Source organism: Haliotis rubra, unplaced genomic scaffold (assembly GCF_003918875.1).
Source record: "Haliotis rubra isolate DU_JTF1 unplaced genomic scaffold, ASM391887v1 Scf141, whole genome shotgun sequence".
Lineage (NCBI taxonomy): Eukaryota > Metazoa > Mollusca > Gastropoda > Lepetellida > Haliotidae > Haliotis > Haliotis rubra.
This window is the reverse complement of record NW_025765348.1, coordinates 1,563,178-1,635,266: the sequence shown is the minus strand read 5'-3', so window position 1 is coordinate 1,635,266 and position 72,089 is coordinate 1,563,178. Positions and strand designations below refer to the sequence as shown.

The 72,089-nt window shown below is 40.5% G+C and overlaps 1 protein-coding gene across 1 annotated transcript; it reads right to left on the bottom strand.

The window, feature by feature from the left end:
- Window positions 1-22,393: 22,393 nt before the first annotated feature.
- Window positions 22,394-61,643, bottom strand: LOC124268992 (cAMP-dependent protein kinase type II regulatory subunit-like). Its single transcript, XM_046704026.1, has 2 exons — window positions 61,503-61,643; window positions 22,394-25,802 (listed from the first exon to the last, which is right to left on the bottom strand). The coding sequence occupies exon 2, from the start codon at window positions 25,438-25,440 to the stop codon at window positions 24,337-24,339; it is 1,104 nt and encodes a 367-aa protein (XP_046559982.1). The 5' UTR covers window positions 25,441-25,802; window positions 61,503-61,643; the 3' UTR covers window positions 22,394-24,336.
- Between the last annotated feature and the right edge of the window lie 10,446 nt (window positions 61,644-72,089).

Sequence of the window (72,089 nt, the reverse complement as noted above, 5' to 3'; positions counted from 1 at the left end):
TTTTACCACGAGGTTATACCGATGGAGCTCGCTGACTTGTTGACACTCACTCATTGATATTGCTGGAATATTGCTAAAAGCGGCGTAAAACCATACTCACTCATTCTATCACACTCTAAAATAACATAGAGCCCGCCTCAGCAACCCATGCTTGTCGTAAGAGGTGACTTACGGGATCGGGTGGTCAACCTCGCTGACTTGGTTGACACTCACTGAACGATATTGCTGGAATATTGCTAAAAGCGGCGTAAAACTAAACTCACTCACTATTGTTGTTATTCTTATTATTACACTTCATTCAATCATTTCCTCTGTCCGGCTGATCGTGGACTGTGTAGCCTGTATCCCTGATACTGAAGACCTTGTCATTGACCTCGCTCAGTTTGTACTGGGAGCGCAGATCCGGTACTATATGATTGCATTCTTGTTCAGTTGACTTTTTCGTATCCGAAAAGAACCATATAATTATTTCGTCGATACTTAATTATGTTACAGACGTCCCGGAGATCCAACACCCTGTGGGCATATTGACTCATATATCTCGAATAGAGCTGGAAATTATCACTCATTATATAATGTATGGATTCTTTGTCTTCTTCCCATTGGGTGATTGGATTAGGGTGAGTGCTTCGCTTTGTTCAGCGATAATAGCTGTCGGCTGTTTATCGCATAGAACATGTAATCGAATATACAGCAGTTGAACCAGTGATAGATTGTGACAGATTTCCAACACAAATACAAAGCCAAACTGGTATCCTTTACATCATTTATTAACACTTAATAAATTATAGTTGTTACAGAGTAAGTTGTTACCCCGAGGGTAACGTGTTTACAGTGTTAGTTGTTACCTCGAGGGTAACGTGTTAACAGAGTAAGTTGTTACCCCGAGGGTAACGTGTTAACAGTGTTAGTTGTTACCCCGAGGGGAACGTGTTTACAGTGTTAGTTGTTACCCCGAGGGTAACGTGTTTACAGTGTTAGTTGTTACCTCGAGGGTAACGTGTTAACAGAGTAAGTTGTTACCCCGAGGGTAACGTGTTAACAGTGTTAGTTGTTACCCCGAGGGTAACGTGTTAACAGTGTTAGTTGTTACCCCGAGGGTGACGTGTTTACAGTGTTAGTTGTTACACCCAGGGTAACGTGTTAACAGAGTAAGTTGTTACACCCAGGGTAACGTGTTAACAGAGTAAGTTGTTACCCCGAGGGTAACGTGTTTACAGTGTTAGTTGTTACCTCGAGGGTGACGTGTTTACAGTGATAGTTGTTACACCCAGGGTAACGTGTTAACAGAGTAAGTTGTTACCTCGAGGGTGACGTGTTTACAGTGTAAGTTGTTACCCCGAGGCTAACGCGTTTACAGTGTTAGTTGTTACCCCGAGGGTGACGTGTTTACAGTGTTAGTTGTTACCCCGAGGGTAACGTGTTTACAGAGTTAGTTGTTACCCCGAGGGTGACGTGTTTACAGTGTTAGTTGTTGACCCGAGGGTAACGTGTTTACAGTGTTAGTTGTTACCCCGAGGGTGACGTGTTTACAGTGTTAGTTGTTACCCAGAGGGTGAGGGTGACGTGTGTTTGTTACAGTGTTAGTTGTTACCCCGAGGGTTGTGACGTGTTTTACAGTGTTAGTTGTTACCCCGAGGGTGACGTGTTTACAGTGTTAGTTGTTACAGTGTGTTGTTACCCCGAGGTAACGTGTGTTACAGTGTTAGTTGTTACCCCGAGGGTGACGTGTTTTACAGTGTTAGTTGTTACACCGAGGGTGACGTGTTTACAGTGTTAGTTGTTACCCCGAGGGTGACGTGTTTACAGTGTTAGTTGTTACCCGAGGGTGACGTGTTTACAGTGTTAGTTGTTACCCCGAGGGTGACGTGTTTACAGTGTTAGTTGTTACCCCGAGGGTGACGTGTTTACAGTGTTAGTTGTTAGAGGGTTGTTACAGTGTTAGTTGTTACCCGAGGGTGACGTGTTACACCGAGGGTGAGTGTTAGTTGTTACCCCGAGGGTGACGGGTGTTAGTGACGTGTTTTACAGTGTTAGTTGTTACCCCGAGGTGTTAGTTGTTACGTGTGTTAACAGTGTTAGTTGTTACCCCGAGGGTGACGTGTTTACAGTGTTAGTTGTTACCCCGAGGGTGACGTGTTTACAGTGTTAGTTGTTACCCCGTTACCCCGAGGGTACCCCGAGGGTGTTTTGTTACAGTGTTAGTTGTTACCCCGAGGGTGACGTGTTTACAGTGTTAGTTGTTACCCCGAGGGTGACGTGTTTACAGTGTTAGTTGTTACCCCGAGGGTGACGTGTTTACAGTGTTAGTTGTTACCCCGAGGGTGACGTGTTTTACCCGGAGGTGACGTGTTTACAGTGTTAGTTGTTACCCCGAGGGTGACGTGTTTACAGTGTTAGTTGTTACCCCGAGGGTGACGTGTTTACAGTGTTAGTTGTTACCCCGAGGGTGACGTGTTTACAGTGTTAGTTGTTACCCCGAGGGTGACGTGTTTACAGTGTTAGTTGTTACCCCGAGGGTGACGTGTTTACAGTGTTAGTTGTTACCCCGAGGGTGACGTGTTTACAGTGTTAGTTGTTACCCCGAGGGTGACGTGTTTACAGTGTTAGTTGTTACCCCGAGGGTGACGTGTTTACAGTGTTAGTTGTTACCTCGAGGGTGACGTGTTTACAGTGTTAGTTGTTACCCCGAGGGTGACGTGTTTACAGTGTTAGTTGTTACCCCGAGGGTGACGTGTTTACAGTGTTAGTTGTTACCCCGAGGGTAACGTGTTTACAGTGTTAGTTGTTACCCCGAGGGTAACGTGTTAACAGAGTAAGTTGTTACCCCGAGGGTGTTACGTGTTTTGTTACCTCGAGTGTTTTAGTGTTAGTTACCCCGAGGGTGACGTGTTTACAGTGTTAGTTGTTACCCCGAGGATGACGTGTTTACAGTGTTATTTGTTACCCCGAGGGTGACGTGTTAACAGAGTTAGTTGTTACCCCGAGGGTGACGTGTTTACAGTGATAGTTGTTACCCCGAGTGTGACGTGTTAACAGAGTTAGTTGTTACCCCGAGGGTAACGTGTTTACAGTGTTATTTGTTACCCCGAGGGTGACGTGTTTACAGTGTTAGTTGTTACCCCGAGGGTAACGTGTTTACAGGGTTAGTTGTTACCCCGAGGGTGACGTGTTTACAGTGTTAGTTGTTACCTCGAGGGTGACGTGTTTACAGTGTTAGTTGGTCTACAATTGGTTGTGTTTATTATTATGATTTCTTTGTTGCAAATAACAAATCTTGATTCTACAGCCTAATTCTGTATGAGAGAGAGTTTCTAACGCTTGGTGAAAAGAAATACCGTGACCCCTTACTGTACTCTGTAACATCTGCATCTCTTTGTAAAGGGGCGGTGGGGTAGCCTAGTGGTTAACAGGGGGCGTACCCAGGAAAGAAATGAAGTGTAGGCACAACTGGACATACGAGTCCGTAGATCTGTAGACTAGTGCTAGTTATAACGGCTGAAGCCAACTGTTGCATGTAATGTTGTGAATACATATTGAACGCTAGAATGCTAGCTCCTGATTACTTTATATATATAAACATAATTTGAACAAGTGACAATCTTGCCATTTCGATATAAGGAAATCTTTCTTTTCCTGATCAGCCAAACCTTTTCCATAATTTCCATCTAGATATGGTCGTGCATGGGACTCTGGAACGGATACTTTCTTTTCCTCTGGCTGATGAGCAAGCTCATTAGTATCATCTTTTACGGATGAAATCTTAAAATACTTGTCATTTGTTTTTGATGTGCTAGACACCATGTTGGCATCAAAGTAGCATAAGAGTTATCCACCTTTCATAGAAACGGAGACTGCTCTCGAAAAATAACATATCCATAACATACATGTAAAAAGATGCCGAAATAATTAGGTGTAGGCACGTGCCTAAAGTGCCTAATGGCAGGTACGCTACTGGTTAAAGCGCTCCCTCGTCACGACGAAGACTCGGGGTCGATTCCCCACATGAGTGCCATGTGTGAAGCCCATGTCTGCTGTCCCCCGACCGCGGTATTGCTGGAACATTGCAAAAAGCGGCATAAAACCATACTCACTGACTTATGTTGTAAGTTTGCGTTTATTCTGCTGTGAAAAGTCTGTCCTTCAACCATACAGCTAGTTCCACGTGTAGAGACACGTGATGATTAGAGAACAGTGTGTATATTGATATATTCAGACTGGTTGAATGTTAAATATTGTAAACCTCAAGTCCTTAAGCAAGGCTACAGTGAATGGTTGTATGCATCACCAGCTGTCATTATAAACTCTGAAGACAAATGTCAACTCAACAAAGCTGCCATTGAATTCAGCTCATGGTTGTGATGGAGTAATGCTATGTCTTCACGAGTCAATGATCTCAATAATGACGTTACATCGCGTTCTGTTAAACCACAGATCAGAATGACATCCTATCGGTTTAACTGAACTATCGGGTTTATAAATCGCAAAATGTGCCCATGCAAATGCATGTATATAAAATTATACTCACAGGGGCAGGTTATATCTTACTCACATGGGCAGGTCATATCTTACGGTTTGCTTCTTACAGAATGGCTTGTTTGTTCCACCTTTGTCATCATCGGTATTGCTTTTCTCTCCACTTGACATCAGGAAACTTACATTGTTTTCATTTTCTCAAGAAGTGAGTGAGTATGGTTTTACGCCGCTTTTAGCAATATTCCAGCAATGTCAAGGCGGTGGACACCAGAAATGGGGTTCACACATTGTTGACAATCGAACCTGGATCTCCGGCGTCACGAGTGAACGCTTAACCACTAGGCGACCCCACCGCCCCTCCAGCAACATCACGGCGGGGAAATATGAATACTATTAGATACTGTAAAATAATTGATTATTTTTACCCCAAAACATGTGTGTGTCATTTTATATGTGACAATCAATTTCAACAGAGTCGGGAGAGGAATGGGGCGGTTCAAAAGGAGCGAGAAATCATTAACTCTTAAAAATGATACGCATAGGCTGTAATGAAATTATTGATTTTGAATATTCATAAAACATTTGAACGGAAGCAATATGTTTAACTGAGCGATGTTAGTCGTGTGTCTGTGGGCTGATGCAGAAATGCTACCCTTTTGAACGTTCGTGGCAATGTCATGGAAAGGAAATTAAAAACAGCATGAGCATGCAAGTTTTGACAATCATGTGCAGTGACAATGGCTGTAAAAGATCAAACGTCAGTACACATTTGTCGACCCGTGAAGATCAGGGTTAGAATTGATCTTCAGTAACCCATACTTGTCGTAAGAGGCGACTAACGGGATCGGGTGGTCAGGCTCGCTGACTTGTTTGATACATGTCATCGTATCCCAATTGTGCAGATCGATGCTCATGATGCTGATCACTGGATTGTCTGGTCCAGATTCGATTATTTACAAACCGCCGCCAAATAGCTGGAATATTGCTGAGGGCGGCGTAAAACTAAACCCACTCATACATTTGTCGAAGTGTGAAACTACGGAGACAGAATACAGCCAAATACAACGTCAACATAACACATGTTGAAGCTGTAGAGTTCCAGTCTGCAGTTGAGCGTCGTTCATAAGATCGGTATACCCGCATCAATTCTTCCCAAGATCGTCCGCGAAATGGTGAACCAAAATCCACAACAAGATTACCACACTTTGGTATTTTGTCATCAACATGCTACTGCCCCCGAAACTGTAGGACATATGATTTGGTTTGAGGAGGGCACCGGATCAAACAATCACGAATCGCCTTCGACAGGTGGGACTTACAGGAAGGGTAATTATCCCCGAGACGACAACGTTTGCGACTGTACATGCATGGACTCAAGTCTGGCTCAGTGGTGAATCACGATTTCTTCTCCAACGCCGATACGACATATGTGCGTGATTTCCGACGTTGGAATGAAGGTTTTGCACCAAACTGCATTGTACAGGTCGACAGTTTCGGTGGGACACGTGTGACAGCGTGGGACACTAATATTCTGCTCACGGCGATAGTGATGGTTCGGGGGAAATTGACATCAAAACGCTAGAATGACCAAATTCTGCAACGTCGCTTTCTTCCGATTATCTAGCAACAGAGGAAGTTGTTTCAACATTTCAACGCTTCACCACACAAGGCTTGTGTCATGGTTAACCTCCTTCATAATTCAAACGCCAGTGTCTTATCATGGCCTTCCAGCTCTTCATATCTAAACTCGGCAGAGGATCTGTGGGATGTACTCGACAGACGCGTACGTCAACATCATCGTACGTTAAGACGTTGCAGGAATAATGGAGGAGGGTTCCACGGCACCGAATCCGTAGACGTATTCAGCCTGTGCCATGGAGGTGTAGCAGTCATGGCAGCATACGGTGGCCGTTTTATTCTTGTGTCAAACAAATTACATTAATAGCATTAAGCACATTTAATTGAACACCTTATTTTTTTCACCACCTTGCACAAGTCTATGCGTTTTTTAAAATATTCTTTTCTTCCGTGTTTGCGTTCTCAAAAGACGATGAATAAATATATATCGAATATTTTATTCTAGACATTCGTGCGACTCTCGCATCCTTCATTCTAACGGTACAAATACTCCCTTATCCTACGCGTCTCGTTAGCTGGTCTTCGGTACCTACACGGATAACAATAAGGCTGTATGGATGACTGATAAATGTCCAAAAGACATTGCAAAGCCCATATGGACAATGATAAAGCTTGAAGAGGCAATAAGAAATCATTTCAAGACACTGATTAATCAAGAAGTGGTTAGCAGGGCAGTAGGAGGTCAGCCTTTTCCGCCAAATGATCGCGTAGTGATCTGTCTGTGCATTGATCCACGCATGTATTTGTTCTTTATGACTTATATTCGGGCTATTCCGACATATATGGATTCGATAAGGTAATACCTTGTGTCAGATGCTTCACTGGGATATGCGGCATCGACCAACCATAGGGTAACGTATTGTTTTTCTTCATCTAAACAGTCTAGTCCACCACAGTGAGTTGGTCCAGTGAATAACGTGTTTGTCCGATGAATGAGTTAAGTACCGTTAATACCATAAAACAGTAATCATAACACATTCAAGTTGCTGAGACGAGTAAAATGGGTTTTACGCGCATATTTCCTATGGTGGGATTCGAACCTGTGTCTTCGGCGTGACAATTAAAAGCTTCGACCAGTAGGCTATCGCAGAGTCATCATCAATACCATTTATTCTTTGTCTCCCATACTCGTTATATTATTAGAGTATTGTTATAAGTACAGACAATTCAGACCCTTACATACTATTTCATGTTTCAATGGTTAAATACGACTTCCACAAACTGTAGTTTTTCAATACCACTCAAATTAACCGTTGCCAAAGTTGAAACGTCATTCTCGTTTTGCAAACACACCAGTTTCGAGTCATCTGCATTTTCCCATAATCGTAGCAACGCACCCGAATCTTCAGTCGTAACTCAGAGGGCATCATTATTCAAGTAGCCCCAAATTCTGAACATGGGTCGGTTGTTCGGGAAAAAAACCCTAAAATTTTTAAAGAAAGACAAAATTATCCGAATAATGTTCTTGATCCTCTTTTATTGTAATTCTTATTACAATTTCTCGCGTTCTTTGGACTTGTGGCAGCGACTGATTTAAACAATCTAGATAGATAAACATTTTATATGACGAGGCGGTACGTTTTAGGTTCGTAACTCAGGGCTAGCTTGTACAGCAGCTGCTTAAAGGGAAGCGGAACCGGGGGTTACGGACAGTAACGTTCTCTCATCCCAGCTTCATTCTTCCTGCCGCTATGTAATGTAGTAGGAAGTGTCAGTGGCTCGTCGGTCACAGAACCATTCACCAGGCAGCCTCACAGAAGAATGTATTGATTCTACAATAGGTCTATGAGTTCAAGACCATATATGTTATTTCCTTGTAGATACATTTAATGGATGCAGGGACAATGGGAGACACCAGGAATTGACAACCGAGATTGGGTACAGGGAAATCGGAGGGTGAAGTTCCAAGGTTGAGTTCGTGTGGGAAATAGAGCGTGAGTCGAGGGATCCTGGCTATTTTTTGTCATTTTTATATTATGGTAACGTCACTTAAATCATGTCACAACATATGATAACATAATCACAGCATACGATAATGATAATATTGTCACAGCTATGATACTATTGTCACAGCATATGATAACATTGTCACAGCATATGATAATGGTAGCGTTTTCACAGTGTATGCATGATAAATGTTTACCTTGCCACAAAGCAATACGTTTATAATATATAATGAATGCTGATGCTATAGATATTTACCTGCCACAGTATATGATAAAGACGCCAGTCAGAGAATACATGACACATAGTTGTTGGCCTACACGCGACGTCCGTGATGAATCGTACTACGGAGAGTTGAGTCATGAAGGAACACCAAGTTCTATGGATAGTCAACTTCTTTATTGCAATGAGTGCGACGTTTCGGTGAAGGCATTAACACCGTTATCAAGCAAGTGACTTTACAACTTCTAATATGCCTCTCAAATGAGTTGAGTCATCTTTCTAATCTCATCCTCATCACCTTCTCATAAGCGAAATATGAACTGCGTCTGTCTGTCTCTCTGCATGTGTCATGTACATCTGTATTGTCTGTTTCTCATGCATGTATCTGTATGTCTGTTTCTCTGCATGTTTCTCTGCATACCATGTCTGTCTCTCTACATGTCATGTTTGTCTGTATGTGTGCTTGTCATGTGCTTCAGTCTGTCTCTCTGCATGTCATGTTTGTCTGTATGTCTGTCTCTCTGTGCTTGTCATGTGCGTCTGTGTCTGCATGTAATGTCTGTCTGTATGTGTGTCTCTCTGTTATTGTCATGTCTGTCTGTATGTGTGTCTCTGCATGTCATGTGTGTCTGTATGTCTGTCTCTCTGCATGTCATGTGTGTCTGTGTCTGTGCATGTCATGTCTGTCTGTATTCCTGTGTCTCTGCATGTCATGTGTGTCTGTCTCTGTGCATGTCATGTGTGTCTGTGTCTTTGCATGTCATGTGTGTCTGTCTCTGTCCATGTCATGTGTCTGTCTCTGTGCATGTCATGTGTGTCTGTCTCTGTGCATGTCATGTGTGTCTGTCTCTCTGCATGTCATGTGTGTCTGTCTCTGCATGTCATGTGTGTCTGTCTCTGTGCATGTCATGTCTGTCTGTCTCTGTGCATGTCATGTGTGTCTGTCTCTGCATGTCATGTGTGTCTGTCTCTGTGCATGCCATGAGTGTCTGTCTCTCTGCATGTCATTTGTGTCTGTCTCTCTGCATGTCATCTGTGTCTATATGTCTGTGTCTCTGGTGCGCAATGTGTCATCTCCCTCGCCCTCTCTCTGTCTGTCTTGTGGGTATCTATCTCTCCAGTCGTGTATCAGTGTTATGTCCTTTACTAAACCTTGCCCTTGTTTGTCCCTGTGCATGCATGCAAATGTCATTACGTGTGTATGTTTGTCTATAGCTCTCTGTGCGTCTCTCTATCACTTTCTCTTTTGCCCTCTCACCGTCCTATCCTTCTCTGTGTGTATACGTTTGGTAGCTTCACTGTCGCCGAGCATCTATCCTTGTCAATGTTTTATCTCTCTCTCTGTCTTTCTTTCTGTCTCTCTTTCTGTCTCTCTGTCCCTTTCATCCTCCCTGGGCTATTGATTCACATCCTTCAGCGTCAACACTGTAATATATGTCTTAGCTCTATCAAAGATCCTGGATTGAGAGATAACATTCTAAACGAAACAGGCACAACCACTCTTCACATGGACATCATTTACCAAACGTAATACGATTATCCTTTGCCAAAGCAATCCGATAAAACACCGATGTAGACAGTCAGGTGCTTTGCTGGAGGGATTCGTGTTCCCTCCGCGGGCAGCAGCATCCCTCCATCCTAGCTGCACTCATCGCCTCATCCATAAAACATGCAACACGACGACCTGGGGCTGCTCTATGGTACTGGAAGCTGAATGCTACTGTGTTTAGCAAGGGCTGGGATGGCATTTGGCCCCGAGGCTGGCCTGCACTGAAGGAATGCCATTTATTGCCCCAGCAGTTCATTGAGAAGCATATTTATGGCTAAACTATTATATCCCTATCTGTAGAATCAACGATACAATGACATTACCGGTTGTTTTTGTATTTGTGATCAACCTGGGGACATGAGTGATGTATCGTCCCCGTCATGTTCAAACAGGCTGATGACAAGACATGACGAGCTTTCTAATAAATGTCGTGATTTGGAAATTTGTCAAGGAATAAGAGATAGGGTGTTTTTCAGTCTTCACTGTGAGAGCTTGCACATGTGTTCGTATGAAAATCACGCTGAGGGCTATTGAATATATTAAGGGTAAACTCGAGACCTTGCAAAATGTATAATACATGACTGTGTTGAGTGTACAGCCCTAAAGGTGTTGCCCCAGAGCATTACATTTGTATAACAGTCCCTTGTGGTAGGGTTAGCGATGCAGGAAGTAACATCATCAAAAGAGTCATCACACACACCGATAAGCGCGCCTTGCCCTGTGGGTAGTATATATTTCCTTACAAACTATATCTAACTTCGTCACCAGAAGGAAACAGCAACATTCTCAAAGATGAAATCTTATTCAGATCGTCCTGTAATTACAGAGCGAAATGAAGCATAGTCCGACACACGGGGATGTTTAGTTGCATGCCTATAACCAAAGCATCTACTTGGCTCTGACTGTGCCACATACACGTCTATAAGTGCCCATTTCTGGTGTCCCCCCGCCGTGATATTGCTGGAATATTGCTAAAAGCGGCGTAAAACCAAACTCAGTCAGTCAGTCGTCTATAGGTGATACTGTCCGAGCCAAGCGGTGGTATTAGTCGCTGAGAGATATGCACTACGACTGGGAGTGTGTCAGTGTCATGTTTTATCCAGTAAGTAATGGACCTGCGTTATGTCAGCCATATGCCATATTCCTTTTTGTGTATTATGTGACTCTGCGATATATGAGTCAGTGAAACTGTAACATGATAATGTATAAAGGACTCTGGGTCTTCAAAAAAGATTTAATATCATCCTCCAGCTGGGAAATACAGTATTTAATAATGACCAACTAGAAGAACAGCACTTGGTAATCCCTCAACTCCGTCACAGCAACGTCGCATGCACAGCCACCATCAGCTTCCAGTAAGGGTTTGGACTTTTGATCTGAACCTACGAGATGAAGTCTGGTAGACAAATTCTGTGTGATAGATGTAAGTGTAAGCAAGTAAATCCCCCTATTAGAAATAAGCTGAGCGCATTAAGCCAGGGATATGGTCGGCCATGTATGTCTGTAGTCTCAACATATATAAGAGATTTGTAGCAAACAATGTTGCTCCTCGGCGAAGTCGTAACTGTAGTGTTAAGGCTAAAATCACTTAAATATGCTCCACAGGGGAGGACAGTTATGTTTACTAGCCCAGATCATGTATTCAGTGATCGGTTTGCTCAATGGCTGTTTACTCACCGTCTGCAATGGCAAAACCATCTGAATATACATATAGTCTTAGATCAATACCATCATGTTGGTTCAGTTCCTCGGTGGCCAGGTTAACTGTAAAGAGATGCTAATTCTGTCGATTTTGTACAAAAGAAATTGCTTTCAGTTACAACAAAAACATTCCGAGGTAATATTTTGGGCCTTTCATGATGTTAGCGCTTAGCCTACGCTATAACAGTATACCTGCGTGTATCGGAGTGATGTGTTATTTCTGCCTACGGTACAACAGTATACCTGCGTGTATCGTGAGTGATGTGTTATTTCTGCCTACGGTACAACAGTATACTTGCATGTATCGTGAGTGATGTGTTATTTCTTGCCTACGCTACAACAGTATACCTGTGTGTATCGTGAGTGATGTGTTATTTCTTGCCTACGCTACAACAGTATACCTGCGTGTATCGTGAGTGATGTATTATTTCTTGCGTACGCTATAACAGTATACGTGTGTGTATCGTGAGTGATGTGTTATTTCTTGCCTACGCTACAACAGTATACCTGCGTGTATCGTGCGTGTGTGCTTAGTTATTACCTAGAGTATAACAGTATACCTGAGTGAGTGAGTGAGTGAGTCATGTGCTATTGTTGACCTATTTATTCTTTTGATGACATCACCTTCTTAAACTTGAATATGTACTGAGCTATCCAATGTGCTAATACCACACCAATATACATACCTCATGTTTTCTATAATTGTTTGATATGTGCAAGGTGTGTGATGTTTAAAGTACATCTGTGATGCTATTGTGTACCTGAGCGGGGTGTGGCCAACCCTTCGCCAGCTGCTACAAACAACAATCACATTTACTTCATTCCAAATATCGACTTTCCCGGGCAATTTGGACCCCTGGTTCACACAAACCTGTTAGTGATCAGCTCTCCCTGTATCTGTCTTTGACAAATGAGAAATAGCATGTCACCGTGAAGGGATGGTCAGTTAGAACCAGACATACAGACGTAGAACAATACGTGTGTGTATGTTTATCTCCTGTGTTAGTGTGTGTGTTGTGTGTGTGTTTGTGTGTGTGTGTGTGTGTGTGTGTGAGTGAGTGAGTGAGTGAGTGTTTATTTTGTGTCTAAGTGTGTTTGTGTGTGTGTGTGCAAACACTCATTACATATAGATAGATAGATAGATAGATAGACAGATAGATAGATAGATAAATATATAGATTTATATAGATATATTTAGATACATGTATAGATATATGTAGTATGTAATCTATAATCCTGAAATCTCAAAACGGTGTGTAATATTAAATGCTCAGGTGGTAAACAATGTGTAAAAGACAATCTTCATATTTCAATGCTGTGTGTTATATACATTCCTGAGATCACAATGGTATGTAAAATATTCTGCTAAGAAAGTAACACATTTTGTAAACTGTAATCCTGAGACATCAAAATGATATATAACAAGATATCCTCTGATTTTGACGTGGTGTGTAAAATGTAATTCTAACTATTCAAGATGATGTTTAATACTTAATTCTGAGATAGCAACAAAATGTTATGTGTAATAATAATATATCAAAATCGTGTGTTAGATATAATCTTGAGATATTAAAAGTGCATTATGCGAAATCGTGAGTTATCAAAACGCTGTGAAAAATGTCCTGATGTAGGACATGTAGTGTAATATATAGTCCTGATGTAGGACATGTGGTGTAATATATAGTCCTGATGTAGGACATGTGGCGTAATATATAGCCCTGATGTAGCACATGTGGTGTAATATATAGTCCTGATGTAGGACATGTGGTGTAATATATAGCCCTGATGTAGCACATGTGGTGTAATATATAGTCCTGATGTAGGACATGTGGTGTAATATATAGCCCTGATGTAGCACATATGGTGTAATATATAGTCCTGATGTAGGACATGTGGCGTAATATATAACCCTGATGTAGCACATGTGGTGTAATATATAGTATGTCCCCTGATGTAGGACATGTGGTGTAATATGATGTAGCAGCCCTGATGTAGGACATGTGGCGTATATATATAGCCCTGATGTAGCACATGTGGTGTAATATATAGTCCTGATGTAGGACATGTGGTGTAATATATAGTCCCTGATGTAGCGTAATATATAGTCCCTGATGTAGCACATGTGGTGTAATATATAGTCCTGATGTAGGACATGTGGTGTAATATATAGCCCTGATGTAGCACATGTCGTGTAATATATATTCCTGATGTAGGACATGGTTTGTAATATATAGTCTTGATGTAGGACATGTGGTGTAATATATAGCCCTGATGTAGGACATGTGGTGTAATATATAGTCCTGATGTAGGACATGTGGTGTAATATATAGCCCTGATGTAGGACATGTGGTGTAATATATATCCCCGGTGTAGCACATATGGTGTAATATATATCCCTGATGTAGAACATGTGGTGTAATATATAGTCCTGATGTAGGACATGTGGTGTAATATATAGCCCTGATGTAGGACATGTGGAGTAATATATAACCCTGATGTAGGACATGTGGTGTAATATATATCCCCGGCGTAGCACATATGGTGTAATATATATCCCCGGTGTAGCACATATGGTGTAATATATATCCCTGATGTAGCACATGTGGTGTAATATATAGTCCTGATATAGGACATGTGGTGTAATATATAGTCTTGATGTATGACATATGGTGTAATATATATCCCCGGTGTAGCACATATGGTGTAATATATATCCCTGATGTAGGACATGTGGTGTAATATATAGTCCCGATGTAGGACATGTGGTGTAATATATATCCCTGGGGTAGCACATATGGTGTAATATATATCCCTGATGTAGCACATGTGGTTTCATATATAGTCCTGATGTAGCACATGTGGTGTAATATATAGCCCTGATGTAGCACATGTGGTTTCATATATAGTCCTGATGTAGCACATGTGGTGTAATATATATCCCTGATATAGCACATGTGGTGTAATATATAGTCCTGATGTGGTGTAATATATAGTCCTGATGTAGCACATGTGGTGTAATATATAGTCCTGATGTAGGACATGTGGTGTAATATATATCCCCGGTGTAGCACATATGGTGTAATATATATCCCTGATGTAGCACATGTGGTGTAAAATATAGTCCTGATGTAGCACATGTGGTGTAATATATATCCCTGATGTAGCACATGTGGTGTAATATATAGTCCTGATGTAAGACGTGTGGTGTAATATATATCCCTGGTGTAGCACATATGGTGTAATATATATCCCTGATGTAGCACATATGGTGTAATATATATCCCTGGTGTAGCACATATGGTGTAATATATATCCCTGGTGTAGCACATATGGTGTAATATATATCCCTGATGTAGCACATGTGGTGTAATATATAGTACTGACGTATCACATGTGGAATGATGTATCGCCCTGAGATTTTGTCATGAAATATCAATTGGTATGTAATATAAGAAACCAAAATATCAAAATGATGTGTAAAATATATAATTCTGAGATACACAGTCCAGAAATATTACAATGGCGTGTAACATATGAATCAAACAGTTAATACTTAATGTTGTTATGTGAAATTTAATGTTGAGGAATCAAAGTGGTATATAAAACCCAGTCCTCTGATATCAGCGTGGTGTTTAATGTACACTGCTGAGCAGGAAATATCCTCATTATTCAGTAGGGTTGATTTCCTTTGTCCTCCGGCAATTTACCGTTAGGAGTTTGATATCTGCTCAATAAAAGTTGTTTTGCAGCAGATATATACCATCTCACTAAACCACTCGCCATATTGCCTTACCCAGCCAATACCTTAAGCAACACTGTCATAGTTATATTTCAGATAGCATTATTCTGATTGAAGCTAGGCTGTGTGCCACAATATCCCGCCCAATATAGATCGCAGAACATGGCGTCAATTATCATAAACAGCTCAATACATGCTCCGGTTGGAAAAAATCGTTAGTCATCACAACTATGTTTTTTTGAGTGGCCATTTTGAATGTTGTCTCATTTGATGGCCGCAAAAGAATATATACATATATATTTCAATGTATATTCCTCGAGGCGATGATCGATACTGTAAATGGAAGTGCGATGATTGCTACGGTTTTCTCCGTGATGATGAATTGTTCATTTCATATTAATGTCGTTGATGTCTCAAATCTTTAACGCGAACATAATTTCTTAAATGTTTACGATCATGCACGTCGTCCACTTAAAAATAAAGAACAGAAATATATTTTAAGTCTATGGGGTGTAATAACTCCTACTTATTTCTTTCTGTGAGACAATCTCTCGTGCAGCTTTCACTATAATTGTTCGCCACCCACGCGTTTATTCCATGTGTTGAGTGGTAACGATTTCATTTCGTCATAACTGTAATACAATAACTCCAAAAACACATCCAAAACCCTTGTCAAGAGAAGTTTTATTGACGCTAAAGCAATTTAATTTTGCTCGCCCACCGCTACTTTCTGAATACCTTATTCTAAGAGCCTTTTTAATATTCTGTACTCTTTATCTGGTAGTAGTAGCAGACTTTTAACGTATAAAACACTGCGCAGGACATAAATCGCCTCAATTGCTTCATGTAAATAGTGGAAATAGCCTCATTTTCCATGTTGGTCTCATTTCGCCAATTTGCTCAGTGGGGGCCCCATCTGTCAATGATGACATCGACACAATTGTACAGACACCCGTTGAGGTTGTAAAAAATTCAATATTATTCATCTCGTATTACTCGGTATATTGGTCCCGTGTGATTTATTATCAATAATGAAAACATGTATATTTCGTGAGAAGCCATTTCATCGATTGTATACATTGCTCAATGGCTATGTACTGGTTACATGTAGGGTTTCATATGCCTTCACCAATGAAACCGTAGACGTTTCTTTGTGGCAAAAGCTACTATATTTGTCACGACACGAACCCTTTCATATGTATTGAATTTTGGAGACCGTAGATCGGGCCTTTGATCAATACGTATGAAGATAATTTGTGCCTAATTAACTCCAGATATGAAGAGAAATGATTGATGTCTCATTCTCCAAGTCTATTTCATGTGTGAACTGCACGCCCTCATTGTTCCCAAGTCATAAGAATCAGCCTATAGTTGTCCATTCTTTATCATTACAAATCAATCATTTGCAATCTTCTTATATTGAAGACCATGCCAACTACACTGAATGGATCCATTTTACAAATCTTTGTCGAAACATGTTTATTCTGGTAACGAAGATTGGAAATGTTCTCATGGCTTAAGGTCAGACACGTACGATGTGAGGATGGATCGAGGGAGACGAACTCTTGCATTCTCCAAATGCATCCGACATTCTGTATTGATACAAATGGCGGAAGATCATATTCATTCTCTCCCGAGAGATACCGCGATTTGTTGCAAAAATAAACCTGTCTTATATAATGACCATTTGTGTCAGCTGCTGGATAGGTCATTGTATGATATGTAGTTGTTACAAGTTTATATCGTCCACTGTTGGGTAGGCCATTGCATATGGTGTAGTTGTTACATGTGTATGTAGTCCACTGTTGGGAAGGTCATTGCATATGGTGTAGTTGTTACATGTGTATGTAGTCCACTGTTGGGTAGGCCATTGCATATCGTGTAGTTGTTACATGTGTATGTAGTCCACTGTTGGGTAGGTCATTGCATATGGTGTAGTTATAACATACTTATATCGTCCACTGCTGGGTAGGTCATTACATATAGTGTAGTTATTACATACTTATATCGTCCACTGCTGGGTAGGTCATTGCATATCGTGTAGTTATTACATACTTATATCGTCCACTGCTGGGTAGGTCAATGCATATGGTGTAGTTATTACATACTTGCATCGTCCACTGCTGGGTAGGTCATTACATATGGTGTAGTTATTACATACTTATATCGTCCACTGCTGGGTAGGTCATTGCATATCGTGTAGTTGTTACATGTGTATGTAGTCCACTGCTGGGTAGGTCAATGCATATCGTGTAGTTGTTACATGTGTATATCGTCCACTGCTGGGTAGGTCAATGCATATGGTCTAGTTGTTACATGTGTATGTAGTCCACTGTTGGGTAGGTCATTGCATATCGTGTAGTTATTACATACTTATATCGTCCACTGCTGGGTAGGTCATTGCATATCGTGTAGTTGTTACATGTGTATGTAGTTCACTGCTGGGTAGGTCATTGCATATCGTGTAGTTGTTACATGTGTATATCGTCCACTGCTGGGTAGGTCAATGCATATCGTGTAGTTATTACATACTTGCATCGTCCACTGCTGGGTAGGTCAATACATATGGTGTAGTTATTACATACTTATATCGCCACTGCTGGGTAGGTCATTGCATATCGTGTAGTTGTTACACGTGTATGTAGTCCACTGCTGGGTAGGTCATTGCATATCGTGTAGTTGTTACATGTGTATATAGTCCACTGCTGGGTAGGTCATTACATATCGTCTAGTTGTTACATGTGTATGTAGTCCACTGCTGGGTAGGTCATTGCATATCGTGTAGTTATTACATACTTATATCGTCCACTGCTGGGTAGGTCAATGCATATGGTGTAGTTATTACATACTTGCATCGTCCACTGCTGGGTAGGTCATTACATATGGTGTAGTTATTACATACTTATATCGCCACTGCTGGGTAGGTCATTGCATATCGTGTAGTTGTTACACGTGTATGTAGTCCACTGCTGGGTAGGTCATTGCATATCGTGTAGTTGTTACATGTGTATATAGTCCACTGCTGGGTAGGTCATTACATATCGTGTAGTTGTTACATGTGTATGTAGTCCACTGTTGGGTAGGTCATTGCATATCGTGTAGTTATTACATACTTATATCGTCCACTGCTGGGTAGGTCATTGCATATCGTGTAGTTGTTACATGTGTATGTAGTCCACTGTTGGGTAGGTCATTGCATATCGTGTAGTTGTTACTTGTGTATGCAGTCCACTGCTGGGTAGGTAATTGCAGTTTGTGCATTTAGTCTACTGTAGGTCATTGCATATGAGCTGAAGGCGATAAAGGCGGCTAGTATAATATTTAGTAGATAGTGTTTGTTGTATTTTTTATTACTTCTTGCATCTATTTTAGAAAGTTAACATTTTGGTGGCTGATAAGAATCTGACCATGGAGTTATTTTGCAGTTTTTTTCCAGCTTTCTTCACATTGTGATCAATATTTCAGTTTTAGCAGATTTGTGTGGCCCGAGTACAAGGGAAGCATTTTTGCTGCACCATTGAGGCAGATGTTGCATATAAATAACAATTCTTTATTAACTTAAACTAAAACTTTTCACGAAGATGGGATTACAAATTTAGTTCATTGTGTTCTGGATTCGACTACCTGTTTAAAATAAACAACTAAATCAGTTTCCTCCTAAACCTTGCTAACAAAACTGAATATAGTGTGACTAGCCGGGTCAAACACAATGAAGTCTCTCAGGCTCTCCAAACGTCAAGGCTCGCGCGACGTAATGACTCTTTGGACCCGTGAAGATCCGGGTTAGAATTGTTCTTCAGTAACCCATGCTTGTCGTAAGTGGCGACTAACGGGATCGGGTGGTCAGGCTCGCTGACTTGGTTGACACATGTCATCGGTTCCCAATTGCGTAGATCGATGCTCATGCTGTTGATCACTGGATTGTCTGGTTTACACTGGATTATTTACAGACCGCCGCCATATAGCTGGAATATTGCTGAGTGCGGCGTAAAACTCACTCACTCACAGTCCGAAACCGTTTTGGAAAACTATACGTATACGTTATCTTCAAAGACACTGTTGAGCTATATCAGGCACCAACACAAACAGAACGGTTATTTCAAGAATCTATTTTCAAAGGAGGATGTTGTTTAATATATATTGACAATCAGAGTTTAGCTTATGTAAGAAAAGAGCTTAAGGCCAATGTGGAGTCACCTATGTGAGATATTAGACGTGTTACCAGTCCAATCTCTTCTCAATTTGATAAAAGAGTTCTATTGTGATGTTAATCTGGTAAACATGGCATGCAACTGTGTCCTGATGGAATAGAAGTTTTCATTTTACTTTTCGCTGATAATGCTATTCTGATGTACAGCATGCCCAGTACTGTTTTGGTTTTCAAAACAAACTGGATATACTTTCAGCTTATTCATATGACTGGCAGCTAAATTCGAATGTTGAGAAAACAAATATTGTTATATCGCAGAGGTGATCCTATGGAGAGAAATGTTTCTTCAAAAGTAAAAGTATGAATGTATATAAATACCTTTGCATATTGTTTACCCATATTTTCAGTCATCAATTAACCTGGTGGTCTATCATTGCTAAGCTTGGTGTTATTCTACCAAACAAATATATAAAAGTTTATGATTTTCATATGTAACCTATTTTACATTACAGATCTGAGATATGATTTAGAATACTGAACTATGGACAAAGTTCATTTGCTTGTCCAAACGTTTCATAATGTTGATATGGCAACAGCAAGTGATACGGTTTATGATGAGTGCGGGACATTCTCACTGTACATTGTATTGTGTTGTTTGAAACACTGGTGTAAAATAATGAATATGGTTTTCCTGGAAAGCCTACAACATGCTTGTGTATCATGATGAACCTGGTAAGAACACCTGGGCATCTTATATCTGCACACTACTGTTTAGACGTGGCGTTGGTTTTATTTGGTTTTCGAGGACAGTTGGCAATGTAAACATTTTTATCAGACAGTTATGCGTGCAATCGATATGTTTGCCCAGGAATGACATGATTCATATTTATGTGAATGTTACACGACAGTTTTAGGCGTTGTACTGGTAGTGCATTCATTAAGAAATGAATTGGTACTTTAAATAGGATACTATATGGTGCTGGTACTGTGTAACCCCTTTGTATATGCTTCTATGACCTTTCATGCAATAAAAAACTGAATTGAGTTCAATGTGTGTATTCGTATTGCACTGCTGTCTAGGTCATTACATATGGTGTAATTGTTACATGTGTTTATAGGCCACTGATGGGTGGGTCATTACGTATTGTGTAGTTGTTACATGTGTGTATAACCCACTGCTGGGTAGGTAATTTCATATGGTTTAGTTGTTACATGTGTTTATAGTCCAATGCAAGGTAGGCGATTGCATATTGTGTAGCTATTACATGTGTATGTTCACGGACAACTGCTGGGTAGGTCATTGAATATCGTATAGTTATTACATAATATTATACATATTCGTGGTGCACTGCTGGGTAGGTCATACATGCTGTGTAAGTGTTACATGTGTATATCGTCCACTGCTGGGTAGGTCATTACATATGGTGAAGTTATTACATGTGTTTATAGTCCACTGCTGGGTAGGTCTTTACATATGGTGTAGTTGTTACATGCGTATGTAGTCCACTGCTGGGTAGGTCATTACATATGGTATAGTTATTACATGTGTATATAGTCCACTGCTGGGAAGGTCATTACATATGGTGTAGTTGTTACATGCGTATGTAGTCCACTGCTGGGTAGGTCATTACATGTGGTGTAGTTGTTACATGTGTATATAGTCCACTGCTCGGTAGGTCATTACATATGGTGTAGTTGTTACATGTGTATGTAGTCCACTGCTGGGTAGGTCATTACATGTGGTGTAGTTATTACATGTGTATATCGTCCACTGCTGGGTAGGTCATTACATACGGTGTAGTTGTTACATGTGTATGTAGTCCACTGCTGGGTAGGTCATTACATATGGTGTAGTTATTACATGTGTATATCGTCCACTGCTGTGTAGGTCATTACATGCTGTGTAATTGTTACATGTGTATATCGTCCACTGCTGGGTAGGTCATTACGTATGGTGTAGTTGTTACATGCGCATGGAGTCCACTGCTGGGTAGGTCATTACATAGTGTGTACTTGTTACATGTGTTTATAGTCCACTGCTGGGTAGGTCATTACATAGTGTGTACTTGTTACATGTGTTTATAGTCCACTGCTGGGTAGGTCATTACATAGTGTGTACTTGTTGCATATGTTTATAGTCCACTGCTGGGTAGGTCATTACATAGTGTGTACTTGTTGCATGTGTTTATAGTCCACTGCTGGGTAGGTCATTGGTAGGGAGTTGATAGGTAGTTACATGTCTATACACACAGTCTAAGACTCAATCGGCCCTTACATGTACACTGTTTTGTGATATGTCGGTCATTCTTGATGGTCGCTGCTCTTCATTCATGACATTTGTATAGGGCAGGTTCAGGATACTCTCATAATTTAGTCGATTTAGCATTTTAGCATTGTTGTATATATTATATTTTATAAAAGATTATGATCAAAGGGGTTATATTCTGGATTATGTAACTTATCTCACTCTGTAAAACGCTCAACTTTGATAAGATGACTGATTTCCCGAATCATTAACACTTAAAATGATTTTCATTGGTAACCGTCAATACATAAATACAGCGAACAGGTTGGATGGTTGTTATACACACTAAACGTGTTAGACAATCATGCCAAGAGCTGATTAGACATTGGTGTTGAAGGCAGATTTCAATCAAACTGAAATGTAGACAGTTTTGTGGCATCCCCGTTTAACTAAATCGAGCTGTTAAGATCATAGAACATACTGCATTCATTTGCATCGAATCATCCTCAAAATCAAAGCAAGTTCACACCATAGTTATAAACATGACTGGATTTGATATACAAGGCAACAAAACTATGTGCATGTGTTGTAGCATATGTAAGTTCGTTCATCACCTTGTATTGCATACGTTTACAATATACACGGACAGATGTGACATAAACTGAGGGTAGAAAGTTACGTAACACCAATTTCTTCCTGGAACATATCAATTACACAAACGCCATGACATATGCATCTATAATTTATGGATTCAAGAGAAAACAAAAGACATCGTACACAAACATCACACGGAGTTACGTCACATGTTGAATTCATACATCGACATATCTATTCTTGTCAATCATTCTCGGGTACAGTGTATCACATCTTCTGAATCCGTGTATAACGTTGGTAAAACAATCCACTTAAACAGTAACCATGGCAACAGTAACTGGGGATTAAAATAATGATTAATCCCATATAAACATTTCATAGATTTGTAACATAATTCAGACTAGAATCTAATCTATACTTAAGATAAAGAATCAATATTTCTTCCTGACTTAAATCAAAATAAACTGAAAGCGCTGACTACTAAACGGTATCAACAGTATGCATTTTTCCCTTGCTTCAAAATTATCCTGTCAACACTTCTGTTCAGAGATAATAATCGATTAACATTTTATCAAACTTGCAGAGCGTTCAGAAATTCATTCAAAACTATTGCAAAGGAGGGGATGTCTGATACTGGGAATAGATGGATGCGATCAATCTGAAAATGAGAACGTGGTCGCAGTATCACAACCGTTAACAAATATTCAACAGAGCTCTGCGTTTAACACTGACAAGTTCCACTTGTAGATTCAGGTATAACAACAAAAGGAACCAAACTAGTAACGTATTGAATTAACATGCGCAGATGTTAATTCGGCAGATCCAGGTGCAGCCCTCCATATACTATCCTGACTACTGTCGTCTGCTTCTGCTCTAGCAGACGACACTAAACAGAAAGGCGTTTGTGTACGTCATGTGACATACAACAAAACCTACACGCTCCAGCATTGTTTGAACATGTATTCAGTTTCGTCGTCTGCGGGATAATTGTTCATGGATTTGGCAGTGTGCGGTTAGAGAACTCAATCCGAGGACCGCGCGGTTCATCTGACAGTAACCATCCATTCATTATGTCAACGATATCTGAAATATACTCCTCTGTGAGATATATTCAAGCACATATTCCGTATAAGCTGCGATTCTGTTTTTGTTGCACAATCTATCCGTATCAAGGCTATAACACCAGATATAACACAAATCACCGTGTATATCTTTTCCACTTTGCTTTTAGACCCCGAAGAGGCACTGGACACGAGGCAAAGTAAATCTCAACAAACGGAGTACATCATTTATACGCCGCCAATCTGTTGACATTTCCAACCTTTTCAATGATGCATGTTTTTGTAAGCAGATTTGCACGTTAAAAAGCACCAATTAAACTTCAACGGTTTTCCATGTAGAGTTTAGAAGAAGACGAAATCAGCAACACAATATACATGTTGAGACCGACGAAAGGTGGAGTGGTTCTACACACTAGAAATGATCACATCACAGTCGTGCATTTATAAAGGTTCCAGTTAGAACACGTGCATATCGTGCGTCACACAGTACGTCATCAACAGACACACGATATAGATATATAATATATATATTTCAAGGTCAAGGTCATCTTTGAGGGTGAGTATTAGACACATGAATCTTGTGCATAAATTGATCCACGAACCGATACGAAGCATTTCAACGGAAGCCTGGTTGATTCAGATCGTTTTGTTCTTTCGTTCAGGCGTTTTCCTCTTTTCTTGCCCTTTGTTGATCGTGTAACCCCGCCCCTATTGATAGGGTTATTGAATTTTGAGATCCATACCAGGTAAACCTGCTGCAGTGCGTGTCTGGAAACAATCAGGAGGAAGAAGGACGTCGTCATCTCTCCACAAATCTGACGTGGACCAACATCCATTACAAGACGGAACAAGAAGCGTACATCATATATTCACAGACCACTCACAATATCGTCTTCTGGCCTCGGATGTGTATTTTTGGAGGTAACTGGCCAAGTTACATGAATTTGTCCACGCAGACTTCAGAGCTACGCAGACTGGAGTAATGTCACGAAAACGTCACTGCTCCCCAAGAGATGATCATTTTGCCACGTACATTGTGTACAACTGACTATTTCTTTTCATTATATCAACACAAGGGCCTAGAAGTCTTTCAAAGGATCCTCTTTCCAAAAAGGCTACCTTTACTTTTCCTACTGCGTACACGTTCGCTGTACGTGGTTTATTTTCTATTAACGCTAACTCTCCGAAGTACGTTCCATTCGATCTAGTTGCTATCTCTTGTTCCACGCCATCCGTGTTTTTAATCGTGACGCGTATGTGGCCGTCTTCCACGAAGTACATGCCGTCAGCGTCGTTGCCCTGTTCGATAATGGCGTGACCATCCTCGTAAGTCTGGCCGACCAGTGCGTCTGCCAGAGTCATTCTCTCATACTGATCTAAGCACTGAAGGATCGTTACACTCTCTAACAGGGTCTCATACTTTTTTCGCTTCTTGAAGGCACTTTTGAGTACAATCCTTCTAAACGAGCTTCGGTCCATGGCCCAGAGAGACCCTTCTGTTAATACCGCTACAACTGTGGCAGATCGGGGCATGTTATACATAAGGGCTAATTCACCAAAGCTTCCTCTATTATCAAACTGGTGAACTTTCTTATTCTCTCCCTTAACGTCGACGTAGACGTCGTAAACTCCTGAATCAATGACGTAAAAGTTGTCTCCGTCGTCCCCCTGGGCAATAACAGTCTCTCCAGGTGTGACGGTACGTTCAAACATGGCGTCAATGACCTCTTGCATTTGGTCACTGTCAAGGCTACGAAAGAGCAATATCCCAGCAACTGCTTCCGTTAGTCGCTCCCTCTGCTGGTCAGACTTAGGGTGGATAACTCTGTCTTCATCGCTATCGTCCTCTTCGGGGTCGTACCGTTCGGCAGACACCGACTGACGCCGTGCGTAACGATTCCGATTTGACCTCGGCTTGAACGTTGCCATGTTCGGCTCCCCTGCGTCCTCATCATCCTCTACGATGATGTACATGGGGACATCCTTTGGCTTTTTTCTTTCACGGGCTTTTGTGAAATAATCCACTGCAAAATCGTAGAGTTCTCCAGGCCTCTCCCGCAGCACTGCCACTGTAAAGTCTCGCAGCAAGTCCCCTAGCCCTTCTGGAATTTCCAAATTCATCTCGATTGCTTTATATAACCGCCGGCTTACACCACTAAGTAAACTTTCATCAATCCAATATAGGTGATTGTTCGGCAGACTCTATATCCTCATCGCGGAGCCGCACAAAGGCGTGTTTGCGAATCGTTGCTTGAATTACGCCAATCAATGCTAGACCGCGCGATCGCACATCAGTACTTCTATAAATATTTCATATCAATGGACACACAGCTGCTAACATCCACGGACCATTCGCGACGTCATCACCCTTTAGCCAATCACAAACCATCCCTGATCACTTCTGACACACCACACTATCCATCCTTTCTGAATTCCTTCTCCGAGTTGTTTATTCCGTTTCCATGGAAATAAAATCCGTCGACCTGGAGGAAGAGAACACATTGTTAATTCTTCTCATCACATCCTGACATAAAAGTAGGTATACATTATGATTATCTTACTTTAACAATGCAGAAACGTCACTTTGAAAGACTTGTTAACTTCATAAAACAACACAATGCCAATATATATTAAGAACTTGATATATTTATTATACTGCATGACTTAACGCCTTAAGTGTTTCTACCATAGGGTTATAAATCATGCTGTCTATACTGCTATGCAAATAATAATATGTTATACAGCTTGAACAAAATATCAATTTTTATAGTTCATAATATATTAATATTATTCTGCATATCGAAGCTAAATGACCATCAGTCGGTGTAATGTCTCTCGTCATGCGACGAAGAATGACGTTCATCACCTAATGTGCAATAACATTCTACAGATATTGAATGCCAGTGGCATTTTCAGGTTATTATATATCAGGGATAATGAAAATATGTGGCATCTGTATACAGCACCATTATTTATGTCTTAACTAGTTTACAGTCATGCATATCCGGATTTTTTTGCAACATGTACAACCAGTTTTGCAAGTATCGATCGTGGAATTCATTACACAGGCAGGGATGTGTGATAGTCTTTCTAGTTTGTACATATACTGTCATAGCTAATTTTCACGCGCGCTTGACATGAGACACAGCAAGTAGCCGTGTTAATTCGAAGTCTCCATGACAACCGATAACACTGAGACTTCCGGAGTTCGGGACAAGGTGACATTAACCGAAGTGGAATCTGTTGGGACACGAAGTTTAACCATTTTACTTGATATTTCGTGTAAACAGAATTCGAATTAACGAGAGTTAACACTGTATTTGTATGTTTTTGTATCAGTATCTTTCAAAAGGCAAGGATACCACAGTCGTGAGATATTTGTGGTGTTGGTGCAGGCAGAACGAAGTTATTATACAAAGACAAACATTATTAAAGAATAGTGTACTGCATAATACAATAAAATACATTTTGCTCTTGAGAGATACTGTATTTCATAACCTACATGACCTTTGATAACGTGGACATGTAAACTGTAGAGACGCATTCTGGGACACACTACATACCCCTTCCTGACAATTCAGTGACAGTCCGAGTTCGAGTCCTAACCTTTGTAGATATTGGTAGTGTTAACATTCCTAAGTACGGGGCTGTAGTACGACTGGTTTTCAGCAGCGCTTGTGGCCTCTCGAGAAATGAGATACCGTAACAATATTCGAGCCCGATGTTGATAAAAAAAACATTCTGATAGAAACCCTGAAAAATAACGTGAACATGTGTCTCAGAATGTGAGACCCTCCTTGTTGCCAGTGGCCGTGGTATGATATCAAATTTGGTAAAATGCCATAAAACACCATTCTTTCATACCAAATGCTCATTGTTTGCCATTTATCAAGTAATATATAATATATATATATATATATATATATATATATATATATATATATATATATATATATATATATATATATATATCGCTAAAGGGAGAAACCCTACTCACTCACTCACTCTCATGTAAAAGGTGGTCAGGTAGTCTAGTGGTTAAAGTGTTTGCTCGTCACGACGTATATTAGAGTTCGAATCTAAAACTAGGTGTACTGTATGAAGCCCGTTTCTTGTGTCCCACGTCGTGATATTCCTAGAATGTTTCTAAAGCGGCATAAAACCATATCCATTCACTGAAGTAAAGAAGCCGCAATTTGAAAGGCACAGCCGTCGTTTTATACGATAAAAATCATAAAAATCAGTCCGTTTTAAACACCTTACCCATCACAATGAATCATTAATACGCTTGAGACAAAAATAACAAAAAAAAGCAAAATTGCTGTTTTCCGTTCTGAAATGATCGTAATGGCAACATGGCATTCACGTCCAAGTGAAACGAGGCACATCTGACGCTGATATGACGAAGACCGACGGGTTCATGCAACAGTCGTATTGATCCGAGTCTGCGAAGTGTTATGTTGCTTTTTATCTCGCGTGAAACATTTCTCCACACCCCAGCAGTTATGCTCCCGCACGTTCTCGTGTTTTCTCGCGTCATTGTGAATGGTATTGTATGTAGCTCCATGCGACAGGACATTGCAGAGACTGATTATGAAGCGCGTAAAAAACAACACCTTTATCTCTCTTTGAGAGAGTGACAAACAGGTTTCGGATCGGTTAAGCTAAGATATTGATTACTCTTGCAATATAGCAGACTCCATTAGAGATTGTGATGCACTCAAGGGCTCAGGTGAGAGCGTCTTGGTAAGAGATTCACCTTCGTCAAACGCTATCTGTTTGACTGATTGGGTCATCTGATAATGATACCTTATTTGCTTGATGACGTTTTCATTTTTTAAATAAGTTGGAATTTGAACAGGAATTAATCAGTAAGAATGGAAGATAACCTGAGAAAAGATGGTATCAATGGATTGATACAATTGATTCAATAGATTGAATTCTTTCCGATGCTTGATTATCTCAGAGGAATGTTGTTTGATATTATTTTCATTTTCAGTTCAAAGTCGAGATGATACTTCAGAAACATAATGGTAAAGGCAGATCTCGTAATGTTGTTTGTGGCTTTGGGCAAAGCCTAGTTATTGCAGGTTCTACAATAGGGTCAGGTCCTACAATGAAGATGTTTATATGCTACAGAGAGACATTCAGGAACTATTCTAGGATTGAATGGCAATCAGTGGATGCTGGACGTTGGATTGTCGATCAAAAACAACCGGATACAACTTTGAACTCAATGACGAAACTTTCAAGAACAACATGCAAATTATATCAGCAGATTTTCAGATTACTGCTGAGAATAACAAATATTTTTTCTGATATGGATCCGCGCGAGGGAATTATTTGTTTATCATAAAATATCTTTCCTGATATAATGGATGTGGAAGGGAAATCTGAAGTCAATAAGTAATTCACAAGTAATTTTACAACCCGCACATGGATGCATTGCCTTTGTGAATAGCCTCATTTTATGATTTTGGTAAATGGCTTGTGGATATGTTTGTGCACCTGAGCATTCTCACCGGAAAACGTCGAGCTAAATCGCAACCATCTGTAAGCATAAACTGAGGCAGGTGCTGTGTCACGGGACCTGATTTGCATATCTATCTTAATATCAAGGTTATCGGATTGGTTTATCACATGGATAATAATATCCATTATTTTTAAGTTATCCATTCATATATGTTTGCAATTTAGTTTTCGTCCAAGGTGAAAAGTTATCCTGAATAATACCCAGTACACCATTAACACAACAAAACATGAATAATGTGTACTTGCTGACGTTCTGTTTAGACTTTATAGAGACTGTCTGATGTATAGATATATTATTCATTCGTGGCAAACAAGTTTTACAAACTCACTGAATTTGAACGACGTATTGCCATGTTATGAACTGCCGTGAGTTTGTCAATATATGTAGCATAAGTAGCTACTTTGATTACAGATAGACACAATAAAAGCATACGGTCATGCAGCTTGGCTGAGCATTGCTGCAGTGGGACACTGCTGGTGTATACAGGCATTTAATGTTGTGGAAAGGATGACTGCTGCCGTGTGTATTAACGCCCACTTAATGAGTATAGGCGTCTTTATCTTCATTACACGAATTGTTGAAATTGGTAATTAAAACAGAATTATTTTTACACCCACCCTTCCTACTGAAAACATTTTCTGACATTGGACCCCTAAGACATGAACACCCATAAAATATACATCTAGCACTTATCATACCAGGAGACCGTGAAAAGGTGATCGCACCCACCCAGTGGTGTATCCGTCATAAACACATGCAAAGGCAAATCAACACCTACACTACATACACACACACACACACACACACGCACAACACACTGCACAACACACACACAACACACACACACACTGCACAACAAGTCAAAATTCTAACGCATTCCCATGAAGTAATGAATAATCCGATTGAACACGCCCCGTGATAAGCTCTTAATTGCCAACTCCTCTGATAAATATATGGCTGTAAACAGCATTCAAGGTAGTCCATATCCATGCCATCGTGTAACCTTTGTAATAAGTTGCAAGTAGTATGTCAGAGACAGGTATTACCCTACCAACCACATATTTCACTCCACAGACAGGCCACCTGGTTAATGTGTTGGATAATCGCTTTCACGAACCCCTTCATGTTATGGAAATCAGACTCCATTATGTAGCAATGCCTAACTTAGTGGTAGCCGCTCGTCACTCATTGATCAAGGTCTCAGCGTAAAGTGTGTGGAACTAATTTTCGAGGTTACAGTTGTAATAGTGCCACGGTGTTGCTTTTAGAACGATTAGCCCATTACCATGCAATTCCCTATAATAAACCTGCCTACTTAAGTCTATCAACTCCGACCAGAGCCACAGAGCTAGCTCTGCACATTGTTAGCAATGCATTGTTCTCATGAGGCCTTTCTGTACCTCAACCATTTCAGCTTTTCAAAGGAGCGATGTTTCGTTGAATGAAGACACCTGACACCAAACATCACAAGAGGTCTATTCCACATCTTCATCAAATGCCATCATTAATTCCAAGCGATCTGGATTCTACTTCAAAGTGGGAGAAAAATCGATGAAATTTCAACAAAGATTGCTGACGCTTTCCATATGCATTGTGGAAACCTGAGAACCCCCAAAGATTATGTATCAAACATTCTTCAGCTGTTAAATAGTCTATGAGAATCGTACGCCACTTAATGATCGATCGTAGGCCCACAACGGCGATGTTTTAAGGACCCTGGTTAGAACCGTTTCGGCGATGGGTGATCTGTGATCTAGTTGTTCATACAAATCAACAAGCATTCTGAAGCTGACGTTTTTCAAGTGTTTCATTTCTTCTCTCCAATGCTGTTTGCATTAATTATTGTAGTCCAGCGGGACTCGTTAAAACAGGGCAACTAAGTCCAACTTCACATAATATGAAACACACACACACACACACACACACACATATACATATATATATATACTAGTATATAAAACACTTCATTTGATAATCGGTCTCGATTTTAGCGAAAAAAGAAACTTAAGGCAAAATACACTTTAACATCTAGATTTCAACTAATCAATTATCATTGATACCTTCTTGGAGTCGCTAAGTTATACATAGCCACTGATGGCAAACAACACTATTAGCTCATCGTCAGCGAAATATATAAAACTGGAGCTTATCATATTGTACCAAATACCATGGTAACAAGCACATTAGCATGGTAAAATCAATATCAGGTAAGGGAATGTGCGAATAGGGATGACACGCGAAGACATGGGTGGCATCAACATTGTTTGTTGCACTGAAAACGGCTGCGGGAGAACAAGATGCGCTTGCGTTACCACGATCACTCTTTGGTGGTGATTCATAAACACAGGCTCCTGATGCAGTCACAATCGCCTCTGCTTGAAGCATACATTTCTTATGACTTCAGAAAAGGTTTTGTCGATTTTATTCACAGCAAGATTGCATGGTCCAGGGTGACGTACCCTTGCATCATTATGTGTGTTCTTTTCACGGACACCTGGTGTTATCGAGTTTATTTTGATTCATTCACTACCCACATGGAATCTATTTCGGCAAATAACAGATTGGTTTATCCTTATTTTCCATGTTATCGTCTGTTAGAATATATGCAACAGTCAATGTGAAGCTCGAACCAAGCCCTGTGGAGTGAGTGAGTGAGTGGTTTTACGCCGCTTTTAGCAACATTCCAGCAATATCACGGCGGGGGACACCAGAAATGGGCTTCCCACATTGCATGTGATGAATCGAACCCAGCCCCTCGGCTTGACGACCGAACGCTTTGACCACTAGGCTTCCCCAGCGCCCAGTATGAGACAAATGTACAGTAATGCAAGTGGTCGTGTCCAATATGTCATTGGTGACCAATCAATAATAATTCACGATAAAATCAATTAGGTTAGTTTTACGCTGCTTTTGCTGACACGCTATCCAAAGAAGGGTTTAACCAAAGCTTTCACTCCTAATGCCATTTGAACAGTTCTTAATTTGCCTGATAAGCTAAAGCTGATATATTATAATGCTTAAAGATAAGAGCCTCATGCAAATCTTCTATAAGTTACAGAGCTAAACTGATTTCACAAAACAAATCTTATAAAACACATTTCTGTTGTGAAAGACAAGTTAAGCTTTTAGCGATCATAAACGCATACTAAGGATATATTCGGAGTCGGTGGGCGATGGGGTAGCTTAGTGGTTAAAGCGTTCGCTCGTCAAGCCTAAGAATTGGGTTCGATTCATCTCATGCAATGTGGGAAGCCCATTTCTGGTGTCCCCCGTCGTGATATTGCTGGAATATTGTATGAAGCTCATAAAACCATACTCACTCCCTCACTCACGATTCGGAATCGTACAGCACACTCTCAAAAGACATGTAATGTTTGTAGAAAAGACTTTGCCGCATTAATTATACTACTGACGGATTATTCAGATATGAACTGTCAGCATATATGCATTGGGAAACAGGTGCTCATTTCATCTGTGTCGCGTTGACGGATTTAACCTAATCCGACGAATAAATGTCTGTTTTAGAGTATTGTTGTATCTTTGATCATCGTCGTGCGGACGTTGTTCAGATGGCGTTGTGATCCGTGTAATCTGCTGTTGCAGTGATACTAGTCAGACCACGGGGCTCTTAACGAATTAACTGGACAACATTGACATCGATCGTAAATGATGCTCTTCTTAAGAGCAGAGTAATACTCCCCTGCTATTGTAGTTGATGCAGATCAATATAGTGTCTGTCACATCCTCTTGATACGGAACAGGCTTTAATCCTATGAGTATATCCTCTACCTAGCTGTACATCAGATAATCCATCAGCAATTCTGATTAACGGTTCTTCGAAAAGATAAAACTGGGAATTTACATTAACTTGTTCTTGCAATGTGGACTGGTTGGGGAGATCAAGCAGCCCCTGAAAATCATTATGGAAAGGATATGGCTTGATGGTAGTACAAAACATCCACGTTTCTTTCATGTCATCATGCTTTTAGGATTATAACATTAACCTTTTCCTCCACCGACTGCTGTTTGTCACGCGCTGTATTATCGTAGTGATGTTGACGTTGACAGCTTCTCCGTCATGTCAACCATTGAGAGTAGGTAGCTATATACTGCATGTCTTCATCGATATGAACACATACAGGGAAAAGACGTTGTGTCGAAGTTTGATGAGTCGAATATCGACACAACAGTGTTTGTTGTAAATGGGCTGAAATGTGCAAGATAGCTATGAGAATAGGTAGCTATATCCTGGAGTTGAATGTCTTCAACGATATATGAACAAATACATGAGGCACCGTTGTGTCGAAGTTTAATAAGTCGAATATCGACACGACAGTGTTTGTTGTAAATGGGCTGAAATGTGCAAGATAACTATGAGAATAGGTAGCTATGTCCTGGAGTTGAATGTCTTCAACGATATATGAACAAATACATGAAGCACCGTTGTGTCGAAGTTTGATAAGTCGAATATCGGCACGACAGTGTTTGTTGTAAATGGGCTGAAATGTGCAAATAAGCTATGGGAGAAAAGACGCTGGCAAAGCAAGATGAAAAGGATCCCTTCCGGATTTGGATATCGCATTACGAGACGTCATTTAAGCATCTGTTACCGGAGTAACAAAATCACAAAATCAGGACTAACTTGGTCTTCCAACCGACATAACTCTCCCAGGGCATTAAACGACATGGTCGCTCGTGTTCCCTAATGACAATGGGTGAAACACTACGTTGTCGACCTAAGCCCAATGACAATACATTACAAGGTCAGGACGGTTTGTCCCTATCACCACAATCTGTAGCAAACAGAACAGAACATTAATGTCAGATCAAACCAGAACATTACAACTCATGCTTTAAGGCGTAGGAGGTACAAAGAGAGAATTTCTCAATGATGGGCGATTAGCACACAGGATGAATGTCATCTTCCGCAGGAGTTAATATCTGATTGTTCCAACCTGAGACGCCGATGACCCAATTTCAGCTCGCCTTACCATAACATATTTACACCGATCAATCATTTACTGAGTGTGACATAAATTCCTAAGGAAATAGTTTAGGAAATTGATCCGACAAAAGCTGAAAAACCGGTCCGTACAACCCCACCACATGCTCGACAACATATGTTAGTGGATGGCGACGAATTGTGAAAGAGTTTCTGCTGATTCTCAGATAACAGCATGACTTAACATACCATCTAAAACACGTTAAGAGTGAGTGAGTGAGTTTAGTTGTAGGCCGCTTTTAGCAATATTCCAGCAATATCACGGCAGGGGACACCATAAATGGGCTTCACACATTGTGCCCATGTGGGGAATCAAACCTGAGCGAACGCTTTGACCACTAGGCTATCCCACCGCCCCAAAACACGTTTAGAAATAAGTATATTTTAAAGGAATTATTTGCATATTACAGGAATAATTTGCATACAGTTACCACGACAGGCCATTATAAACGTCCGTAGTACGTATATCCACTGGGCGAGGAAAATATGATGGATTGTAGTAATAAAATAATAAACAACACAAACATATATACCGCTCCTCGCGAGGTCATACATAGAGGCTCTTATAAACATAGTCGTAGTAGACTGTTTTCTCAAATGCTTTTAGATGTATGAAGGCTGTTACAATCGCGTATATCTGGGAAAGATTTCCAAATACACTTTCGGTTTGGTATCAATCATTGCAGCTTTTTCTTGTTCTTGGTAAATGTATATACGTTTATCTCAGGTACCGCCGTTGGCGGTTTGTAGAGAATAAAGAGTTTGAGAGTTTGAGTTTGAGGTATTTTTCGCAGGAAATGTTCAGGCTTAGCTCCGCTTAGCGTTGACCAGCTGCTGAAGACTGTGGACAGTAATAATTCCCTTACGAAAACAAAGACTTATTACAGACAAAGCGATATGGAACAGAATCCCACTACAAATAGAATTGTGAATCATGTTTTGAATCAGTTCAGATCTAAATGCATCAACATTTCATAAAACTTAACTGTTGGGCCAAAAAAATGTAATCTTTTTTAAAGTTTACTCTTTCTTTTGTCTGTCAGTTTAGCCAGATGTACCGCATGAGTAGCCCTAAAGTGAAATGACTTCTAGAGGATGACATGTAAGGCTTTTTCCAAATTCAACGAATAAGTAACCAATATGTGATGTTCGACTTGTACCGTGTGTTATATTTTTGGTTTAGGTAAACCATGACTTTCCTATGCATAACATGACATGACATGCAACATACCTCGCAAGTGCATGACATATAAAAATAATTTAATGATGTACAGCTCTCCCGAGCTAGTTCTCCATGCATGACGGGTTAGTAACTTAAGGAATAGGCTTCCAACACTGTTTCCAAACAAAACTACTACTACTACTACTACTACTACTACTACTACTACGGTTGCCGCTGTTGCTGTTACTTCTACTTACTACTACCTACTACTACTACTACTACTGATGATGATATTATGAGAAGTGGGGTTGGTTTGGTAACCGTAGCCGCCACCCGCCATTATGTAGTCATTGCGTACATTGCCGCCAATCCAACCCAAGGCTAATGTTCAGTTCTCTCGCGTTGATAAGGATTCAGGAAAAGACAAGTGAAAAAAAATATTAAGATCATTTAGGAGATTTATATTCAACTGATAATCAGAGCCTCTTACAAGATTAATTTACATTTAGAAAGGGTTTCACATCACAAGTAAATCGATAAGAAACTGATGCGAGAAATCGAGGAGTGTATATTGGGCTGTAATCCTCCTGACCAGACCTGTCAAAACAATGTCCAGTTGTTGCCAAGCACTTTAGACACTACTAATAATTGACCAAGCTTTGATTTGGAATTCATCCGACCGCTATTGATTATGGCACTTTGAATTGCTATGTGTCTGTCTATTTTGACCTTCATGGGGTAGACCAACACTTGTGGCGCTTTTTAAAATGGAATTAGCTAATCGATGTTTGGCCAGATTTAGACATGGCGACACTGAGGCAGCGACTTTCGAGTTATAATCAATGTGAAAGAATTTGAGCGAACATAGATCAGTTCCAGATTTGGTAGTCCATGGACATTCTCACAAGATTACACTTTTTTTTCTGATAGAAGTGCGAATTGTATATAATTTCATATCTAAATAATGAATGATGTTCATTAAGTCAACACTTGATTACATGTATTGTTTCTCAGATCTGACAAACGACTACTCCGAAAATTTGTAGACGCCTGGTCCAGGAAATGATGAGTGAGAGAGTGAGTTCAGTTTTACGCCGCACTCATCAGTGTTCCAGCTATATGGAGGGCAAATTAAAAAAATCCTTTTGATTGTATGTTACATTTTTATATGTTTGTAATGAAATTACAATGACGTTTCGCATGTTTCATGTAGAACCTTTATTGGCTATATGAAATATTCTCAATTAGGGTCAAGATTGTTATTTGTATTATCATTCTTACTGTTATCACATATAATGGCTTCACGTGATATCGATAAATGTTCATCGTATTTTGAAATAGATATGTAGGCTTAATCACTTCGCTGGTCATTTCTCGAGTTAATTAACTGAATCACAATTGTCCCCCGTAGTCTACTTTGGCCAGATTGATGAAATATCAATATTGTGTCTGTTCGTATTAGTTTTCTCTGTAATTTGTCACAAAGAGATGCTGCTGCTGATATGTACCTCAACCATGCATCCTGATCAAAGTTCTCCAGGCACGTAATGGCAGCCATATTGGAAATCGGATATCCATCAGTATTCTTGAAACTGACATTAACTAACATTGTGCTAAATGGACCTAGCTTTGTACACACGCAATGGGAAGTATTCTAACCAGCAAGCCTAAACATTCTGTGTCACTTGTCACTTAATGGCGTTCTAGACGTTGAAGATATTACCTGTTTTCAGTTTTTAGGAATATCAAACGACAGATGGAATTTAGCGTTCTTGAACAAAACCTATCTAGCTGCAACGCAATTTATATCGGCATCCAGTGGTTGTCTTCGGTGACCCCCTGACCTTCAGTTTGCAATGGAAAAAGAACGACCTTGCCTTGTTGAAAATGATAACATGTGAATGATTAATTCCTTGTAGTCTTTTGAATTAATTATCTGCTTCTCTGACATTTCCTGGAACTAAAATGAATAGGAGATAATGCTAGCTCAAACAAACAAACTCTGTTACTTGATATTTAGAATATTTGACTGAAGTTTCGAATTTCATATGAGGCGACGCCATTTAGGTTGGCAGTTGAATGCATGGGAAGAACAAACGGTGTTATTGGGGATCTATTGAGCAATGAAACGCAGATCTACCGCGGTACGATAAGATAGCTTGAATAGGGCTTGTAAGGTAGAACTGGCGAGATTCGAAACTAAAAATGACCATACTGACCGTAAACCTGACCTATTCGGCTGTTTTCCTGTTTGATCAACCCATTTTCGAGCATGGGGAAATACAGTTGATCAAACCTTTTGATCATGAATATAGAGGATATAAAATCAGAGGATCCTTCCAGCGACAGCTTTAATGGACATTAAACAACGTATAACATTTAATCTCCCTCAGCTTCAACAATCCCCAACACTTTTGATAACGGTGCATGAAATTCTCTCATAAAGTTCGGTTACAGCAGAAAGGGGCACCTTGTGGTCTTAGCTGGGGTTGTTAATTGATCGATATATCTGGAGATAGGTTTTCTTACAGTGGTGCAAGTGACAGAAGCAATGCTCAATTCTACTAGAAAGAAGTAATTCAGAGCCCAAATGGAGATGTATGGAGCTTTGACATGGTTTCCAAAGTCCTTCTAAGTGCTTTGTGTTTGTTAACATCTGAAAGTATCCTTTAATAAACCCGATAAAGTCTAATTTATCGGTGCACCTTGACAAGAGTCGTTAGCAATACTATCAGAGCGAAGGTGGAGGGAATGACGCGGACATTTTGGAATAAAAAGACAGCGGATAATGGCTTTCCTAACTGTACAAGAAAAACAAACAAGCTGGAATTAATTCATCAAGTGACTTAATACAGTAGTTTTTGTAAAGGCCCACGTTCAAAGATGGTTGTATCACGCTAAATGAGTCAGCTTCAGAGCTTTGTGATGAGGGATGCAGAATGTTCAGCTCCTGTTGCAGATAAGCAGCTTGATAAGGTTTTAAAGATGAACTTTTGTGGTGTAATTTTCTGTCCCCATATGTTTGTCGATAAGATGCTTAGTGGTAATTAGGTGCTGGAATTCTTGCCAAAGATTACGCGATTCACAGAGACGTGAGTGAGGTTAGTTTTACGCCGCACTAAGCAATATTCCAGCTATATGGCGGTGGTCTGTAAATAATCGAGTCTGGACCAGGCAAGCCTGTTATCAACAGCAGGAGTATCGATATACATGTACACAACTGGGATACGATGACATGTATCAACCAATCAGCGAGCCTGACCGCCCGATCCCGATAGTCTCCTCTTACGACAAGCATGAGTTACTGGAGATGAATTCTGATTCTGATCTGAGTGAGTGAGTGAGTGAGTGAGTGGGTGAGTGAGTGAGTGAGTGAGTGAGTGAGTGAGTGAGTGAGTGAGTGAGTGAGTGAGTGAGTGAGTGAGTGAGTGAGTGAGTGAGTGAGTGAGTGAGTGAGTGAGTGAGTGAGTGAGTGAGTGAGTGAGTGAGTGAGTGAGTGAACCAGAAACTGAGGCAGTAAAAGCCCAACTGGGTGAAGGGTAAAGAAATAAAAGTAATCGCAAAAGAAGGGATGTAATAACATTTTAACAAGCATGATTAAGTGTGTGCCAAGTTGACACGCCACGCCAATAAATCTGCCCCTTGTAGTCCGGGCAGATAATTCAACTCCACTGAAGGCGTGGCGAAGTATACGCCACGTTAATATTGGAATTGAAACTCCTTACAGTGCAGATTCACCGTACATGTTTATTGTATGGTGACCCCTCATATACTAACCCTATATGGCTTGAGAAATGTTTCGACTGAGAGCCCATGATAGCGTGGTGTGTCTATATTGGATAGGTAGTTAAGCGTGACTAAGTTCGTGCCGCTCCTTTGTGGAGCCTCAGCTGGAGTGCGCCAGCTCTATTCAGTGTGTATTAAGGACGATATTCACGCACACGTCTTTAAGAACATATGAATGTACTGGACTTTCATGAACTGTCTAACAAGGGCATGTTCAGAGTGAGCGTCGCGTTATTGACAGTTAACGATATGTTCCTGAATACGAAGTAAACACTCACTAAATAACACAGCTGTATATGCATATCTCCATGCCGACGGGAATGTTCCGTTTGAGCAAGTCACACTGAGAAATAAATAAGTTCATAATTTTTATGCCGCAGTCCTTCTTGCTAAACAAGGTCCACTGGTGAATAGTTGGACATATTAACCAACCAATACTCTATGATTTCAGACTCAGTGACAAGGATAATTTGTGGAAAGCAGATCATCATATCAATAGCTGGATTGTCAAGACTCCATTAAATACACGCTGGTATTTGACAAAACTTTACGAACAAGCAAAACTAAACCCTGTATGTGTCCAGTGTTGTATAAGTCTAGGATGAGTCAGATTAATGATATTGTTGAGACTAACTCCCAAGCCAAAGGTTGAATACATGGAGGATACAAAGGTCATTCATGAGGCTTTATTTGGTGTCATCACTGATTTTTACACCACGTGTCATCACCAGTTTTCATCATTGATGTCGTCACTGATTTTACACATGGCGTCATCACCAGTTTTCATCATTGATGTCGTCACTGATTTTACACATGGCGTCATCACCAATTTTCATCACTGATATTTTCATCTGGTGTCATCATCAATTTTCATAATTGGTGTCGTCACTGATATTTACACATGGCGTCATCACCGATTTCATAATTGGTGTCGTCACTGATATTCACACATGGTGTCATCACCGATTTTTATAATTGGTGTCGTCACTGATATTTACACATGGTGTCATCACCGATTTTATAATTGGTGTCGTCACTGATATTCACACATGGTGTCATCACCGATTTTCATAATTAGTGTCGTCACTGATATTTACACATGGTGTCATCACCGATTTCATAATTGGTGTCGTCACTGATATTTACATCTGGTGTCATCACCGATTTCATAATTGGTGTCGTCACTGATATTTACACATGGTGTCATCACCGATTTCATAATTGGTGTCGTCACTGATATTTACACATGGTATCATCACCGATTTCATAATTGGTGTCGTCACTGATATTTACACATGGTATCATCACCGATTTCATAATTGGTGTCGTCACTGATATTTACACATGGTGTCATCACCAATTTTCATAATTGGTGTCGGTTTTAGCAGATACTCGACACTAACTATAAGGCGTTGATGTGTTTTATTTTACAGAGAGAGAGCCCCTTTAAATACGATAAGCACGTCTATAGTAAAACAACTCCTTGACATACTCGCCACATGCGCTTAATATAGTTCAAGATATATTCTTATGCAATGAAGTGTTTTCTTGTGCTGTATAACACAACATGTATATAATACACCGAGAGGCGCAGTCGTCCATATATCTCGTGGCTAGCTAAGTTGATACCGTGGAGGAATCTTACGTGCTGCGGAATGTCATAACGTAACTTAACACTAGATATCATTCTTGACATAGAAGCCTTGTTCAGTGTAGCATGTTACATCCTTACACACGCGCGAAGATCCGTGTCAGAATTGGTCTTCAGCAACCCATGTTCGTCGTAAGAGGCGACTCACGGGATCAGGTTGTCAGGCTCGCCGGCCTAGTGGATACATGTCATCGTATCACAATTGCGTAGATGCTCATGATGTCAAGCACTGGATTATCTGGTCTAAACGTGATTATTTACAGACGCTGTAACATAGCTGGAATATTACTTAGTGATGCGTTAAACGAACAAACAAACACACATCTTTACAGTGAGTGAGTGAGCGAGTTTAGTTTTACGCCACACTCAGCAATATTCCAGCTATATGGCGGCGGTCTGTAAATATTCGAGTCTGGACCAGACAACCCAGTGATCCACAGCATGAGCATCGATCTGTGCAATTGGGAACCGATGACATGTGTCAACCAAGCCAGCGAGCCTGACCACCAGATCCCGTTAGTCGCCTCTTACGACAAACATGGGTTACTGAAGGTTTATTCTAAACCGGACCTTCACGGGTCATCTTTACAATCTCATAGCACTATTGTCATTATCACACCAGACATGAAGATCCGTGAGGATCCGGGTTAGAATTGGTCTTCAGCAACCCATGCTTGTGGTAAGAGGCGACGAACAGGCTCGCCGACTTGGTTGACGCATGTCCTCGTATCCCAATTGCGTAGATCGATGCTCATACTGTTGATCACTGGATTGTCTGGTCCAGACTTCATTATTTACAGACCGCCGCCATATTGCTGGAATATTGCTGGAATATTGCTCGGTGCAGCTTTAAACAATAACCAACCAACTAATCAATATTAACGCACCATCGACTTGCTACGAAACACGGGTAGATATCAATACGCCATGACCAATTGTTGCGTAAAGTTACGTAGTGGTAAGAATCGTAAAACCGGTGCCTTTGTGAAAAAATCCCAAACATATATGCAAATTTAAAGCTGAATTCGATGGAATCTGAACAACAGCTGTCCATGAACAATGGGTTTTAACAGGAATATTCACTGGAGCAACTACGCAGAAAAGATTTTTAAAATACTGATCCGAAAAATAATGAATAATTAAATCATCGCTGGACAATTTACTTTCATCGTGATCATAGACGATGAATATCAATATATTGGAAACAAAATTCAAAGCATCGGTCCAGCAATTGCATAGTTTCTAACAATAACGCCACTATCGATCATAATGAGGTAAATTGAAAACAGGCTCAAATAGCTACGAGAGTACTGACTCAAACACGTGTCTACAGCGACATGCGCAGTGAGGTTGATGTATGTCAGTCTGCGCGTGGAGCAGCAGGTGGCTACAAGTCAAGGGTAATTACTTTTATTGCTTACACAGCTAAAGTTCCATGGCTGTTGGGTCCAGTATCAAATATTTATGTTTTAATGGACTCGGGTAAGGGAAGCAAACCCGCTAAGTGCTTTTCGTATAACAGTGTTCGCTATAATATTTACAGGTACAATCAGTTACAATCAAGATAAGAACATTAATTCTTAATATTCAGTCAATATTTCAATTTCAATTTGTGACTGGAATGGTACACAAACCCATATTCTATGGTCTTCGATCCGATATTGACGTCAGAATTACTTGCACCGATTGATTGAATTACTGCGTCTCTCACAGTATAATATGGAACCTAATAAATAATTATGAAATTTTTTAAGTGAAACAGAATCAATATGGCGCAGCAAATTTCGATACCAAACAGCATTGAATGCTGTACATTGCCAGTATCGTTCCGACAGTCGATGTTCATACAAATAACTCCCACGGAAAAGGGTCTGTTCTGGCTGAAGAACCTGACAGTCCCTAGTGGTGGAGCTGCAACCTTGTGAACGGGGAAACCCTACGCGGAACCTGGAACGACTAATTATCGTGATTGATTGCTTCTAAAATTGGTGTTTCTAAGTCAGTGTAATCGTAGAGGTATGGAAATGCTACAACCACCATGCCAGTGCAGATGACGTGCCTGAGACGCGTCCATCCTTCTCCGGCCTGGTCTCAACGCCATCCTCATTGCTTTGAAATCTTCTGTGTCTGATTTGGACGTCTTCGAGCTACCAGACTGAGCTACTCTCACTATTACGGACTGGCTACGAAAGATTTCATATATCATATTCTAGCAAATGATTTCTATATTTCAAACTAAACGGTCAATTCCAAAGCCGGATACACCTGAATACAGTGAGTGTGTCAGCAATATTCCAGCTATTTGGCGGCGGTCTGTAAATAACCGAGTCAGGACCAGACAATCCAGTGATCAACAGCATGAACATCGATCTACGCAATTGGGATACGATGACATGTGTCAACCAGGTCAGCGAGCCTGACCACCCGATCCCGTTAGTTGCCTCTTCCAACAAGCTTGGGTTACTGAAGATCAATTCTAACCCGGATCGTCACGGGTACACCTGAATACAAGCCCCATAGACATGACTTTAGGCAATGTAATGATTTTCATTGAAACGGTGTACACTTTCAGGATAACTCGCATGGTTAAAATAGAACTATATCAAAAATTATTCTGATACAATTTAATCAAACTGATTCTATTATCAAGGTGGATATTCATTGGGCAAGCTGAATGACACATACCTTTTCAAATTTAAGAAAGAGAAGAAAAGGTTGTTAAGAAAGTTTTTTACACGCAGAGAACTGTCCGAAACATTTAGAAAACCTAATCGAATTTAAAAAATACCCCAAAACTGTACAGCAACCTTACCTCCCTCCATCCTTTCATCGACAGTAAATCACTCAAAAAAGATATAAATTCTATCCTATTACAGCACTCACTCAGTCACGTTACCAAATAGTATATTGAGCGCTGAGAACGCTTCTAAATTACCAAGTTCGGTGCCAGTACCATAACAGTTAGGGCAGCAGGCTGAGGCTGCAGAGGTCGCATGCATTAACGGCTGTTAATTACAACATAATTGGAGATGTATACATGAGAAAAAGGAGTCCACCTCATATGGCTGTGAAGGGCATGGCCCGAAGAAATTATTTGCAGTCGAACGGAAATTGAATCAGCAGTATTTTGGGACCAACCTGGAGGTGACGTGTGTGTACGTATTAAATGAAGCTCTCATTGCCATCAGTTCATATCACGTTGCACTTCAATAGGTAATATGAGTAGGGAATATGAAAAACGATCCATGGAGTGAGGAAAAATAATATTCATTGCTTCAAGACATTTCAGCAATGTTTTCAGAACAACAAACAACTACCTCGAGTACTACTGGTTCTTCCTTTTACAATATAGGCCAGTGTGCGAAATTTACGCTGGTCCTGTGGCCCCTGTCTAGTAAAAATTCATCAGGACCACTAAAGGATAAGTTTGCATTGGTCTGGTGGCCAGTGAATTTTGTATTGATAGTTATGTAAATCTACGAATGTTATTTTGGACTAGTGAACTACAGACAGGACCACTAATTTTTGTCCACTCACTGGTCCTGTTCTCTAGTGGGCAATTCTGAAAGGTTTCTTCTCCTGTTATAAAAGGCGGTGATTTTACATTCACCCCTGTGCCTTCAAATACTGAAGTCTTTGGAATACCCGGCCTGTAGGTAAACGGTGTTACATAAAGACGTAATCGAACTGTTTTCCGCATGAATGACAGTTAAAGGAAACAGGCTGTTCGTGAGTGAAGACATATTATTTATTAATGAAATAAAAGCGAGATTGAAGCATATAGGTCGATCTTGTATGGAAAAAGTAAACATCAGTAGGCTGTATTGAAACAATTCACGTTGTATCCAAGTACCCACAAGGGATGTCGTCACAGTTGTATCTGTTTCCTCAAACAATTCTGGTATACCGAGTTTAAACAGCCACGTTATAAGAACAGATCCTACTTAGGGAAACAATGTTGGCAACGCAGGGTTACATTAACAGTGAAGTAACAACGGAATTATGAATTTCAGTCACGCTTCCGTGATGGGCCAAACAACTTCCCAGGGTCGGTCTTCCTGTCATTGTTTGACGAACTAATTCAACTCAATTTGGTTTCGTTTGGACTTCTAAACTCTTTAACTCTATGTTATGGATATTCCAATAATAGACATTTGCGTTTTAAAACGTATGACGACCCTTTACACATTTATGGAATATCGAAACGTAAACGAAATTATTATTGCTATCAGATGTGTAAAATACACGCCATATTTCACTCAGTCCAGGTCAGTGAGATTGTAAAACTACTTGTGTTATCTCTGTGTCCAATACGTTGCTTCATGGCCAAAAAACCTGTTGGTGCGATATTATACTTTAACTCACTCATATAAACGAATACGTTTATAAAGCATGTCCCAATATCATCTGAAGGTCCAGCGTCGAGTGAAATGGCGGCTCGAGAAACTTCCAATACATTCCAGGCTATTTTCATTACAGATAGGGAGGTGATCATGTTGAGACGTTACTGATCTTCAGTGATCCATTCAAGTAATTATGTCGGGGCGGTGGGGTAGCCTAGTGGTTAAAGCGTTCGCTCGTCACGCCGAAGGAACGGATTCGATTCCTCGCATGGGTACAATGTGTGAAGCCCATTTCTGGTGTCCCCAACCATGATATTGCTGGAATATTGCTAAAAGCGGCGTGAAACTAGACTCACTCACTCAAGTATTTTTCACCACTGCTTTGCATTTTACGCCCACAAGTATTTGTTTCCACTGATAATCGAGACTGGTTATTGTCTGTGCTTGGCCTTTCATACTTAACCTTTTTCAGTATCTCCAGCATTATGAAGTGAAAACTTTGTTTAGTATTGTCTGCGCCAAATAACTTCATTCACCATTTTCTGGAACAAAATGCCAGTCTCACCCCAAGATTATCAAATGATGAGCCCCTAAGAGCTCTTTTCTGAATTATCCTTAAGATCTAGACTGGAAATGGGTACAGGGTCATCGAGCATGACCCCCCTTTGAACAATGACCACTCCCTGGTGTGATCGTATCCTCTTAACTACTCCAACAGAAGCCGCGAAGACGCCAAAATCGAAACTCCTTCTAACTTTATCAATACAGTGCGACAAAGCTCTGGTGGCGGTCGTTATGACTCGCCCCACAATATGATTAACTAACCACGTTTGGGAACAGCAGAGGTGATAACCAATTGGTTCGGACACTTGTAGAAAGTTTGGTCGATATCTAGGGAACTTGTGAACAGACAGACCAAGCAGACGATGTTTGTTGATGTCGGTGCTGATGGGCACTCACTGAGGCAGTTTTTGACCTGACTATTCCCCGTTGTTGGGGAGGTACTGTTATGGTAATTGCCCATAGATTGTAACATTCATTCAGTAAGAGAGATGTAATGTAGTGAATCCCCGTAATCCGGATCGTTTATCAGTGAGTGAGTGAGTGAGTGAGTGAATTTTGGTTTAACGCCACTTTGATCAGTATTCCACGTTTCACAAGTTTTCGCCTGAGACGACTGAATTGTACCCCACCAGCATCCCAATCGCTTTCGGATTATGGAGGTTCCACTATATAGGGACCATATCAGCAACCCTTCGGGTATATATTGCACGTCTCTATCACTGGTTGAGAGAGGGGCGGTGGGGTAGCCTAGTGGTTAAAGCGTTGGCTCGTCACGCCAAAGACCCGGGTTCGATTCCGCACATGGGCACAATGTGTTAAGCCCATTTCTGGTGTCCCCCGCCGTGATATTGCTGGAATATTGCTAAAAGCGGCGTAAAACTAAACTCAGTCAGTCAGTCACTGGTTGAGAGCATGAAAAGTTACCATGTACATTCCGCAACGTCATACATTGTGACCCTAGGTCACCAATTCGGCCTTTTAGACATCCTCCAGAGTATAAAGAGACCACAGTTCATTATATATATTTTCGTCCGGTTGGCGAGTAGGAATCAACACATATGAAAGGTTATTTGAGCTTGTTCATTTGTTGATTTCTCTAACATCAGTCCCAGTGACCAATATCAGTGCCGAGGACTCTAAGTAATAAGATCGGCGGTCAAATACACAATACAATACTGAAATAGAGACGTTGCTGGTAATCCCAGGAGGATTTACTGAAATTCCTGGAACATAGCAAGTTTCACACACACAGCAAAAGAAACGCAACTATGTTTTTTTGTCAAGTTTTTAAATAGAAGACATAAACATGAACGCTTACTTTTATGAGATTTAATTTTTTTCTTTTGCTGTTCAGTATATGATAGAATTATCATTTAGATATGGGAACTGAAGTCTATGCTGTTGAAGGCTGTGTTACGACATGGCCAATTGCGGTTTACACATACGTAGACGTATGCCTTGCCTAATGTCCCGTGCTTTTGTCAGAACAAGTGACATGCCTTTGCAGGTGTTTGTGATGATGCTTTAAGAGGGGCAGGATACGCTAACCTTTTTCGCGAACATTCTGAATCATCGCTGCTTAGGAGTGATCTATAAATACATGGTCATGATACGTTATGAAAACGGACACTTTTAGCAGTATTTTCTTAAGATGGGTATGATAAAGGTTTACACAAAATAACAATTTAGATTTACACGAAAACTAAACGCATACCAATTCTGTTCAGTTCTTCAATAACATAACCCTTGAATAACAATGATGATGATGATAATACGTGTTCGATATGGAACAACTAGGGATAGCCATGGACGTCACGATGTACTCTATGTCTACTGTCTATGATGCACAAGAAATGGAAACTCTATTTGGTCGCAGGTATTCTTTGGTCAAGTTTCAATATTTATAATAAATACCAAGGTAGTAAATATTGTATTTCAAACAATATGTAATACGAGAACAATGAATGTCACTCTTTTTACAGACACTAGAGATGCTTGTAAAATGGAAATACAAGGTAGTGATTTCACTCGCACGCGTTTATAGTTCGAGTTATACGACATTAAGCGGGTCTATGAGAGTTCTGTTTCATGACTGGGTGCACTGCTCTCGATTTTCCTTCCAGCAAGGTTCGCAGGGATATTTTGACCGTGGCGTAAAGTAGCACCCACTCATTCATTATTAGCACTGTCACATTCCTTTTCATTTCAACCCACTCTAACAAAACACTTGGTAATATTGTAACTTTGCTGATTAAAGTAACTTCAACAATTGTTAATACCAGACATTCAATCTTTTCAAGACAAATATTATCAAAATAAATACTTTTTAGCGGTCTGCTGCTCAACATCAAAACAATGGCTTCCGACTTACTTCCGGTATAGATGGATGTACGCCTACATCGGCAGATATATCGACACGCTCAGCACAAGTAGGTACACACGTATTGATTGATTCCATCGATGCAGTAACGTATTTTTGGTCGAATCTTGAGGCAGATCAACTGATCTGTTCCGTTTTTGCGTCACTTGTATATTTTCGGAAACTACGCGTCAATCCAGGTATGACTGTTCACGAAACTGCTGTCACGTCTGAATATTTATCAATCTGTTGATGAATCTATTGTCGTGTGGGACTAAATATTTAACACCAGACATTCAATCTTTTCAAGACAATATTTAAATATTATCAAAATAAATACTTTTTAGCGGTCTGCTGCTCAACATCAAAACAATGGCCAGTATTTATCAATCTGTTGATGAATCTATTGTCGTGTGGGACTAAATATTTAGTGATGTACTGGAGAACTCATTGTCATCATGCCTCTCAAAGAAGAAATCATTGTCATGTTGATGTATTAGTAAGAATGAAGCTATTGCCGTGTTCAGACAAATATATATTAACCATTGTGAACTCTCTTGTATGAACGGACCCCGGGAGAAGAAAACATTAAAATCACATTCCCATGCAATTTATATCTCAGGTATCATTGGCCTCGGAGGGGTGGGTATGTGTCAGGTGTCATAAGTATGGGAGGTGTTGGGTATGTTTACACAAACAAAATCAACATTTCGTGGATTTAAGTCAAAACGAATGGTTCGAATCATGTGTTGCCCAGACTACATAATCGCACCACATCCCTGCTCGTAGATCTAGAACATCAGGCCAAGCTTTCCTCTCCCACTATGGCGATGCATTGTGTTGTCAAAAACCCGGTCACAGGAATTTAAAGCATTTGAAAAGTTTAAGCAACAGTAACCATGATGTATGAAGCTGGACCAAAGTAAGACTTTCTATTCTCAACAAACAACAAAATGCTTTAATCATGAGACAAAATGTCATGGATGTCAACTTCTTCTTCATTGTATGCACAACGTTTCTGGGCTTTTCATTGCCCCTTCATCAGGTGAAAGTTTCAATTTTTATGCAAAGCCGTACAAGTACGGAGCATATGTCTGTGGCATATGGTATCGTCGGTATGACAATGTTTAAGAAAAAGCGTAGAGAAAAATAACAAAACATAAAACAACGGAATCCAGCCAATGCTGAGCCAAACTCACCATGTCACTATGATATCTGTCAACAGTGATAATGACCCATGACGCGTGTCGAAGCCAGATGACGCATTTACTGGTAAATCGTCTGTAACGTTTACAACCGAACATTATTAGCTTTCAAATCCGTACAAAGCTGTTCCTTGTTCACCCCGTGTTTTGTTTGTCGACAATGTCGATTTCAATAATTGTCTAAAAGTCTGTTTTATGGGCGGAATAATCGAGTTAACCAGTAGGGTTGTCGCCAGTGCACAATCATCTACTTTACCCCGTCAATTCAGCGTTGTGTGGAGCACTCGTTTGTGAAGGTTTAATCATAATGAACGTTGCTCCACTGTCAACCTCGGCGACCAAGCTCGCCGCCACCATTGACATCGTATCCGAATACCTTACATAACTCAACACAAGATTACAACACCTGCTGTCACAGTATGTCAGACAAGCCAAGCATACTTTACTGAATAATACACTGAAGTCTCCATCTGCATCACCTCTGGTAGCGGGGCGGTGGGGTAGCCTAGTGGTTAAAGCGTGCGCTCGTCACGCCGAAGACCAGGGTTCGATTCCCCACATGGGTACAATGTGTGAAACACATTTCCGGTGTCCCCAGCCGTGATAGTGCTGGAATATTGCTAAAAGCGGCGTAAAACTAAACTCACTCACTCACTCTGGTAGATCTCATACTTTGTTATTTCTGTGTTTGAGAGAAGGCGGCCGAACAATACCTGACAATCCCATTCTGCACCTTTGACTGTGTCTTATTGCTGTATATTATATTGCTATGTATATTAATATTAATTTTTATATGACATTTCAACATAACGGGAGCTATGTGGACTGGTGATTTTAACGTAGGACAGCTGAGAGCAGCTTTGAGACAACGTACACGAGCTGAGTACTGTAGTGGCTCAACTTAAGTCCAGCTTAATGTAAACCTGATTATAATAACTGTCCAACTGTTCAGGACATCAGCACCGTTTCCATGGTTACATATGAAAGACGTGTACACCTGACTGACAACAGGCATCTGTGTCGACATAATTATAATATTATTTTATAAATTTTTTATATCTCATTTTCCCCCACTCAACAACATACATATTATAGTCATATATGTAAAGATGTACATGGTTTTCCTTTCAATTAGTTGGTAAATATTCAATACAGGTAGGTGTTTTAAGTTCACACAGATATGCACCTAAATAATATAGTTATACATGTGAAGATGTTCATGTTTTTCCTTTCAAATCATTGGTACATATAAAGTACAGGTAATACTATTATTTATGACAATTTCTACGCTGATTCTGTCTTGAACACGCACAATTCTCATTCAGGCTGATAAATAATAATTATTTATTATTATCAGGGTTGAAATATATATGTAAGCATATAAAATAATATCAAAATGGTTCCCTTTTTCATAGTCCGAGCTGTTGCTATCTTGGGTTAATCACTTTACTTTACACTTTTAATGATATCTGTACCATAACTGTAAGATCACATCCATAAACGTCAACGGGCCAGATTAATGTGGATAATGTCAATCCGATTTCCCAACTACAGACCTTAGTCACATAATATTCTCTTATCAATAGAGTATTGCCTTAAAGGGGTGACTGGAGAGTTTAAATACATATATTACCGATCGGATTTATGCACGTCGTTTAGAGGATTAAAGGGTCACCATTGTCGTCACAGATAAGGGAGGTAACTCTAGGCGTTGTACGACAGATAACCTCTGCAAGCCACAATGCCCGAGTCGCCCGTGTGATCAGAATGGCACACCTTAGGGCGATGTACAACTTAATACCTGTCTACGTGAAATGATTAATGTATATGCTGTCGTCTTCCTGTGATCTCTGTAACCGTCCACTATATGTAGTCGGGCCAAGAACATAAGCCTTGAGGTCGCGGGATGTGAGACATCCTGTTATTGCTAACATGACCCCGTTGACATTCATTAAGAAAAACATTAACTTGTGGTGCCCTCGTTAATGATAACGATATGGCTGGTCCTTTAATACCATACGTATCTAGTCAGTCTGAATGTCCATCAACGCAGCTGGCATGTCACGAAGAGGAAAGAACACATACCTGGAATCAAACCCGACCTGTCGTGAGCTGGTCGAACGCACCAACAACTACCCCATTCAATTTCTGTATTGACAACACAACTGATATTCTGAATGAGACTGAGCCGACCTCTATTTGGTTTATTGTAAACACATGCTGTTTGAAAGGTGAGAAATGTATGGACAACACCAGTAACATTCAAGGTTATTCTGATTAGGAATAGGAATCAAAACTCCTCTGACTACCACGCATATAACAGAAGTCGGGTCACGCATCCTTAATATCAGCCGACTTGATATACATGACATTGTATTACTGGTTGTCTTTCAAACCCCAGGGAATCGATCAGCGCTCACTCTATCGATCATTGTTTGGCCATGTCTGGTGCAGATGGCCAAGAGCAGGCCCTCAGTCTCTTCTCTAACAGTTTTTGCTATTTGTCAACGTTTCCACGTTTCTATACATATCCGTACACATAGCCTGAAATACTCCCCACCTGCAGCTGCAGTTTATGTAATGAAGCCTTTTATCATAATACTGAAGACTCAACATTGCACTGTCTACAGATATATATCCATCCATCCATCTATGCATCCATCCATCCATCTATGCATCCATACATCTATTTATATGAATGAAGGTAAGCACATAATAACAAGGTTTGTATCACAGTTGGGGCGGTGGGGTAGCCTAGTGGTTAAAGCGTTCGCTCGTCAAGCCGAAGTCCGGGTTCGATTCCCCACGGCGTACAACCATACTGAAACCCATTTCTGAGTGTCTCCAAAGTAATGGCGGGACATTCCAGAAATGGGCTTCACAAATGGGCTTCACACATATTGTACCCATGTCGGGAATCAAACCCGGGTCTTCGGCGTGACAAGGGAACGCCTCTTAACCACTTGGCTACCCCACCGCCCCCGATTACCAAAGACTTTAGCTTCTATGCCGCACAGCACCTCTGCAATAATAAGGTGTAATGGTGACACACGCGGATACCCCAACATCAGGGGGGACATTTTGTTCCTCCACACGGTCTGGTGCAATAAAAGATGTACAAGTGTATTTACGATATTGCGTGAATTACGATGTTGAATAACCTGTCATATTAAACTGTCAAGAAGCATTGCACGGAAGTTTTTTTGTTTAGTTAATTTCGTCTTGATTTCGACTTTAATGTCCACATGAAAAGAATGTACACAACGCTTATGTAGGTTGACACACACAACTTCTACACGCTAACACGCCCACTGTGTTATTAATGTCATCACTGTCACGCAACATGGCCATTTGTCATCACGGAATACCGGGGCCAAGGTCGATTTACAGCGCGATGTACATTGTCAGTGATTACACGTCGTCAATGACAAGGCACTATTGAGTAATCCGGCTATGGCCCTAATGACTATCCCTCCTAAGGCACAATTAAGTAACTAGACTAAGGCCCTAATGACTAACCCCGCTAAGGCACTATTGAGTAAACCCGCTAAGGCACTATTGAGTAACCCCGCTAAGGCACTATCGAGTGACCCCGCTAAGGCACTTTTGAGTAACCCCGCTAATACACTATTGAATAATCCTGCTAAGGCACTATTGAGTAACCCCGCTAAAGCACTATTGAGTCACCCGCTAAGGCACTATTGAGTAAGCCCGCTAAGGCACTATTAAGTATCCCCGCTAAGGCACTATTGAATAATCCTGCTAAGGCACTATTGGGTAACCCCGCTAAGGCACTATTGGGTAACCCCGCTAAGGCACCACTGAGTAACCCCGCTTAGGCACCACTGAGTAATCACGCTAATGCACTATTGAATAGTCCTGCTAAGGCACTAATCGCGCCCTAATCGCTACCCCCACTAAGGCACTAATGGCTACCCCTACTGAGGCACTAATCACTAACCACGCTATGGCACTAATCACGACCACCACGAGGGTCTTATTGACAACACCCATTAAGGCACAGATCACTACGACCACCACAGAGTCACTGATGTCTGCCACCACGATTGCGCAACTGACTACTCACTACCACGAGGAAGGCGCTAATGACCACCACGAGGAAGGCGCTAATGACTACCACCAGGAAGGCACTGATGACTACCGCCACGAATATGCTACCACCACGAAAGTGCTACCACCACGAAGGCACATATGATCGAGGCCACTAAAGCCACAAATGTCAAACACTGTTAAACACTGACGACTATAAGCGCTGAAGGAAAATTCACCTTTAAGAAGCGGCAAACTGATACAATATGATTCGGGTTCCAGGTTACAAGTGACCCCAAGCTACATATCTGTTGAGAGAAGAGACTAAATGGATGGGCTAGTCATCAACTCCCGACGGGGTGGATCCTTACTCATTTTCAATCACTGGTCTCTCTGGGCCGAATATTTACAGACAACCAGCATTCCACAAAATGACATAGAGTTCGTATTTAGAATACTGATGTCAGAATTTCTCCAAAGAACTAGAAGAACATGTTTTGCAAGAACTCGTCCAAGGACAGTCACCAGTGCGCATGTTTATTTGCATTGAACACAAAATTCCCATTTCTTTTGAGAATTAGCAGGAGGATGACAAATCAAAGCTGGCTGTTCAAAAAACAAAAGACGCCTCTTTCGGAACAAAGAACTTTAAACTTTTGAAAGCAGTTGCTGTCACTCTAGGGAAAGGAGACAAGATGCTGTTTATATCGCCTAATTTAACGGGCATGTTTTATAGTTGGCTTTGCCTCTCGTTCTGCACCTGCTTTGGCTCAGAAGCCATCGGGTTCAGGTATAAAGTGGCGCACCAATTTGTACAGAATTCAGACAATCGGAAAGCAATTTATAACAGGATACGGGCAGGTTTTCCTGAGTGGCACTGTGAGGCGATTTAGAGGGATTAGGTCGACATGAGGCTGTCCTCCCAGTCTCTAACGAGATAATTGAACAATCGACCTTTTCCATCAGAGCGGTGTACCAAATGTTGGCTTTCACAAGTTCCGCTGTACCATATACATGTGCATTTACGCAGTCGACGTGGGCATTAAATCTAAATATCACCAATTCATAAACTTTTCAAAAATTTAGATTTAAAGTTCAATTACTCTGATTTAACAACAGAAATTAAATGTGACAGTTTTGGAGATAGAAGAGTATTTTTTTACGCTCCACACAGATGTAAACCAATCAAAATCATTTCATTTGTGTTCGTGCTATTGTCTAATTTTCCATTTTCATATTTGTATTTTTTAAGCAATTGGTAAGTTTATCATTGTTGGTGTATATCTTGATAAGACTTCATTTCAAAATGTGTTCAGGTTATGGAAGTTTACGTAAATACAGTATGTACACTTTGTGAAGTTACGTTCAGTCCCCGCGGATTTACATACTGTGTAGACCAACCTTTGCTTCCATGCCCACCCTCAGTGCTAATTGTGATAAACCAAACAACTAATTAAGCACACTCACCCACCTAACGCACGATCAACACCCACCTCTCCAATACCAAATACACCCTGGTCATTAGCCTGACTCAAGTCACCTTGTTCTGAATGACGTCAATACCAGAAAAACACGATAATATCAATAGGCAAAGACATAATTTCGGAATGACATTTCGAATTACAAATAATGCTTTTCTCAGCGTCTTCTTTGAAGCGGTCATTCCGCAGTTCAGACGGGAGAACGCTATGGGCAGTACAGAGGTTGTGAGATGAATATTGAGTTTTTCCTGGGTCTTTGAAATTGACAATTATTATACCCGTAAGACATTGAAATCTCATGTTATTACTTACTGAACTGATACAAATGTCATATGGAGTTCTATCTAAATTTATTGTATGTCAAATGATATTTAGATGTATCGTCAATAGATAGAAAAAATCAACAGTATTGTAATAATCAGCTAGTGTATGAATGCTACTCCAATGTTTTTCAGTTTATGTACCTTTAATCTAATACATACTAATGTTACTTATTGTTAAATCAATCGATTGTATATTAGTCTCTTCCATTATAAGAAAGCAACGGCAATCCTCGATGTAACAACTACATTCCCTGAAGGTAGGTCGAACACAATGAATACGGCAATAAGTCATTACGTCACTTCCTGTTGTGTTTGTACACACCTCGCGTGATACAGGGCACTGAGCAGGCGTGTTCGGCATGTAACCATATACAATAATCATACACGCACTAATTATATCTTTAATCGATGACCAGAAACATTATCTGACTGTGAAAACCCACAACGAGGACGTCACAGTCAGCTTAACTCGACGTCTTATGTTACTAGGAGGTTATCTATAACGTCACTGACGACTTCGGGATATTAGTACGAACGTCTACGTCACACGATCCACTGTCCTTGTACGAAAAAACAAAATCACCAGTTTTCAATGACATGAAGCGATGAAATCGTCCAAAACAAGAAGAGGAAAAACGTGATCATAAAGACAGAAAAAACAGCCATGATCGATAAGAAGGTTAGCGGTAATTAAACAAACGCGGCTGGCTGTACCGGCCCTTTCAATATGTGAATAGGGTTCCTTCTTGCGCCGCCCGGGGCGGTAGGTTGATGAGAAAAGCATCCACGCGGTGTGTGAATTATGCACGAGCAAGTACGGCGTTATTAGACGTTTCCAACCTCGCTACGACTGTTGAATCTGGTCAATCGATCCGATCATTGACTTCTGAATATTAAAACATTGTGTTTATTTTCTGGTGACCTTCGTATGGCAGTACAGATTTAAGAAACTCTATGGCCAAACCTTGGAAAAGCTCTAAGTTGTGGTCAGGTTTTGTGTACAAAACGTATAGTTTGTCATTAACAAATGAAGATAGATGGATCTTTTATGTGACTTCTTTAAGTCCAGTGGGATCTTGCATATATTTGATATTTTTGCTAAATGATGTTTTTGTCAATATTGACATATATCAATAACACTGGACATAGTTTATAACCGAATTATCATCGACCATATTGGAAAAGTTGTCATCCCAAAGAACATCTTTCATAATGTAAGAAAGCTTTGCTTACATTAAAAAAAGCAATTGTATTTGTTGGGCTATCAATCTAGACAGTCGACTTACTATAAAGAAACACTAAAGAGACAAATGATCTTGCAGCACGACTCATTAAGAATTAACACGGCTGTGAATGTCATACTGTAAGGAAAAGATCGATCGTTAAGGGGCCACAATAAGAATCTTTACATTGGAGAGGGATATCATTTACGCAATCTATCGATTCTTCTAAAGTTCACATTCCGCTTTCTCTTGACAACACACAGCAATAAGCTCAACAGCACAAGGCCCGCACTGTGTCCCCATCAGCTGGGGAACAGTCTGGCGTGAGTCACAAAGACGCCGAGAGGACGCTAAGATTCTTCAATTACAGAGTGCAATTTATGTTCTTATGTAGTTGGATGTGTATGGTATTTAGCCCTCTTGAGCACAACAGTCAGACCCTTTCCTGGAAATGTTTCCAAAATGGCACTGAACTAGCTTCTTCACTGCAATCGTGTTCCTTTTTGTCGAAATCGAAAATAAGACACATATGTTTATACTGACGAATCTTATTTTTAAAATCTTCCAAACAGGTAATAAGCTACTGGCACAGACAGGGATAACACCAGGTATCATGCCCTCTACTGATAACACCCGGTGTCATACACATCCTTATATGTAACCATCAACAATTTGGGTTAGACGTATCAGAGCTCCAGATATATGCTCAAAGTTCGTTGCTACAGTATACAATGCAACAATATCATTAAAATTGAGGTGAAGTATATACTGATAAATGTGAAGTATTCCCACTTAGGGATTTAAAAAAAACATTGAGTGTCTGATAATGCAAGTGACAACATCAACGTCAATGCAAGAGTCAACGTCGGGTGTTTGAAGCACGAATATAGACAGTTCCATTCGAATACATTAATGTTTCAGTTCTGGACTCGAGATGCAGAACGAACATATCGTTTATGAGAAATACAGTGCATTGATTTATCTATTCCAGTAACGTACAGTATGCCTAGTTGATGCAACAGTTGTTGATCAGAGGCATTCAGTGCCATGCATGAATTGCTGAGTTAAATGTTAAGTACGCATACCTAGTGCTTAGTGAAAAGCTTAGAACGCATATCACGTAGACGTTAACTCAGCTGGCTGTATAGTGACAGTCAGCTTCTCTGTCGCAGAATGACACACGTCTCATGATCGTGTCAGGTATATCCTTTATACTGCCACATCGATACTAACTGTTGTGTTATTATATAGAGGCGACCCAGTCGTCCCTGAGTTGCGCCCCCTAGGTGTGCCAGAAATACGACCATAGGTTCGAATCCTGAATCACCTTGGCTATGTTACACGTTTTGTCAGCATACCTTACCGAAGTGGCAAAACGTCTGAGGCCTGCATTTCGGGCTTCATCAAGATGATTTGTTTGTTGTTTAACGCCACGCTCAGCAATATTCCAGCAGTCTGTGAATAATCCAGTCTGGACCAGAAAGTCCAGTGATTAACATCATGATTTACGCAGTTGGGATACGATGGCATGTGTCAACCAAGTCTGCGATACTGACCACTCGATCCCTTCAGTCCCCTCTTATGACAAGCATGGGTTGCTGAAGACCAATTATAACCAACATATTCACGGGTTTCATTAAGATGACGCGAAGTAGCTGTGATACTATACCAGCAGGAGTCACACCCGGTCAGTGTTGAACCTTTGTCTCCAGTACAGCTGTTCATTCTGGGCCATCATACAGTAGAGTGAGTGAGTGAGTGACTTTAGTTTTACGCCGCTTTTAGCAATATTCCAGCAACATCACGGCGGGGACACCAGAAATGGGCTTCACACATTGTACCCATGTGGGGAATCGAACCCGGGCTTTTGGCGTGACGAGCGAACGCTTTAACCACTAGGCTACCCCACCGCCCCCATACAGTAGAGAGCACCATACAGTTGTGTATAACTAACAAAGCTTATGTCAATGATATCCTAGTGCGCAATTAGATATACTTCCGTGTACAAATGCTTCAATATGGCGGTCCTTTTGACTTATCTGGGGCTGTACACAGTCATATCTTTGAGGGACTGATTATTGAGATGAAATACGCAGGTTTTATTCCGGACACAACCAAGTACTTTGTCAGTTCAAATCGGTTCATTATTTCCGTTCTCTCTTTATGGACCATGATGAGTAAGTGAGTTGTGTTTTAAGCCGCTTTTACCAATATTCCATCAATATCATGACGGGGGACACCAGAAATGGGCTTCACACATTGCTCCCATGTGGGGAATCGAACCCATGTCTTCGGCGTGACGAGCGAACGCTTCAACCATAAGGCTACCCCACCGTCCCGGACCCTAATGATTAATACATACAACAGTGGGTACCGTTAGGTTCGTTCATCAGTCTGTCGCGAAGCATGATCGTTGGGCTGGCGTAGCATCATTAGCCACGGAGGGCATAGTTGCGCTAATGGTGTAGGGCGCTGAAACTCGCAATTCAGAGTGGCGTCCCTTTATCGAGCGAGGATTCGATGATCGTAAGTTTGACTCCAGACCAAATAACATCCTTGATAATAATAAGGACGTGTTGAGTGGGTCGTGAACGCGATGATTCTCCCCCATTTAGCACACAAGAGTAACGTAAATGCCATGGTGTTTACAGCATCATATACGTCACTCACCCAACATACGACAGCCCTTAAATGAAGCAACACACCAATACACTAGTCCCTTGGGGTTGTCTTTGCCTCAATATCTCAGACGTAATATTCACCTAAACACAATAAAATTAGCACAGCAATGCAAAAGGCCATTATTGTAAACAGAACAATTAATCACTGACTGATGTCAATTTCACAGGAAGCTTTGAAACGAGGAAGTCGATTGTTGTCATTATCATTGAGCTTAAGGGTTTTACCATGTAAAACATTACGCAAATTGTTTTTCTTCCGATTGGGAGTTTCCATCATAATATCTGCTCGTGTGAATGATACAAGTCGTTAATTATCTTTGTCCTTGTGAGATAATAATATCGTCATTACATTAAGCATCATACCTGACACAATAAACCGTTTCTGACTCTCGGCTATAAATTCGTCTATTCATGATTAAGCTACGTATAATATTGAGACTTTTTCCTATAATCTGCTTAATCATACTTAATTTATTAGAACGGTATGTATTATTGTTCCAAACTGCAGACACGCGCTGTATCGAACGAAGCGACATTTAACTTGGTCGCGTTTGAGCAGTGTATGATTACAGAATGTGTATGAATAATTTAGAAAATCCATACCGAGAAATAGTGGCTTCATTGTACTTCAATATTTAAAACTCAGCTGGATTACTAAACAACCGCTTTTAGTCAGCACAATCTGCGCATTTAACAGTCAGCAACGATCTGTCCAGTAAATGTTCATGTGCCCGCCTCCATACCTATCTACGCGCACGCACATACAAACATGCGCGTTTAGATATAAGTATATGTATGTATTCAGGTCACGTTCTATGAAGAACGAGTAAGACTGTCTCGCAAACGCCCCTGAGTGGTCTTCCTGTTGGAGTAGACTACGCTACGTTTCACGGTCGTTGACCACGCCGGAGGGAGAGGGGAGGGACGGGCTGACGGTAGGCTCACGCGAGCGTCTTACCTACTTCCACTTAAGAGACATAGTCCCGGACACGTATTTCCTTTGAAGCAGCGACCGATATTTCACAACTCGTCTAGTAACTCGTAAAATATCCAGAGTTCAGGGACGTCCGTATTGGGCATTTATTTTGATGTCCGACCAGCATCAGCATCTACTCTGAATCTCTTATTTTCACCTGGTCCTCCTAACTGTTGTCGCATGGAAATTCCTTTTCTTTTCATATTATGTACCTAATCCCATGGTGCACCAGGCTTGCATATCTAGAGCTGTTATTATCTCGAGGGTTTATCTGTCTAAAGCCTACACTTTACTTGTCTGGAAATACCGCCCATTCCATATATTTCCGACGGTCTCGTGCACTTAGCATTTACTACTGACAAGTAATTTAGTTTTCTGTTTTAAATTATCTTATTGAGGTCAACCCGTTATAAAATAATTCTAGATAATTATATAATAAGTTCACTACATCCGAGAAATAAGACTTATTTTTTATATGAATAATCGATTATTCGATTTATCCAAGAGTAGAGTTGAAATTTTGTATCAAGACAAACACCTCGATACCAATTTCAGTCATACGAACTAGATTACTTATTTTGCTAGACTCACAACTAGTCTCTGAAATGAACATACTTTTACAGTAAAAAAGCTCATAGTAAAACAAATTAAAATATATATAATGAAAAGGAGCCCTGAAACTTCCTGAAGCTGTGGAAATCTAGACTTGCCACATTGCGTGGGCTTGCTTGGATATATTTGCTTCAGGGTCAGTATGACAGACTATTATTTTGCTTAATAATATAAGAAGATATATAATATGTTACTAGGTGTATCAGTCAAAATTCAGACTGCAGTTTATACCCATTAATCAAAACTGTTCGAGACATAGCAACCTTTACCTTAACTCCAAGTTCACACGGAGCTAACCATCATATGCCATGTGTTAATAATTAAACGTGTTTCTATTGACCTGGTCCGATCAATCACTGTCCATTACTAAAACGACTCGCTCGCCGTGTGGTCAGTTCCCGGTAATAAGGACCTTCTATCAGACATATCATACCGCACCTCTAATTATTTTCGTGGGGTATGCATAACACGGTCATATTAAACCTTCATTGCGATTTGGTATTTGACACATTTTCTCGTAACAATCATCAGTGTACACGCTACACTGCACATAGCCCAAACATACCGTCCGCCGGTGGATATAAAACATAATGACATACAGGGCATGGGTCGAGGGCGTTAGTTATGGTATAGGCGGAGCATTGTTGTAATCGTCAATAACTCCAGTCGAGATAATACTATGATTCCTGCCTGCCTTGTTCGCTAATTGCTGGGGAAAAGATCACGCCGACAGGTTTAAGTCATGGAGTCATTACCCGTGAACAAACTTGCACAAAACCTCGACATGAGTGTGTGAACATATACTCATGTCAATAATGGTTGTCACCCCCCCACCCCCATCCCCACACCTCAGCCCCCACCCCCCTCCACTAAAAACATTTGAAGGGGGTGACAACCATTATTGGCATGAGTATATATGCCAACTTATTGCGTCTGTATGAGGCATGGTGATTGTTCGAACACAATGTACGGGCGGTGTGTGTATATAACATTTTATGTGAAATAGAAAAGCCGTGAGAAAATATTGACAATGTCAACATGACAACGTTTAAAGTCAATCTTCATGTACATTGAAAAGTATCGAACGTTGAAAGATCGCATTTTGACAGCCAGTAAATCCCCATAACTACCACAGCATCACAGGTGGGCTTGTTTTCAAAACTATGAAGTATACTTGAATAGGGACAGGTATATATATATTTTCAATGTAATACAAGGAACTTAGCACTCACCTGTGAGAGTATTCACCTGAGGTATTCCAAAGCAGTGAGCCTAATGCAAATCTCAGGTGCGCGAGTCACCCCTTCGTCGAGCTGAGCTTTGTTCCAAGCTTGGCTGACTATGATTTGTCGCGTAGCGCTACAGCGGGAAGTCGGAGGAACTCTCTGCGGATGTGACGTCAATGTTATGAGTCACACCCCTTTTCCAAGTGATGTTAACTTATCAAGTGAAATGCAACGCTCAATTTCCCTTGTCCTCGAGGCATAAGGATACGAAGCGTGTCAACGGGCCTGTGTATCAAGCAGTTTCAGATCACTAGTAAATATCCCTAATCGAGTTTCATGATTGTGCTGCGTTCTGGCTGACTGGGGGAATTGCAATTTCTGAATTTACACTGCGTGTCGAGATTGTAACGCGATAGACGGATAGAGGGGAACAGATCAATAGATCAATACTAGGTCAATCAATCATAGAATAAATCGATATCTTAAGTGGGATATGGTTATACTTGCGATCCGCAGACAACTGTGACATTTCGGAAAAGGGAAACAGCTGCGTCACAACGACTGATGTTATGGATCCGTTCAGTATTGAAAACAAACGCTGCTCAGAAAAAAGGAAAAGTCACTGGGGCTCTCTTGTACGATTTAATAATTCATTATCAGGAACCATTTTTTTCAGAGATGTAAACTAAACTGGTCGTATTATATAAGATTATTTATCATAGATTTTTTCATTAATTGTCATTAACATGTACATAACGAATTACCTCTAAATAATATTTTTTTAAACGGTAGTTATCGTGTATAATCTCCGTGTCATACATGATGAGCTGTGCTTCATATATAGAGATGAATGGGCTTCTAGCTTAGATCTACTGACTATATTTGTGATTCTTGCTGAAGAAATCGGTTCCCAATTGCGCAGATCGATGTTCATGCTGTTGATCACTGGATTGTCTGGTCCAGACTCGATTATTAAAAGACCGCCGCCATATAGCTGAAATATTGCTGAGTGCGGCGTAAAACTAAACTCACTCACTCTTGCTGAAGAAAACCTCTCTGAGATGGTTGTTCTTATCACATCCATATTATCGATCGTTCGTTTTAGAACATTAATTGGTTAAACATCCTCTCTTTGAAATTGATTTGATATTGTTCATTTCCTCGGAAAAGTTGTGTCTGTTGCTAAGCAACCTCTCACACAAGCATGATTGATTTGTCATAGTTGAGCATGTGGTGTGGTACTGAAGTGTTTAGACACAGCACACTGAAAGGACTCACCTGCTGATTGGGTCATATGTCGAAATCGATACAACCATTGGTAGAATGGGTTTGTGTCTTTAGATAATTGAAATAACAGGGTGCCCAAGTCAGGTCACATCGCTAAACAAGGTAAGTTAGTCAAGTGAATGGTTGTAATTGGAAAGAAGGAAAATCGGTAAACTGAAGTAGGAATGTATTGATAGTGCTGTGTGAACTTGGTCTTGGGACTGTCACATAAATTGTTGACTCAATTAGGGTGTGTGGGCCTAGTGGTTAATGCGTTCGCTCGTCACGCCGAACACCCCGGTTCGATTCCACACATGGGTAAAATGTGAGAAGCCCATCTCTGGTGTCCCCCGCCGTGATATTGCTGGAATATTGCTAAAAGGGACGTGAACTCACTCGCTATCGTAGAGTAGTAAGACCTCGCTAGTAATAAATGGTCGAGTCTGGAACATGAAAGCCTGTGATTGACATCATGAGCACCCATATACACATTTAGGATACGATAACATGCATAAACCATGTCAGCGATATCTAACACGCATCGGTAGCTGAAGATCTCGACTATCGCGATTCTCAGCAAAGTCCATTGTAATGTTGGTTCCACAAGGTAAACAGCTTGACAAAAGAAACAGTACACTTGAAAACTGGATTTTACCAAAATATTTCCAAAGTTATAAAAACGTAACCAGGATGAAAACAGTTGCCAAAAACACAGAAAACCGAAGCTTCAAAACGCAACCATGAAGCATTATGAAATGCATCACCTTCGAAAAAAGCTGCCAAAGACACTCAGTGTTAGCGCCAGTCTGGCAGGGTTTCGGTACAAGCACATCGCCGATACATATACAAAGGGACACAACTCTGTACCCCTGATTCATTAACACAGACTTTGTTAATCAAGGTGATTTCATCATTGGCGATGTCGTCCGGGTCAACGAGGCTTCAACGTATCTCATCAGCTTCCGATTCCCGCAGTTGCAATGTCGCCGCACCACCCTGCACTCAGGAAAGCGGAAATCGGCCGCTATTTAGCAACGAACATTATATTTACACAAGGAGGCAGCAATCATCCAGCCCCACGCGTTCCACCCGAGGAAGGCTTACGACGTTTATATTCTATAGCGAGGAATCGGCTTAGAATGTATTCTGTTCAGCTTAAGAAATCAATGCATTCAGGGGGAACTAATCCTGCCAGTCTGATGTTATATGTATGCTGAGATTTCCTTAAAGGATAATTATCGTGCCTTGCTTCCTCGTAGCCATCACGGAAGTCCAACCATACCATTGCATATCCACGTGATAGATAGCACGTGATGCAGATAGTGTGACAGTCATATGATGTCCTGAAGATCACACTACTGAAGTCTGATGCTTTGAGATTTGTTTTTACCAGTACAACCTCGAGGATGTTTTTATATAAAAAAAACCCAACTAAATTATCAACTGGCTTTGACCACTGAGATAATTAAAAGTTCGTTTGTAGCGGTTAGAGACCGTCAGCTTGTTAAATCAACATTCACCTCCTCCGTGGTCTAGTGGATAAAGCGTCTGCCGAAGAGCGGAAGGTCGGGGTTCGATCTTCTACCAATATACGTTAAACGATGGCACGGGGCGGTGGGATAGCCAAGTTGTTAAAGCGTTCGCTCGTCACGCCGAATACCCGGATTCGATTCCCCACATGAGTACAATGTGTGAAACCCATTTCTAGTGTTGTCTCCCCGCCGTGATGTTGCTGGAATATTGCTAGAGGCGTAAAACTAAATTCACTCACTCAACGTTAGTACCCTGCTTAATCTTGATGGAACAATGTCAAGATGGCGTCAGTATAAAGGTTACTGTTACACTAAGGCGTGGTGTCTATATGGGATAGCACCATAGAACCAACATTAGTCCGACTAGTACCATCAGACCCTCACGAACGCAGGCACAGACACACATACTTGCATATACGTCGCTCTACAGGTAATCTGGAACATGACGTCAAACCCCATTTCGCGTCATCTCACGTTTTAGTTTTACCGTGTTAAAGGAATTAATGAGCGACACAGTAGGTACTAGCTCTCGCTGATTCAGCCTACGATTCGGGTTCCGTTCCGATTTGGGTACAATGTAGCATGTTCTTTCTTGTGGGGGCAGTTGGGTAGGCTAGTGGTTAAAGCGTTCGCTCGTCACGCTGAAGACAGGGAATCGATTCCTCGCAAGGGTACAATGCGTGAAGCCTGTTTCTAGTGTCCTCTTCCGTGATATTGATGGAATATTGCTAAGCGGCGTAAAGTCACTCATCACTATTTTTGGTGTATGATTGTACCTATTCCTTATAAACACAGGCGTTGAATTTCACACAATCACTCACTTACTCGGTGGCAGTTGCAGGAAAGCAGCATAATGTGGGTTGATAGCACGTGATTCTCGAGAACATACAATCATGTCATTAGCAGTGAACGAAATCACATTGAACCTGTTCGCACCTGGCCCTCACCTGCAGATGTGCATGTGATTGACAGGTAAAGTGTTAATAACAGCTCTACGCGTGACGACAACATTGTTCACCGGTCAAATAAAGGTCATGTAGACGGAATCAATTATTTAGCGGCCAGGGTTGTGGTCAGATGTACTGGTTATTGGTGATTGGGATATGCAAATGCAAGGTTTGCAGGTGCTTGGTGGAGATGATCCACGACATCAATCATATATAATCACAGGATCCCACACCGTCCATCTTTCCGCTCTATTTTCCAAAACTATAACTTCCCTGTCATACAGTAAAAGCCAAATGTCCCGGACAGTGCTGACGAGTGACGGTGGATGAGCTTTGGGTGAAATATGGTGTGATGGTGCGGGGTGGGGTGGATGTAGATGTGGATGCTGTTGGTGTGTGTGTTGTGTTGATGTGGTCGTCTATAGTGAGTGAGTTTAGTTTCACGCCGCTTTCAGCAATATTCAAGCAATATCACGGCGGGGGACACCAGTAATGGGCTTCACACATTGTACCTGTGATCATCTATAGATCTGTGGGGCTTGTGGGATGGTCATGATAATGTATTCTGACAATAATCAGAATGGTGCGACTTTGGAAGACTATCTGTAGGGTTAAAACTGGTGTGAAACGTAAAAAGGTGCACAGTGAATTATCCGAGTGCAACATAAATCGATCGGACGATGACCCCTCAAGCAGTGGATCCTGACGCAACTAAGGGAGACAATGATGATATACGAAACTGAGAACAGACAGAAAAAATGGTTTAAAATTAACGTGCAAAAGAAGGTACACACTTGGTACAGTGAGAGGAATTTTCTCAAAACAACGTGCACATTTTGAGAGCTAACCTTGACATTTTGATGTGCACATTTAACAGGTGTAGCAACAATCTCAATCAACTGTGTTTTATACTGATGGTGCATATCTTGCACGTGCGATTCAACAAAGTTAGGATTTTCATGATATCCCACACGCATCACTGTAAAGGACTAGAAAGACCCAATAAACAAAATACGTTTTTATCTAAAACATATTCCCCATACCTTGATGTGTTTTTTCTTATGTACGCCAGTATATGACTACAGCTAGTTGCGTGCAAGGCCCAAGCAGAATCAAAAGCTTCAACAGATCGCCGTGTATGAAATTTTCTCACATGAAACCAGATGAGACTAAGGACGTTATTACAATGACTTATTATTCAATACGGCAGGTAAATCCCAAGCTGATTATTTGACACCGCATTATACACAGCATTTGAACATCCTCATGAATCATGAACCATTCATGTATTTCGTTGTCCCACAATAAAAGTCAAGTTTCACACAGGTGTGTCAATGAATCGTACAGAAAGTCCACAACAATAACATATGCTTCCCACCATTATCTTATTGTCCACAGCTGGTTATAACGTCACGCTTACCGAGTCTCAAAAAGCATGGGAAATGAAGTCATCCCAGTGATATTAGCTATTACTTGATTCAATGAGTGCGAAATAGGACGTCTTCCCTTGGCAAAAAATAAGTTGACATAAGCAGATTCATGGAAACTTCATATCCTCAAGAATAATTCAAGCGTCAAGCACAACTCAATAATGAGGTCCGAAGGGAGGTAATTCTTGATGAAGCAGAAGCGCAGACGCCGCTAAAAGTTAATAGAGATCATATTGATAGAACAAATTGGTGTCGCAGTGGGACAGTGGAATGAGAATGGAGACCCACAGGGCTTCTATATGATAAAACATCATGATATTTCATAATATGCACCATTAGCAGGCGGATGAGGTTACGGGGACCATCCCGGGGGCGGTGGATGGATGAGGTGGATGTGGGTCACATAGCCATACAGCCATAGTATATTTCTCTGAACAAATCAGTACGTGAACTCGAGATTCGGCCTGAACTGATTTCCCCTGATAAGTACATTTTGATTCCGACATTGGTTATGTTAAGGTTCACTAGTTGTCATATTAGACTGACATACACTTGAATATATTACGTTGAAGAGAAACTGCACATCTGGGGCGGTATTCATAAAAGAACTTAAGTCTGAAATATGACTTAAGTTTTTGAAAAAACTAAGTTTTTCACTTTTTCTGACTTAAGTTTTCAGATTTTACTCAAGTCATATTCATAAAGCAACTTAGGCTTAAGTTTTGGTGATTTCCGACTTAAATCTTAAGACTGGGCAGGGGTAGGCTTAACTGGAAGGTGTTTGACTTAAGTCAGTAAACAATATGGCTGCCGTAGCGCTGAGGCGTCGTTCATTTCACCAAAGAAGACAAAGTCTCGTTGAATACAGCGATGAAGAATTAATTCGGCGATACCGTCTAGATGGGAATGGCATTAGATTCGTCGCCAGTCTAATAGCGCCAGACGTTGAGCCCACAACCAGCTGTAACCACGCACTGGATGCCTCAAAAAAGACGCTCATCACATTGAGGTACTTTGCCACCGGAAAATTTCAATTGTGCAATGCGGACGATCAAGGTGTCAGCCAGCCAACCATTTCCAGAGCTGTGAATGACTGCATACGAAGTTTGTCATCTGACAGGATTGTCAAACAGTTCGTTCGCTTCCCCCTTCAACTTCGTGACATCAGGCGTCACCAGACCAACTTTTATCAGGTTGCAAACTTTCCCGGAGTTGTGGGGGTGATCGACGGAACAAACGCACGTTCAGATTCAAGCCCCAACAGTAAATGAAAATGAATTTGTAAACCGGCATCACTACCACAGCAGCAATACACAGATCGCTTTCGATAGCGAAGACAGGATAATTGACGTTGTCGCTCGGTGGCCTGGATCGACACACGATTCACGCATATTGACCAACAGCGGTCTCTACCAGTTGTTCGACCGTAATATTGTCCCCATTGGATGCCACCTTCTCGGTGACAGCGGTTACCCCTGTAAGAAGTGGCTACTAACCCCTTTCCTAAGGCCATTGGCAGGACCACAAACAAACTACAACAGGTATGTAAACTTCCGTGTAAAGTTGCCGATTGTGATCAGCAACGTAGAGTGGTGTCCCTTGTATTTACCTCGAATAAACATTGAGCAATCGTACTCATTACACATTATAGATCACAAACGTTATTACATTAGGCTGGATAACCGAAGCAAAATACAGTTTTCATAAAATACGAATTCTGTAATCAGGTTGTAGACATTTTATGAGTATGCTGAATATGACTAGAAATTATTTTCTTAAAACATCATAAACCACCTAAATAATCTATGTAAGTGTTACTGTATTATTAGTTTTTTTTCAGAGTTATTTACTGAATAAATGACAGTTTACAATGACAACACAAACAGTTTTTTACTGTGCTGGAGGTTTATGATATTTTATTTCATAACCCAGATCGCATAAAAGAACTAGGAGCAGTGTTGAAAGGGCCATTGGCCAATTCAAGCGCAGATTTCCTGTTCTTCATGGGGAAATCAGGTTAAAACCTCAGAAGGCTTGCAAGGTAAGAAAAATATAATCAACAACAGTTATTTCTTTAGCACTGTTTACTTGCCACATAAATAATACAAATAAATTGACAAGGTAACAAAGCTAAATGGCAATATGATTAATAAATTACAATTTTGCAAGATGTATGAATCACTGAAAATATGAAACTATATACACATATATATTACTATATATCACGAATATGATATGGGTTGTCATGAATTTCTGTTTACTGATGCTATTGAAAATATGTAAAAGGCAATACAGTAGTTCATCATCTCAAAATGTATACTGCATGGCCATGTCTATACTGACTTTTGTATCTAAATTTATTATTTTCCATTTATCACTAATTATTCCATATTTCAGGTAATCATAGCATGTGCTGTCCTTCACAACATATGCAAGGACAGAAACATTCCATTACCACCCACAGATGGGCATGATGGATTTGGAAGGCATGATGGGCAGAATGGAGGTCTACCAGGAATCACTACACCAGGAAATTTTACAAATATTCCTGACACTACATGCTGTAGCCTCATCAAACTATTTATTTGTATGAGGTCATGTTCTCTTAAAGAAACTTTTTCGTTCATACATGTTCCTTTCCTTCGTCGTGTGACCTCGGCTAATCATCACCTACACTCACTACATTTTTCCAGTGTTTAATGCATTTTGGGCTGTTTCATAGGAGTACCAATGTAATTCAGAAAAGAGAACAGAAAATCGTACTAATTCAAAACAAATAGAAATTATGTGTGGCACGTAGTCTAAGACATTTCTGTATTCTTGACTACACCTTGACAGTCGGACCCAATATCTACATTACCTGCCACGCCTTCTTGCCGCTTCGCCGACGTCACCAAACTTCCTTTCCAACACTCTGGCGTTTGTTTTCACGAGTTCTGTCAAAAGCAGGACCTCGTCTTTAGTCCAATGAGGTTTTCTCTTCTTTATCTCAGACTCAGACATATTTTTCACAATGTATTACCGCGGTATCTCAATGTGTCGTCTGCCGTAAATAGCAAAAGGGAGATCCCAACGAAAGCCATTTTCACACCTTTTTATAAAAGAGTTCCGCCGGAAGTCTAAAAATAACTCGGATTCACCCTAGTGATCACGCGGGTATGCACTACGAAAAAAACTTAGTTTGTCTTTGGAAACTTAGCTAAGTTTCTGACTTAGTAGCTTTATGAATAGCATCTTAAGTCTCAGACTTAGCTAAGTCAGTTTTAAAAAACTTAAGTTTGGACTTAGGAAAAATCTTAGTTTCTTTATGAATACCGCCCCTGGTGTTTAGGAATTATTTAAAAATAACCCCAAAACACAACGACAACAACAACAACAACAACAACAACAACAAAAACAAAAACAACCAAACCAAAGTATGACAGGAAAAAAGCCAAACAAAGGAAAACAAACAACCAAAGTAAATATTTGGGAAAGTGTTTGGATTGTGACTTATAAATAACAAACATTGTGTCCATGGTGCCAGAGTACGTCAGTTTTGTGAGCTATGACTCAGGGATGGTGGATACCATATGCTACTTGGAGATGATAGATGACACATATGTGATGGAACCGTGGAAGCCAGTTGTAACTACAAATGTATATACATATTGTGAAAAAAATAAAACTTGGAAATAGTAGGTATTATGTATCACTTCGAGGCAATGTATGTAAAATATAATCTGGTGTTGGTGAATGCAGAATGTCACTTTGGCTGGATGTCGAATATAGCCTAGAGATGAGTAATATCAACTATAACTTGCTCATAGTGGGTACCCAAGGGATATGGTAGATGTCGCATATTACATGGTAGATATCACATATAACATAGAAATGGTAGATGTCACATATAACATAAAGATGGTAGATGTCACATACTGCATGGCATGTGACACAGATTGCAGGGTAGATGTCGCAAATAACAGAGATGGTAGATGTATTATATTACATGTTAGATGTCACATAGAACACAGAAATGGTAGATGTCACATATAACATAGATGTAGTAGATGTCACATATAACACAGAGATGGTAGATGTCACATACTGCATGGTAGATGACGCATATGACATATCCACCATTTCCATGTCACATTTTCCATTTCCATATGTCACAAATGGTATGGAAATGGTAGATATGACATGGAAATGGTAGATGTGATATATCACATTGAAAAGGTAGATGTGACATGTGACATGAAAATGGTTGATGTCACAAATGGAAAGGAAATGGAAGATGTGATATATCACATGGAAATGTTAGATGTGGCATATGACATGGAAATGGTAGATGTGACATATGACATGGAAATGGTAATTGTCACAAATGGTATGGAAATGGTAGATGTGACATATGACATGGAAATGGTAGATGTGGCATATGACATGGAAATGGTAGATGTGACATATGACATGGAAATGGTAGATATGACATATGTAATAGAAATGGTAGATGTGACATGTGACATGAAAATAGTAGATGTGACATGTGACATGGAAATGGTAGATGTGACATGGAAATGGTAGATGTGACATATGACATGAAAATGGTAGATGTGGCATATGACATGGAAATGGTAGATGTGACATATGACATGGAAATGGTAGATGTGACATATGACATGGAAATGGTAGATGTGACATGTGACATGGAAATGGTAGATGTGGCATGTGACATGGAAATGGTTATTGTCATAAATGGTATGGTAATGGTAGATGTGACATATGACATGGAAATGGTAGATGTGACATATGACATGGAAATGGTAGATGTGACATGTGACATGGAAATGATAGATGTCACAAATGGTATGGAAATGGTAGATTTGATATATCACATGGAAATGGTAGATGTGATATATCAGATGGAAATGGTAGATGTGACATATGACATGGAAATGGTAGATGTCACATATGGTATGGAAATGGTAGATGTCACACATGACTTGGAAATGGAAGATGTCACCACCTACATCTACTACACAACTCGAATATCTAATAGTAAGTAAAACTGTAGTATCAAATATTTCCACAACTGTTTAAGAAACCCCTCAAGCAATCTGTCCGTGCCTCTGTAAATGTCAAAGACATAAGTGGCTATTTGAGATGTTTGGACTCCACCGGAAGGCATGAACGAATCAGTGCGCCATTACCTATAACGAGGAATCAGCTTTGATTACATGAATACCTCTTTACCAAGTAGCCCCCTTGCCCAGCTCATTGCTGTTAGTTTGACATTACAAATATACCATTCAGTTTAATAATCACGTGGAATCGGCCGCAAAGATAGAAGAGATTGGTCAACGGTTTAGATCGGAAATTTCATCGAATCAACAATGTCTAGCGTAATGATGTTTCCTTCCCCACCAAGCGTCCTAG

What these genes read in the sequence shown, in the direction of transcription:
- LOC124268992 (XM_046704026.1), bottom strand. Translation starts at nt 25,440, where the DNA reads ATGAATTTGGAAATTCCAGAAGGGCTAGGGGACTTGCTGCGAGACTTT.